At 37.4% G+C, this 72,089-nt stretch overlaps 3 protein-coding genes across 3 annotated transcripts; all 3 read left to right on the top strand.

The window, feature by feature from the left end:
* The first annotated feature begins 25,476 nt into the window (after positions 1-25,476).
* On the top strand, positions 25,477-31,717 carry LOC107793269 (putative receptor-like serine/threonine-protein kinase At4g34500). The gene is made up of 7 exons (XM_016615591.2): positions 25,477-26,252; positions 27,612-27,716; positions 27,804-27,926; positions 29,214-29,384; positions 29,481-29,610; positions 29,789-29,998; positions 31,300-31,717. Exons 1-7 carry the CDS (start codon positions 25,648-25,650, stop codon positions 31,417-31,419), a joined length of 1,464 nt encoding a protein of 487 aa, XP_016471077.1. The 5' UTR covers positions 25,477-25,647; the 3' UTR covers positions 31,420-31,717.
* Positions 31,718-35,257: 3,540 nt separating this feature from the next.
* LOC107793271 (cyclase-associated protein 1) lies at positions 35,258-40,044 on the top strand. The gene is made up of 10 exons (XM_016615592.2): positions 35,258-35,760; positions 36,831-36,996; positions 37,069-37,133; positions 38,045-38,354; positions 38,425-38,572; positions 38,654-38,763; positions 38,859-38,914; positions 39,009-39,065; positions 39,191-39,334; positions 39,608-40,044. Exons 1-10 carry the CDS (start codon positions 35,476-35,478, stop codon positions 39,692-39,694), a joined length of 1,428 nt encoding a protein of 475 aa, XP_016471078.2. The 5' UTR covers positions 35,258-35,475; the 3' UTR covers positions 39,695-40,044.
* A 16,931-nt stretch (positions 40,045-56,975) lies between these two features.
* On the top strand, positions 56,976-62,509 carry LOC107793272 (glucan endo-1,3-beta-D-glucosidase-like). The gene is made up of 6 exons (XM_016615593.2): positions 56,976-57,492; positions 57,964-58,338; positions 59,146-59,435; positions 60,510-60,833; positions 61,391-61,736; positions 62,298-62,509. Exons 1-6 carry the CDS (start codon positions 57,423-57,425, stop codon positions 62,333-62,335), a joined length of 1,443 nt encoding a protein of 480 aa, XP_016471079.1. The 5' UTR covers positions 56,976-57,422; the 3' UTR covers positions 62,336-62,509.
* Positions 62,510-72,089: the final 9,580 nt, after the last annotated feature.

Below are 72,089 nucleotides of genomic sequence, written 5' to 3'. Positions count from 1 at the left end.
CTTTGGCGTTTCAGAAACTCTTTTCATTTTTTGGAATCGAGCATGAAGATTTTCATTTTCACCAGCTAGACTCTTTTTCTCGCCTTCGGCTTCTTGTGCTTGCAAATCTTTCTCCAAACTGAGGCTTCTTAGATATTCTTTTAGGGCATGGATAGTTGCTTTGTACCCTTTTTCCTTTTCTCCCCAGATCAACCGTTCTTGGATTTTATCATTGAAGTTTTGAACATGGGGTCTTTTTGTTGGCCTTCTTAGCTCAGGCTCTGGTACATCATCCACGCGAGACCGTTTTTCAAACCACCTTGCATATCCAGGATTTATCTCACCCTTTGTAGCGTCTGGGACTTGAGTATCACTTTTCAAGTATCGGCACCCATTCCACATCTGCTGAAGTAGAGCCTCGGGAATAGTGGCTTTTGGGTGTAATTCGATTACTTGCACACTCAAATCTTCATCATCAGGAACTATTTGATATCTCCCTAATTGCCTTAGGACTCTCAGTGGTGCATACGGCTGAATGCTTCTCAATCCCAATAGTAGTAGATAACTATTTGAGGCTGACATGTGTATTACTTCCCTCGTCGGGAGCCATCCCAGAGTCCATTCAATTTGATTTGTCGTTAAAGCCTTTAGATGAGATACCCATGCTTCTATCCCTTCTGGAGCCTGATAATTTTTTGTTCTTTCCTCATAGCTTTCGATGCAATTATCATTGTTTGACCCATACTGTATGATCTTGGGCTGTTGTTGGAGATGCTCCATCACCCACATTTGCAACAAAATTTTGCATCCTTCGAAGACCTTTGCTCCTGATTTACATAAAGTCAAAGCCCGATAAATGTCTGATAGAATGATGGGGACAAAGGTGTGATTTTCTTTGGTGGTGAGGATTTGCACAATTTTTGCGGTGCGAATATCAATTGTTCGCTCTTTGTTTGGAAAGACCATGACTCCTAGAAAAGCCACCATGAAAGCAAAGCGACGGTGAATCTGCCAAGTGTCTTTGTTTTGCTTATTGGTAAGGCCTTTCTCATGAATTTCGAACCCATCTGACTTTCCGAACCTTGAATACAAAAAGTTGAAGGAACAACATCCATTGATGACATTGCTTTTCCTGATTTGACTGCTGATGTTCAGAAGACCGAAGAATCAATGTACCGAAGGAGCCTTTGTGAATATCAAGCTTTGATTTCTTAGACTTCCGTCAAAACCAGCATATCCAGCTATCTCCTCTAATGTAGGAGTAAGCTCGAAGTCAGAGAAACGAAAGACATTGTGAGCAGGGTCCCAAAAAGTTACTAACGCTGCAATCAGATCATCACGGGGTTTAACTTTCATAATGTCCGTGAGATTTCCCAAATGCTTGACGACCCATTTTTGACCATCTTCGCCTAAATCATACCACCACATTTGAAGTTGAAATAGAAATTCTTCTGTACTCGTGGATGAGGGGCTTTGTGTGGTGCTCATTTTGTATCTGAAATTTAATTTTAATAAAGTCAAAATTCATTTTGAAAATTTATACTAAAAAAAAATCATTTTCGAAATTTTTTTTATTTTATTAAATACCTTTATTTCAAGATTTAAAACTTTTTTTCGAAATTTTTAAAACAACCCATTTTATTCCTCTCTTCTTACCATGATTTCATTTAAACTGGTCAACAAGCATGTTCGAGGCAAATGAATGCACAAGTAGCAAGTAGGATGCATCATGATGGTCTTTTTATTTCGGGTTCACCTGTCCTAGACAGACCCAACCCCTGTGTTGAGTCTCCAAGGCCAAATGTACATGATGCAAATATACGTTCCTACTAGGGATCCGGTACATGACTGAGTTATTCTAAGTGAAAAACCTGAGGTTGATTGTTCTAAACCTGGCTTACCCAAACGGACAGTTTGAGCCGAAGCGGGGGCAACGTACCGGGAGCACGAAAGTCTGCCCGGCCTAGTTACTTGTCCCAACTCCGTCTTATTTGGTATGACTTTAACAGAAAGGTGGGTCACGCGCACGTGTACACCATAAATTCAGAAGACTCAGAAAGAAGGGGGTTTCGTAGCAGTTGTATGTATTCACAATTCAAATAATATTAAAGCGGTAAAAAGCAACATTTAACATATTAGCATATAAACAGTTGAAAATCATATAGTAAATAAAGCCAATTAACACAGATATTTTAAGCTCGAATTCTTTAAACCCTGAACCAATGGTTCTGGGTTACAGTAACACTTTTGTCCCCAGCAGAGTCGCCAGAGCTGTCGCACCTCCTTTTTACCACGCCCGCGGGGCGCGTGGGGAGTTTTCTCCAATTGAAGGACAGTCGAAACGGGATTTATTTAATTATTTAAGAGTCGCAACCTTGGAATTTTAAGGCGTCCCAAGTCACCAATTTTAATCCCTGAATCGAGGAGAATATGACTCTGTTTATTATTCTGCGAACCAGAAATCCTGAGTAAAGAATTCTGTTAATCCGGAAGAAGGTGTTAGGCATTTCCGAATTCCGTGGTTCTAGCACGGTCGCTTAACTATTTTTTATTATTGGCTTAATTATCTTGATTTTATTAAATATATTTTTGTTACGTGATTTTACTACCGCTTATACTTATTGTGATTAAGGACCCTTCTATGAATCGAATTACGCGTACGTATATTCGTGTTATAAATTTAAAAATGCGGAATTGTGTTACGCGTACGTGTACACGATAACTTTTGATAATATATTTATTAAACAATCATTTTTTCGAAATTGTGTCGAATCAAGAATATTTGTTTTTCTTAAATAGTGAACCGCACATCTCGGATTTTTATGAAATTGATTTAACGCCTTTGGAAAAATCCTTTTCTTAAATATTCGCTCGAAATTGTGCGTACGCATAATCCGAATTTGCTTTTAAAAATATAATCAGGGTACGCGAACGCATCCCTAATTGCGCAAAATACTTGTAATGGTATTAGGGATTTTTCACAAATTGTTTATTATATTCATAAATTTTTTGTGTGAAAATCATGAGAACTCCCATTTTAGAGGCCTATAAATTCTTTGAAAAGAATTCACAATCTATTAAAGGTTGCCCGTCGATTATAATTTCCGAGTATAAATTATATTCATTCCAACTATTCAAATTCAAAGAACAGAATAAAATATGATTAATACTATTTTTAACAAATATGACATATATATATATATATATATATATATATATATATATATATATATATATATATATATGCCAAAGAATGAATTGTATATGAAACTAAAAATGATTTATAAAGGGAAGAAATATTTTTCAAGAATTTTTATTATTTTTATTTAGTGCAAGTTTTATTTCTACTTACCATTGATATAAAGTGTTGCAATTTGTTCTTATACATATCATCTCATTCTCACATACTTGTTTTTAATCCAAAATTATAATTGCTTAGTTTATTTATAACGCTAAATAATCAAATTGATGAGAAAGGAGTTATTATTCGAATTGATTCCATAAAATTGTATTACATACAACATAATTGCGCGTCTAAACATTCATAATATTTTTAACACTTTAACGAGCTATACCAACTCACCTTACTCATATGATTATAAATATACCTGTCGTCATGCCATATAATAGCTTATATCAATCTAAACAAAATCATATTTTTTTTACAAGATATACTACTAATGTAACTTCTTAATACTTCCATTCTACTTTACATTTAGCTAAAGGTATTATGGGATGTAATCAATGGCCCATTTTCATGCCATACTCCCTGTTTTGACAACTCACATATAACTACACTAATGAAAAATTCTAATATAGATAATATTATTACAACATTTATATGAGTTTTAAAAGAGAATAATCAACTACTAATTATCATGTCAAACATACTACTACATTAACCAAACGCCAAACAAGACTGAACTTTTAAAATAACGAACTTAGACAAAATAAAAATAGAATTGCAATTCAAGCTTCATTGATTCGTCATGCTGAATCTCTTTCCAACATAGAATCTAAAAGATAAGTACCTGGAAATGAAGGTAGAAGAAGTAAGTTCCAGCAGTTGCAGCAGTAACAAATTCAGCAGAATAGCAGTATTTCCACAGATTTGAGCAATAATACGACCCGAGGAAACCAGATGCACAGTACAGTATTTTTTAAAGACACTCCAGATTTTAACTGAACAGTGGAATCAAATAAAGTTGAACAGATTCAACAAAAGAACAATATTTCAGATTTCAGTTTCTTTTCAGTTTCAAATTCCCATTTTTCTGATTTTCTGTTTCTGCTGTTGAATTTGTGTGTGTGTGTGTGACTGTTCTCTTTTGTTTCTTTTCTGTTTGAAAAAGGTTCCTAAATCAGATTTTTCTTCTTCTCTTCTCCTAAATCAAATTTTTTCTTGAACTCTCAAAAATCTTTCTCAAAAAAAAACTCCCCTAAATCAGTCTCAATCCCCTCTATCTTATACAGGTCTGTCCCCCCTTTTTAAGTGCTGTCCGGACCCCCTTTTATCTTTTAAAAACAGAAAAATTCCATTAAAATCTGCCTTTACTACTTTAAATCCCATTAAGTTAACTTTTTCCTGATTTCTAGCAGCCCATTATCCCTTGTTCCCCATTAGTATCATTAACTAATAGCCATTAACATTCCATTATCAGCACACTATCACATTATTTCAATCCCAATAGTACCCCCCTGAAATCCTGATGTTATTACTGAAAAATCAGAACCTACTGCAAAACAGATTCTATAATCTGTATAAACTTAATTATCCTTCTGATTTTACAGCTATAACCAATCCTATTAACCTCCTAACACAATTGTATTTGACCAACTTTTGTAAACTTGAATTCAAACTTGACTTTACAACAATATTACACTGAGTTCAGCATAATAATTCAAACTGAACTTCAAATTGAACTAAGATCAAACATACACAGGAGCATTGTCAATATACTGACAATGTCCTGTTCAGAAAACAACATATACAGCATACATTTGAATTCACTGATTCACAAACAAACATGATTTAATTGACTAGTATTAATCAGTTGACTATTTACAACATTTGTCCATAATCAGTCTAAAACAATAGAAGCAGACTGTTTCAGTCAGCATTTTCAGAAATGAAAATTCGTAATATAACTAATCGACGAACTTAATCGAGTCGATTACACACAGTAAACAATCACAACCAACAGAAATAATTCATGTTTGGATTAAGTAGACGGGTAGGAGATAAAGATGACAGAATTAATCAAAAAAACATGAAAAATTAACAGGTTATTAAACAAACAAGAATACATGTAGAATATTCATTAGAAACAGAAAAAATACTTTTGAATCCTTCAATTTTAACCGGACTCAACTCAACTTGGATTTGGACTTTGTTTGAAATCAAACAGACCTTAGTCGAAGTATTTTCTGTTGAAAATACTTTGACTAAGGTCGATTAAACCTCAATCTTTCGTCTGAAGTGAACAGAATCCAAAAGTCTAGTATTTCTAGGGTTCTTGAAGGTTCGATTTGGGACTTAACCATTTCTGGTCAGATTCGAGGGGGACTAAATACGACACAAGGGTGAGGGTAGCCTAGGGGTTATTTGGTGTCAGTTTAGAACGGATCTGAGTTTGTTCTTGTTTGGTCCGAATCTTCAAAAGAAGATTCGAGAAACTCGGAACTGATTCGAGCCAAACAAACATCAGATCCATAACAAAGCATGCTAGGGGGTACTATGGTGTCAACTAGGGGTTGTTTGGTTTAGATCTAAACTCGGCTCGAATCTTCAAATGAAGATTCGAGAACCTTCAAGAAGATTCGAGCCAAGTGGCTAGCATATCTGGATAGAGGATGTTCAGGGGGTTCTAGGGTGTTATTTTGGTGACCGGCGGCGTTGTTGCCGCCGGGTTTCAGGCGGTGGGATCCTAGGGCGGCTAGGGTTAGGGGTGAGTTTCGGTAGGGACGATGAATAGGGAAGGAGGGGGGGTTTGGCTAGGGGGCCGGGGTAAGGTTTTGGTCCTTATATAGGGGTGGGGTGGATTAATCTTGACCGTTGGATCAATGAGAATAGATGGCCAGGATTAGTTCACTTAGCCAAACGGTGTCGTTTGGTTCACTGCTGGGGTCGGGCTGAATCGGGGCATTGGGTCGGGTAATGGATATGGGTTAAGGTTCGTGGGATCTCAGCCGTTGGTTGGCTTTGATCCAACAGTCCCTGATAAACTATAATCAAACGATGTCGTTTTGACTCGTTTGATTTGGACCGGTGCCTGGGTTGCCTGAATTGGGCTGAAGGGGGAGTAATTTGGTTTTGGGCCTGGATTTTAATCCAGGTCCAATTTTTTGTTTTACAACTTATTTTATTTTATTCTATTTTATTATTAATTAATAAAATCCTAATCAAAAATTATAAAACAAAATTATCATTACAATAATACTAATTATCTTTAAATAACCATTAACACGTAGATAAATCATTAATCACATAACGACACATTTAAAAATAGAACGAATGCATATTTTTTGTGATTTTATTTAAATTATCTTTCAAATGCATAATAAAATCCTATATGCATGCAACATGTATTTTATTTTAATTTTCATTTTTATTATGACAAAGTAAACATTTACGGACATAACACAAATATTTAACACCACGCAAATTCAAGAATTACACAGTAAAAGAAATTTATTTTATTTTTGATTTATTTTGGAGTAGTTTTCGTAAGGCAAAAATTACGTGCTCACACCTGGATGTGCAACGGGTCAACATGAATTTTGTCTGGGTGGTGTAACATCGATGCTAAAGTGGACAATGCATCGGCAACCTCATTGTGAACTCTTGGGATGTGTGTGAACTCCACTAATCGAAATCGCTTGCTCAGATCGTGCAAACATTGTCAATATGGTATGAGCTTCAAATCTCGTGTTTCCCATTCACCCTGAATCTGATGCACTAGGAGGTCCGAGCCTCCCAAGACCAAAACATCCTGGACATCCATGTTTGCAGCTAGTCGCAGACCTAAAATGCATGCCTCATACTCAGCCATGTTGTTGGTACAATAGAAACGCAACTGAGCTGTAACAGGATAATGACGTCCTGTTTCAAAAATAAGTACCGCTCATATTCCAACACCATTCGCATTTGCGGCTCCATCAAAGAAAAGCTTCCAACCTGATCCCTTAGGTAATTCCAACTCATCTATATGCATTACTTCCTCGTCAGGAAAATACGTCCTCAATGGCTCGTATTCTTCATCAACAAGATTCTCAGCCAAGTGATCGGCCAGCGGTTGGGCTTTCATGGTCGTCCTCGTCACATAGACGATGACAAACTCTGTGAGTAATATTTGCCATTTTTCTAACCTTCATGTGGGCATAGGCTTCTGGAAAATATACTTTAGTGGATCCAAGCGGGAAATGAGATAAGTAGTATATGAGGACAAATAGTTCTTCAATTTCTGAGCCACCCAAGTTAGGGTGCAACATATCTTCTCGAGTTGAGTGTACTTAACCTCATATACTGTAAACTTCTTGCTGAGATAATAGATGGCTTGCTCCTTCCTTCCTGTAATGTCGTGTTGCCCCAACACGCAGTCAAACGAATTCTCTAGGACCGTTAGATAAAGAATTAACGGTCTCCCCGGCTCAGGTGCAACCAACACAGGTGGATTTGATAAATATCCTTTGATCTGGTCAAATGCCTCCTGACATTCTACCGTCCATTCTACCGCGGCATCCTTCTTCAGTAGCCAAAAGATGGGTTCACAAGTTGCTGTGAGTTGAGCAATAAATCTGCTAATGTAATTCAACCTTCCCAACAGACTCATTACTTCTGTCTTGTTCTTCGGCGGTGGCAAATCTTGGATAGATTTGATCTTTGATGGGTCCAGTTCAATACCTCACCGACTGATGATGAATCCCAACAACTTTCCAGATGGAACTCCAAAGGCACACTTGGCCGGGTTGAGCTTAATATCGTACCTTCGAAGCCTTTGAAAAAACTTCCTTAGGTCTGCTACGTGGTCTTCCTGATGCTTGGATTTTATGATCACATCGTCCACGTACACCTCAATTTCTTTGTGGATCATGTCATGAAACACAGTGGTCATCGCTCTCATGTACGTTGCCCCAACATTTTTCAAACCAAATAGCATTACCCGGTAGCAATAAGTCCCACATGGCATGATGAATGCCGTCTTTTCCGCATCTTCTTCATCCATCAGAATCTGATGATACCCAGCATAGCAATCTACAAAAGATCCAATCTCACGTTCGGCACAATTGTCGATCAAGATATGGATGTTGGGTAAAGGAAAGTTGTCCTTTGGACTTGCCCTGTTCAGATTGCGGTAATCGACATACACCCTGATCTTTCCATCTTTCTTTGGTACCTGCACCACATTAGCCAACCAATCAGGATATCGAGTGACACGAATAACCTTTGCTTGCAGCTGCTTGGTTACTTCTTCTTTAATCTTCACACTCATATCCGTTTTAAACTTCCTTAATTTCTGCTTGACGGGAGGGCATGCCGGGTGAGTGGGCAATTTATGAACCACTAAATCTGTGCTTAACCCCGGCATGTCATCATATGACCATGAAAAAATATCTTTGAACTCAATAAGTGTTTTGATCAATTTTTCTCTGATACTTGGTGCAATGTAGATGCTTATTTTAGTTTCTCTGATATCGCCTGCATCCCCTACATTGATGGCTTCTGTGTCATTTAAGTTGGGCTTGGATTTTTCTTCAAACTGGTTTAACTCTCTGTTTATCTCCTCGAAGGCTTCATCCTCATCGTATTCTGATTCGTTATCATAATCGACCTCTTGTATAGTTAGTTCGGAATCAGATTGATCTTTTAGACTAGGTTGAAGATCCGTTGTGCATGCCATGTCATTAAGACCAGTATGAAAAGAACTGTTCAGGAAAAAAGAGAAAAGAAAGAAACAAGAATTAAAATAATATAAGAATAAAATAAGGAATGAAGAAGAAACTTTTCATTTTATTGAATTATAGGATAACAAGGTTTCACACTTTGTTGAGCAATAATATAAATAAAAAAGAATCTGGATTACAACCCTGGAATAATCCAGAAAACAAAAAGGAAAATCAGAGCCAACTACCAGGACTCCCTCCGAGTAGGAAGAGGAGTAGCTATCCAATTGTTGACCTTGGCCTTAGGACCCACAAACTGTATGTCTGCCTTACTGGAACCCTCTCCAGCTTCTATCATGTTGACATCAGCGAACGTCCTTTCAAAACCCTCATTTAAATATCCATCTGGCCCGATCAAGGGTCCGAGAATTTTTGGGACCGACAACTTTCTAAACCCTGCTCTGAAAAATGATATAGATAGGCACGGGATTGGCTTAGGAAGGACCCAGACTCTTTTCTTCAACTTGCGGGCCCGCTTTACATACGCTGCGGTAGGCTTGAATCCTAACCCAAAAGTATCCAGGTTCTTGGGCAAAAAAACTGGCTGGACCATTCCTTGCAGATCAATCCCCAGACCTTTTCCTGGTACAAACCCGCTGTTCAACATCTCTGAGGCTATCATGAAGGTTGCAGCCGCGATTCTGGGAAGTGGAAGGCCCCCACCCTCAGGAATTTTGTCTACTGAAACTGCGTCAAAAACCTAATAAACCCATGGGCCCTTGTCATCGTCAGTTTCTATGAAGGGCACGATGGCATCATTGACGGTATGTGTACCATCATCCCCGTGTACCACAATCTCTTGTCTATATCATTCAAATTTTACCATTTGATGCAGTATAGAAGGCACTGCTTTGGCTGCGTGGATCCAGGTCATCCCAATAGAAGATTATACGACACCGCCACATCTATCACTTGAAATTTCATGGTGAACTCGACTGGACCAATGGTTAATTCTAATACGATATTACCCACCGTGTCAGTACCGCTCCTATCAAAACCTCGGACGCAAATGATGTTCTTGTGGATCCTATCATCAGGAATCTTCAGTTTGTTTATAGTGGCCAAAGGACAGATATTGGCACTTGACCCATTATCAATTAGTGCTCGAGTGACCACCGATTCTTTCCATTTTACCATCAGGTAGAGTGCTCTGTTGTGTTCAGTACCCTCTACCGATAACTCATCATCAGAGAATGTCACTCGGTTTACTTCGAAGATTTTTTGCGCTATTTTCTCCAAATGGTTCACTGAGAGCTTGTCCGGGACATAGGCTTTGTTCAGAATCTTCATTAATGCCTGACAATGATCGCTTGAATGGATCAACAAGGATAGCAACGAGATCTGGGTTGGGGTCTTCCTTAACTGCTCTACAATGGAGTAGTCTTGTGCCTTCATCTTCTTTAAAAATTCCTCTGCTTCTTCCTCCGTTACTGGCTTCTTTATTGTTACAGGATTGACCCTTCTCAATTCTGTGGGAACAAAACACCTTCCCGAACGAGTTAGTCCCTGAGTTTCGCATATTTCTTCCACCACCTCCTTCCCTTTATGCATCACTGTCACTTGACTGTATCTCCATGGCACAACTTTCTCATTTGTTATCGGCAATTGCATTACTGGCCAGATAACAACTGGTTCTACGTGGACCCCCTTTACCACCAACACTGGTATGCTTGATACTCCCTGCAGTACTGCCTTGGCTGACTCTGGCTTCTTCGTAGCAATAGACAAACCCTTCCCCAATACCACAAATGGCTTGTCATTTACCTTTCCCAACTGTACCACTGCCTTTCTACTGGTCGAATTTTCATTTGGACTGGCACGAATCATCATTACCATTTGCGAGGGTGTTTTAAGTTTCCCTCCTTCGTGCACTAGTTCGATCATGTGGGCCTCATGGTGCACTGGTAACGGGTTTTCATTGATGTTGGGTGCCTCTAGTGCCTGAACCTTGATCCTATTTGTGTCAATAAGATCTTGTATGGCGGTCTTCAACTTCCAACACTTCTCAGTATCATACCTGAGAGCCCCCAAACAATATTCACAACTTACTGAGTGGTCCAGATTTTTGGGAAGGGGATTTGGCAATTTGGGTTCAACAGGACTTAATAGGCCTATCTGCCTCAACTTGTAGAATAGAGTAGTATAGGTTTCTCCCAACGGAGTGAATGTCCTCGGCTTCTGCATCCTTTCGTTCCTAAAAGCCTGATTTCCGCGGAAGCTTGTTCCTGAAGGATTCATGTAGGCCCTTGGTGGTGGATATGTGTTTTGTGGAGGGGGATATGTGTGTTGTGGAGGGGGATATGTATGTTGGGGAGCCGGCGCGCGCCATTGCGGACGAGCCGGAGGCTAGGTGTAAGTTTGGGCGTGATGGACGGAGAAATGTGGCTCTTGTGGTAGATAATAGGGTTGTGGAGGGCTCTATGGAGTGTGTGGATAGTTTGGGTAATGGGGTATGGGTTGGTAGCGAGGGGATGGACCTCTTGATCTGGACCATGTACCTGCTTCGACTGTTGCGACATCCTCTTTTTTTTTCCGAGCGCACCTCCCGTGCCGCTTTGAATAGCCTGAGTTGTCGCCTTGATTGCCGAATAACTCATTATCTTATTGGACCTGAGTCCCTCTTCAACCATGCCACCCATTTTTACTACTTCATTGAAAGATTTACCAACTGACGTCACCAGGTGACCAAAGTAAGTTGGCTCCAAAGTTTGTAAGAAGTAGTCCACCATTTCACCTTCCCTCATTGGCGGATCGACTCTTGCCGCTTGTTCTCTCCAACGGAATCCGAATTCCCTGAAGCTCTCTCCAGGATTTTTCTTAAGTTTTAACAGTGTGAGAAGGTCGGGGACAATCTCAAGGTTATATTGGGAATGACCTGCAAATGCTTGTGCTAGATCGTCCCAAGTATACCACCTGCTAGGATCCTGCATCGTGTACCATTCTAATGCGGACCCGCTTAAACTTTGACCGAAATAGGCTATCCGCAGCTCATTCTTTCCACCTGCCCCTCTCATCTTACTACAGAAACCTCGTAGATGCGCCATGGGATCACCATGTCCCTCATATAGATCAAACTTTGGCATCTTAAAACCTGCCGGTAATTGAACATCGGGGAATGGACACAGATCTTTATAGGCCACACTGACTTGACTGCCCAATCCATGCATATTCCTAGAAGGATTGCTCCAGGCTTTTCACTTTACGGAGCATTTCGTCCTGCTCCGGATTCTTAGCTGGCCTCTCAATTTCTGTCGGGAGTTGAAAGTGAGGGGTGTAAGTGTATGGCTCGGGTGCTTTGAAGGTGAGTTCAGGAGGATAGTATTGATTGTCGTGAACCTGAAATACTAGTTCATCAGGTAATTTTTGCAATGTGGCGGGTGGAGGTGCCACGAAAATAGGAACAGCTGGTGGATGAGGGTTTTGTTTGGGTGGTGAAGCTTGGGGATTATTTGAAGTTTCCCCTTGATAATATTGGGCAATGGGGAAGCTCGTTGATGGACCAGTGGAAGGGTGTTCCGGAGTCCGAGTTGGTGAAAGGGTAGAAGTAGGGGGAAGTATTGGTGGTGTTTGTCCCATAGCCTAGGCTAGGTGCATCCCAGCTATCTCTTGTCTCAACCTGTCTACTTCCTCCTTCATCATTTGCATCTGTCTTTTCCTCCTCAACACTTTTGTCCGAACCAGACATACTTTTCGGAATGAGCCCTTTTGATCTTGTGTGGTAATGGTAATCTGCCAGAACGTTCTAACGTGCTAACTATTTTGAAATCTCTTTCTCTGATAATAAAAAACAAACTTGTTAGCGTTAGAGTTTAACACATATTGCAATTTCACATTGGAGAATGCAATGTTCCTAGGCAATTAACCATTTCTAACATATTTTTGCTTCGACTGCATGCGTCATTCCGACTTATGTCCTTTCTTTATTCACTTGGCCTTTTCTTTTTATCTTTTAGTGGTGGTCGAATCTTATGTGGATTGCCTACGTATCATGTCCCCGCATGAATCAGACCGGGCGTAGTTCTGCCATAAGTAAAAATAAAGACACAATTTTGCATTTTATTACCAAAATATGCTATTACAAGCTACCCATTTGAAGAAAAACAAACGAAATACAGACTCCACACTATTAACATTGTTTGATATGAAAAGAGAACAGAGGGGTAGACAACAGACTCTTAAAAACAAACGAGTGCAGACTTGAACTAGGGATACATTAAAGCCTTGAATTTTGGGGCCCGCGAGGCATCGTTCGGCCTTTCCGCGGGCTTTGGTGCCAGGCCTCTTTGCAAGCTTTTTAATTCCTCCATGATCCGGTGGACATAACCCATGACTGAGGCAAAAAGGGTATCACGGGGCATTTCCTCACATGTTAGGCACTTCGTGGTGATGTAGTGCCCAATCTCATCGATCCTACCCCTGATTCTATCCCTTTCCATACACAACTGTTCTATTCGTTGATTCTTTAATCCCAATACTTGAGTATTGTCAACGAGATGATCTTGGAACCTCTCCATTTGTTTTTCCATTTGGGCTATTGAATCATAGCAGCGCTCCCTGTCCGTTCTAGCCTCTCAGGCTTGTTTAAAGACCCGATCTCTGAGAGTGGAATTTGTTTCTCTCAATATTGCAATGCTCCCTTCATAATCACTTCTCACTTGCCATAGGTGCTTTTTCCGTGTTGCTGTACCTTTTGCCCATCTAGCCCGTATTCCTGTTATGCTAGCCTCGGATCTTTCCAAGTCTTTTTGGCTTTCAATGACCTGATTCCTTAACCCTGCTATCAGCCTTTTATCGGATCGGCTTCTCCGTTGGTTGTCAGCATCCATTTTCATTTCCCGGATTTGAGCTTTGAGGATCTCGCTTTCCCGGGTTAATTTGTTCTTTTCTCCTTCATCGGCAGCAACGTGCACCTTGTTCTCAAATTTCGGATCCTTAATCTGTTGTTTCAGCTTGCCTATTTCGGCCTGGTATTCCCGCTCTTTGGCCAACCAGTCCCACGGTTCTTGCGACGCCTCAATGAACTCTTGAATATGGGCTTTTTTGGCTAGTCGTTCTGGCTCATCTCTTACAACATCTCTCTTCCTGTACCAGGCGATATAAGTCGGTGAGACTTCACCTCGGGATAGGTCGTGCACTCGAGTGTTTACCGTTAAATATTGGCATTCATTCCATATAGAACGAACGACTTCTTCATGAAATTGGCCGTGGATACCAACCTCGACTGCATAAATACTGAGATCTTCATCTAGGTGTACCACCTGGCACCTCCCTAACTGTCTCATCACCCGGTAAGGCGCATAAGGCTGAATGCCTCGGAGTCCCATTAAGAGGAAGTAAGGAACCATGACGGGCATGTATACAATTTCTTCAACAGGAAGCCAACCCAATGTCCACCCTATTTGTGCTGTTGTGATGGTGCGAAGGCAAGATACCCAGTCTTCAGACCCTTCTGGCAATTTGAGCCCTGAAACCCTCGTGTTATATCCTTCAATGCAACCTTCGTTTGTAGATCTACAGCTCATATACTAAGGATGATGACACAAGTGCTCGATCATCCACATTTGCAATAACAAGTTGCACCCTTCGAAAAAATCTGCCCCGGCTTTACAGATTGTGAGAGCTCGGTATATCTAGGACACTATCATAGGGACCAGCGTGCTTTTGTTGTTGGTAATTAAGACCTTGATGACTCCATCCACCTTTAAATCAATATTTTTGTCTTTCCGAGGAAACACCATAATGCCCAAGAATGCTACCATGAAGGCGAACCGCCTATGTTCATCCCATTTTGTTCGATTCCCTCTGCTGCAAACCCCGCTTTCTAGATCGTCGAACCCTCATATATGCCCATACCTCTGGTATATGAACTACAAAGTAGAAAACCCCATATCTAATTCAGAGTACGAGACTCCCTTGCTTATCTTCAGCAGATCCATGAACTTGTGTGAATTGACGACTCTTGGTGCAATCAGATATTTATGCCTTAGCCCCTCGTAATGTCCATATATCCTGCTACCTCTTCGAAGATTGGGGTGAGTTCAAAATCTGAGAAGTGGAATACGTTGTGGGTCGGGTCCCAAAATGTAATCAAGGCCTTTATGATGTCACATCTGGGTCTGACGTTCAACAAACTGGTGAGACCTCCAAGATGTAGTTTGATCTTATCTCGCTCTGACTTTTCCAAATCCTCCCACCATAAGCGCAACTCCAAAGGGATCTTGCTCCTAACTGTCACCGACAAACTTGGACCCGAGCTCATTCTGTATGTTTGTTTGGGGTGATTAACACTCATTGGACTCAAAGAAAGAATAAACTTTAAATGGACACACATTAAAATAAAACTTTGGTCTTGTCAATACGGCCTTTCAGCACTTCGAAGAAGATTTAAAGGTTGTGTTGTACCAACCGGACAAAACATTGAAAATGACCAAAAGTGGCTATTTTCGCAAAAACAGCCTTCTGGCGTCTTTTTAGGGACATTTGGCTATTTTTTACAAGAATGAAATCACCCGACTTATTTACGACGAAATATTAAAAAATTTTGACATTTGTGGCTATTTTGCAAAAGGGGAGGTTGGACCCGATGAGGGTTGCCTACGTATCTCACATCCGGTGAGAATTAAACCGGCGTAGTTCGTGCAACGAAAATAAACTAAATCTGAAAACAAGACTTGTTTACTAAAAACACTTTTTTTTCATTTTCTCAAAATTTTGGCAGAGTTTGCTATTTGGACACTGTTTTTTTTTAAAAAAAAATATAGATAATTATCTCTCTACACTGCTATTTTTTTTGAATACTCCAGTATTTTCAGAAGCCGGTCAGCATGCAAGTCTGCAGCAAATAAATGCGTAAAACAAACAGGATGCAGCAGGATGGTCTTTTCATTTCAGGTTGCTTGTCCTAGACGGACCCAACCCCTGTGTTGAGTCCCCTAAGTCAAGTGCACATGATGCAAATAAGCGTTCCTACTAGGAATCCGGCATGAGGTTTTGTTATACTAGGTTTATCCTGGTTGTTCGTTCTAGAACTGGCTTACCCGAGCGGACAACTCGAGCTGAGGATGGGAGCTGCGTACCGATAACCAAAAGATCATCCAGTTTTGCAACTCCTCCGAATCCTCATTCTATTTTGGGATATGACGCTAACAGAAAGAAGTCACGACCAGCGTGCACTCCTCAAGAGAGAGAAGAGAGGGATTTCGTAGCAGTTTATATATATAGTTTAGATAATATCAAAGCGGTAAAAAGCAACATTTTAGCATATTAGGACAAAACATGTAATAAAATCAGATGATAAATAAAGAAAAATATAACAATTCAACTAAGCTCGAATTCTGAACCCTGAACCAGAGATTCTGGGTTGTCATTCCCCAGTAGAGTCGCCAGAGCTGTCACACTTCCTTTTTCCGGCACCCACGGGGGTACAAAGGAGTTTTTCCAATTAAAGAACAATCGAAACGAGATTTGTTTATTTTATTCAGAGTCCCCACTTGGGAGATTTATGGTGTCCCAAGTCATCGGTCGAATCCCGAATCGGGGAAAAGATTGACTTTGTTTAACAGTCCGCAAACCAAAAATCCGGATAAGGAATTCTGTTAACCCGAGAGAAGGTGTTAGGCATTCCCGAGTTCCGTGGTTCTAGCACGGTCGCTCAACTGTTATATTCGGCTTATTTATCTGATTTTTAACAATTAAGAACTTATATGCGAATTTTAACTTTGAACCGCTTTTATCAATTTTTATTATTATTGTTATTATTTTACGGGGAATTGCAGCGTTGTGGAAATGCATCTCGAACCACGTTACAACCAGTGTACACATGGTCGTCGGCAAATTTCGACTCTGTCAAGATTTGTATTTGGGTTGCATAAATGCACACCCGAGTTTAGGAAGGTAAGATTAATTAAGGCGCGTCCTAAAGAGATTATCGTATTGTTATTTTTGGGAAGAGGCCGTGAAAATTCACTAGGCGATCAACTCCAAAGTCTGTCCGGTTATTGAGTCTTTTTATTGAGGGCCCCGCAATTTGTGATTTACTGTGGCGAGACACACCTCCTTTATTTTAAGGACAATCCTAAAGTGACTACATTTTCTATTTTTAGTTTGTCTCTAAAATAAAAGAGAAAAATCCTAGTTAATTACATGCTTGAAAAGGCCATCACTTATTTATCGGATTAAAGCAAAATGCAACGGGAAAATTACAATTAAAATTGCGTAAAAGAAGATTATTTCATACCTTATTCTATAAGCCAATACTACTGAAATTGAAATTATAAATAAAGACGGAATTGACAAACAATATATTTTTAAAAAAAAAACTAATTATCCTATAACTAATTTAAACCCACCTTATTAGACGAAATGAACCGATGGAACTAATTGTTTTCAAATACTTGAAACTAAGCCATCTTTAATTACTAATGATTACGGAAGTTTGCTTAAGCTTGATCATTGATTTAAATAACCTATGGGATTAGTGTTCTTAGCCTTACTATATTGAATCGCGCTTCAAATATATCAAACCTACGGATTATACGAAATTACTAACCAATTATATTTGCCTAATACTTATGGATCTTTATTACTAAGAAAAAAAAATCACAAACTTCAAGTTACTTCTATTCCTATATTCGCGAGATCAAAGCTAGATTTTACCAACCAATTAAATCGATTCACCACATTAACTAATTACCAATTTAGAGTTGGATATGATTCTGAAGCTACCTTATTTTAAACATATGAATTAACAAAACTGAAACTGATAACTATGCAATTCCTACGGAAATACGTCCAATATTTCAACAATCTAACAATTCTGCTCCAATTAAACAAGCATACTGTATTGACATATATTCACGTCATGTTAAGGATCTTAGGTCCGTAATCTAACGTTATGCCCTATCTAGTTGCTAATCGATGATCTTACAACAATAGTCTTAATACAACATGCCTCTACCCTTTATATAACTGGAAACACATAGCTAATATCTAACTAAAATACAATTATTCTATAATTAAATACAGAAATGTTCTGTCCATTTTATTTCAACTTTAATAATCAAACGTCGAGGTGATTCAAAGTAATGTACCTGATAATAGAACAGAAGAAGAAGGTGAGGATTAGTAGATCAGTAGCAGACAACAGCAGCAATAACCAGCAACGACCAACAGAAATAAACCCGTAACAGATTTAAACAGACCAGCAGAATTCCAACAATATCGATAACAATACAAACACCCAGTAATTGAACAAACTAAGTTCGGATAAAGTCAGAAGCAGAATCAATGGACTGACAAATAGTTTTAACAATCAAAAGGACAAAAATCAGTGTTTGGAACCTATATTCTGCCTAGGACTCAATGGAATAGTATCTTTGCCCTTAAACTCTCTCTTCAAACTGATTCAAAACCCAAAATCTCCTCCCAGATTCCTTTTTCCTCTCTTTTTTCTTAGTTTTCTTTCTGACATTCTCTCTCTCCTTCTCTTCAAGGTTTTTTTTAAAGTCCCCTCTTTTTTAACTCCCCTCCAACACCTTTATACAAATCTTCCCGACCCCCTTTTTATTCAAATCAGAATTTCTGCTAAAATCTGATTTTTTTCATTTTAAATCCCACTAAGGCAATCTTTTCCTTATTATCAGCCCCCCCATTCCTTTTTGTTCCCCATTAGTGTATTAATTAATATTCCACTAACAAAGCACTAATACTAAAATATAATCCTAACTATTTCATTCCTAAATCAGCCCTGAAAATCCCTTAATATTACTGCCTCCTAATACAACTATTCAACTGTATTAAAATCTTAATTCTGAAATCTGTTTAACTATCAATTAACCAAAACTGACTTGATTACAGCTATATCCAATTTAGCTAGTACTTTAAGGCAGAAAATACATCAAATATAAAGGTTCCAGGGATTCAGAACAATGCTCATAATCAAAACAGAATCTGAATTAATCGGATAACTAACAATTTTGAAAATTATAACAACAGAATGCCGAATGATTCAAACTATACGAACGACCTAATCAACGAAGCTTAATTAGTCGATTACATATTACAACTGACACTGAACAAATCAGCAACAACAAAAAAATAAATAGGAAATTCGGGTAATTTCAATGTTACTGACAAGATCATGGATTAACTGGAAACTAACTAATCGACGCAACTTATTAATCGATTACACACATAATAATTACAACAAACATGAACAAAATGACAGATTTGGACCAAATAAAAAGGTCTATTGAAGATGAAACAGAATTAATTAAAAGAAAAGTAGAAAAATAACACAAACTACTAAAACAGGCAACGAGATACACATAGAATACATGAACAGAAAGAAGGAAAGAAAAATAAATACCTCTGAATCTTAAAAACAAAATTGTCCCAGTCTCGAACTGGACTTGACCTCTTTGAGGTCGAACGGACTTTAATCGAAGTATTCTCAACTGAGAATACTTTGATTAAGGTCTATTAGACCCCAACCCTTCATTTAATCGGACAGAACCCAAGGTTATGGATTTCTAGGGTTCATACAGTTGATTTGGGGCTTGAAGGTTTCTGGTTAGATTCGAACCAAACCAAGCTTGGTTTGGTTACAAGTGAGGTCAGGGGAGTACCTGGTATGAATTTGGGGTGGTTTGGCATAGATTTCCGTTTGGCTCGAATCTTCAAATGAAGATTCGAGAAGATGGGGGAAGATTCAAACCAAACAAGCAACATATTTGGAACGGGGGTGGTCAGATGGTCCTATGGTGTTAAGGTGGTGGCCGGCGGTGTAGTTGTCGCCGGGTTTCAGGCGAAGGGGAACTAGGGCGGCTAGGGTTTGGGGGCTTCGTCTCTGAGACGATGATGAACAGGGCAAGGGGGTGTTTGGTTTGGGGGGCTGGGGTAGGAGGTTGAGTTTATATAGGGGCGGGGGTTGTTTGATCCTGGCCGTTCGATCAAGTGAGATTGATGGCCAGGATCTCTTCACTTAAGGGACGATGCCGTTTTGTTTAAACCGGGGGTTTGGGTCGGTTTCAGACGGGAGTGGGTCGGGTCATGAGGGAAGGCCTGGGAGCCATTAGATCAAAAGCAATGAACGGCCCTGATTAAATATGACCACACGACGTCGTTTGGTTTAATGAAAGAACTGAACTGAACCGTTAGATCTATTTGATCAACGGTCCAGATGGAAAGTGTCAATACGACGTCGTTTGGTTTGTCTTTGAGCTTAACTGGACGGGCACCATCAAAACGACGTAGCTCTTGCCCTATACTACGTCGTTTGATGGTCTTTTGGGTTGACAGACCTGGGCCGGGTGGGCGTGTAACTTTTGGGCCTAAACTCTTTTTTTTAAAAAATTGGCCCAGTCCGAATTTACTTCATTTATTTGAACTCTTTTCCTTTTCCTTCTTTAATTTAATTTTAAAACAATTCCTAATTAAATTGTAAAATCAAAAATAAAACTACAGAAATATTAATTAACACTTACAACAATTAACACACAAATTAAAATCTTAAAATAAAATGACACAATGACAACAAATAGAATAAAACGCATATTTTTGTGATCTTCTTTTTCAGAGCCAAATGACGGTTTAATTAATTCCTAAATGCATAATTAAATCCTAAATATGCATACAACATGTATTTTTTTTTCAATTAACTACCACAAGGTAAACATTTGCGGACAAAACACAAATAATTATCCAAAATGCCACGCAAATCCTAAAAATTGTACACCAAGAGAATTTTATTTTATTTTTGATTTCTTTTGGAGTAGTTTTCGTGAAGCAAAAAATCACGTGCTTTCATAAATAAATATTTAAGCCATTACGTGTCATTATTAACGTACAACACACGTTTATAGATACTAGTATATAATAATAGGAGAGGCAAAAACATATTATTAAGACAAGTGGCATAACCACAAAAAGCCAAGTGGCATTGTTAAGACAAAATAAACTACATTTTAAACTAAAAAAAGCCTTTTTAAATTTTGAATTAATTAGTTATTCTATTTGAATTAATAAATATAGATATCTTATAATTAGCTTTATTTAAAAAAAAAAAATAACTACCATTCAAATTGGGGAGTAGTTTCGAGTTGGAGTTTTAAAGTTATTTTAAAATAAACAAACGAAAAATAAGAAAAAATTAAATTAGCTACAATAAAAAAAACAAAAATATTAATTAAAAAAATGCCTATTCAAGTTGAAGAATAGTCTCAATTTGGAGTTTTAAAATTATTTTAAAATAGAAAACTAAAATAAAGAAATAAAAAATTGCCAATTCAAATTGGGTGTGGTATCAAGTTGGAGTTTTAAAATTATTTTAAGATAAAAAAATAAAGAAACATTTAATTCAAATGACAAATACAAAAATATAAAGATATTATTAGGATATATATATATATATATATATATATATATATATATATATATATATATATATGCTTATCTCTTTATACTTTTGATGAATTCAAAATTATAATTTAGTAAAAAAAATATTACATTGTTTAAATTTTTAATAAACTACAAAATCTGAAAACTAATCAAATAATTATTACAGTAGAAAGGAACGTACGGAAAGAGGGGGTGGAGATAATTTTGTGATATTTATATTTTTAATTAATTAAAAAAATAAAAGATAAATAAATAACACCCAAGAAAAGTATCAATAGTACTAAGTACTTGCTAATTCAATAATAAACATAAAAAAGAACAAATACTTTATTTGATTACTATGATGTGTATCCTTTAATTTTTTTTATAGAATGTATTATAATTCTGCACACTATATTGAATAATAAAATACAACTAATATTTATTAATTTAATATGATATATTAGATCACAATTTTATAAGATTAATATTCTGTCAAATTTTCGTGCATCGCATGGGTTCTTTGATCGAATTTCTAATAGCGAATGAAGATTTTGTGATCTAATCCTTTAATTAATATCAATACCATTTCGATAGTTTTTGATATTTTATTTTATTTTTTAGAGAAAAATCCTTGCCGGAAAGATTGAATGTGTTCGGATAGTTTACGACATTTTGCAAGTTTGTGGGTACATGTGCGTGGGAGAAGATATTAACGATGTAAAGATGCCTCAAAATCCACCGTCATGAATTTTCTTTACAAAAGCATTGCCTAACAACATCTTTTTGCTTCGGTTGCATATTTCTCAGTTATTCCTCTATCAACTTTTAGATCTTATAATTTATACACTAACGATGAATTTTTTAGTGTAACAAAAATAACTAATAAGATGATAATTTAAGGCCAAATACATGGACAGATCATTGATCCAATTTCTTATTTTGACACTTTAACTCAGTCTTATTCCATTTTGGTCATCCAACCCCATTTCTTTTGTTTTACTTTAACACAAAAACTTTTATCCGAGGTAAAATGCAGCGCGTGCAAATACCCAGCTGTGCTACCCCCACCCCACCCCACCCCATTGCCCCCCCTCCAATTTTTTTTTTTACTTTTTTTTTGTAATTTCAAATTATTATTTTTTTGTTCTTCTGCCCCCTCCCCAGGAAAAAATATATTTTTTATATATTTTCAGTAATAACTACGGGTTCAACTGAATCTATAACTTTCGACGCGGAGTAAAAATTTGTATGTAATTTTTTTTTTAAAATTGTAAAAATAATAGATATGAACCCATAACTTTAAAAATATAATGGGTTCAATGTTAAAAATATTAAAATTGAATCCATAGAATTTAAATCCTAGATCTGTCTCTGCGTTGAGAGTATAAAATTTGGCTTAAAAAATGAATCTCACGTGCCTACAAGGTGAGACAAATCAAACATGGAATCTAGTGAGCTTTTGTATTAAAGTGGGACAAAAGAAATGGAATTGGAAGGCCAAAATAGAACAAGCCCGAGTTAAAGTGCCAAAATGAAAAATTAGGCCAAGTTTAATGGTTTGTCTATGTGTTTGGCCATAATTTAATAAGTCTATTACCATTAAATTTTTAGACAAAGCGATCGCAGTATTATGCAAGAACCAATAAAGGTGAATTTGAGTAGGGGTGTCAATGGATATTTAAAAACCGACTAAACCGATCGAACCGTACCATACTGAACCGAATGTTTTTATATAAATCTATAATTGTACCGATAATTAGGATAATTTTTTTATTTTATGAAAAAATAACGAACCGTACCGAATAAATTTACCATGTGAATAATATACTTATATATTAAGTTTAAAAATAATAAAGCATTAAATTTTTCTTGGGCTTTTGAATTATGAAATAGTTTCAAGCCAACACGTAATTGAACTTAAAATCCTCAAAACCTATTTTGATACTCCTATTGAAACTAAATTATTTCTAGCATGTTCACTAGCAAGACACAAGGCATTGTAGCGAGTATGAGTAGCAATCTCTAATGTATTGAACATGTTTCCTTTCGTCTGATTTTGATTTATCTTTTTGAATATTTGATCTTTTACAGACTTTATTCTTAAATCCTAACTTAGTTAATATCTTTTCACTAGTGTGATTTATATTATTTTTGTATTTGCTTAGCTTTTTTTATGCGGATGTAGAATAGTTGATTAATCTATACTCTAGTCATTTTTCATATTTTCTTAATTCATCACCTTTTAAACTGTAAAAATATTTAGAGAGTTTTGCTAAGCCCTAAAAAAATATGTATGTTATTGCATTCTACTTCTACTAGTGACTTTTACATGACATTAAAAAAATTACCAAAAATTACCGAATCGTACCGATACCGAAGAGAAACCGGCATGATTGAAACGGTTTCGAAAAGTCCAATTTTAATTATACATAATAAAATAACCGAAAATTGATATGTTACAAATTTTTATAAAATAACCGGCCGAAACGATCGATTAACACCCTAGATTTGAGTTCCCTCACAACCTATTCACAAAATGTTTCATATTCTTCCTGCCAATAAAAAGAATCAAGTGCACACGCGAATGATGAGTTGTCAGCTTAAAGTTAATAAATAAATAAATGTGCATCTCTTCTAAAAGTTTAATATTTTATGCAATTCAATAATTGAAATTCCGCCGCAAATCCAGCTTTAACAATTCCATTCTTCACCTTAGAAATATGACATTAATTTGCTTGTAAGTTGTCAAACTTTTCACTCGAAAAAACCTTCAGTGACTATTTGTAGTTCAAGTTTAAAATGGAAATTTCATCCAAGTTTTGTCCAAACAGGTAATCAAGTCGATTGAAAACGTTATGTTCTGTAAGTTTAGTTATCTAATTTTAAGCACATGAATTATTTAGGGTTCTTTTTGCTTTAACGGAATTAAGATCTCATTAGCTATACGATGGTTGCGTGGATCTGTTGTCGGTCCGAAGATTGATAAATTTTCAACAATATGTTGAGCAAATAAAAAGGCCTTAGGATGAGGGGCTATTTAGTTGTTGCCATCAAACTTTTTTTTGGTTTCCCACTCGGTGTTCGGTATCCGCATTGGAGTCCGACTATATTCGGATTCACGCCGCGTAGGTCCTCATTCGGGGGAAAACGCTCCCTACCAAGGATTTTTCCATACCCAGGATTCGAACCCGAGACCTTTGGTTAAGGGAGGAACAATCTCATCCACTGCATCACATGTCATCAAACTTTGCTTACTCAACACTCAATAGAAGCTTTTCCTAAAAGACAAAAGCAATGTAATCAAACTACCAAGAATTGTTGACCATACACACATTGAATAATTAAGGAGACATGCAAATTATAGAGTTCTCCTTTGCATTTTTATAATTCTTGTAATGTACCACAAATTACCAAATTTAAAAACGACAAGATCAAACAATATATAAGTAATCAATCGGTAATATAAGAAAAATATACAAACAATTAGGTCACTTTTTAAAAAAGAAATGAAGCAATCTTTTGGTGGCTAGGACTTCGTTTTTAAATATAAAAAAATTTCATAAACAAGTTTGGAGAGTCAAATATTTATATGAAATATCCATATTCTATACATTGGGTATGCAAAATCATTTACATACGATATGCTTGTTATGAAAAACTACATATTTTGATAAATAAATTTGAGGGGTATTATCATTTTAGTTCGCGATATAAACTATTTACATTTGATAGCTGAAAAAGTATATAAAATTTGTACGTAACATATATATTTATATTTGTTCGACTATTATTTTGAGTGCGGCTATACAGTAGTATTATTTTCCCCAAATTTAATACGATAGTGTGGAAATTCTTAACAGTATTAATGCACAAAACAGAAAGACTTGCTTTAATACTGTTACAATTATTTATTTAAATCCAAAAGGCACGACATGATCAGCTCCCAAACTTTAGACATGAGAAAGAATGATAGATCGACTCCTTGGCCCCATTATGCAATCAGTGAAATGGATAATGAATAATAATGATATAAGATGAAAAAAATTCATGTAATTGAGAAGGACAAAAACGTCATTTCATCTTCTCAAACGGTCTCTCTCTCACTATTTCCCCTTAGTTGTCCCCACTCCTCGCACAAATGGCCTTTCCTTAAAAAAGAGTTGTGTATACGTTGTTTGTTGAAAGCGCTGTCTCTATTCCCCCCACTCTCCAGCTCCTATCAGCAAAAACCCTCTCAATGCCATTAGTCTCTCTCATCTCTTCACTTTCTCTCTCTAAAATGCCAATGCCATATTAGTCAGCTAATCCCGATTGGATTTTTCTCTTACTTCGTTGTTGCCGGAAATAATGGCGGTTTCCGGCGAGAATTCCAGCTCGGGGAGCTCTTCATCTAGCTTTTTCACTTCAAAAACTCCCATTCTAGGTCTTCAACTTTATATCGTGATCGCCGCCACCGTCGTCATTATGGTTGTCATATTCGTTCTCATCTTCCTATTCCTCCGGCTAAATCGAGCCTCTAAACGACGTCATAACGGCGTTAAGTCCAGCTCTGGGTTGTTACCTTTAGTATCCGAAGTGATTCGCGAAAACAAAATTTCCGATCTCAATGAGATTAGTAAAGTGAATCGGTTCGCTAAAAAGGAGGACGAAACGATCGCGATTCTAAGAAAAGAAACTCCGGAAGTGATCGAAGTTGTGTCGGGGGGTATAAAAGGAAGTTCAGGGAGTAATGAGTCGAGTACGAGCCGGAGTGATGCATCGTCGGCGATCTCTGGTTCTACGGAGTCGTCGAATATTGGGTGGGGCCGGTGGTACAGTTTGAAAGAACTGGAGATGGCCACCAGTGGATTTTGTGCCCAGAATGTGATCGGTGAAGGCGGATACGGCATCGTTTTTCGTGGTGTTTTGCAAGATGGTTCAGTAGTAGCTGTCAAGAAACTTCATAACAACAAGTGGGTCTTTATTTAATATTACATGTTTTTGCATGATTTATTTAAGGATTTAAGCAATATTTAACTGACACAATGTCAAAGTTAACCTATTATACCATATTACTAACATTTACTACTATAAAATAAAGTTATTCAGACAACAATAACGACGACCAGTGAAACCCTATTAGTGGGGTTTGGGAAAAATCCTATTAGTGAAGTTTGGGTAGGGTAATGCCAAAGATAGGGTGGCTATTTTCGAAAGACACTCGAACTTAAGAATTTTTGACAAAAAGAAGCAATATATCGGTACAATAATAAAAATCATAAAAAAAAATAAAATTATTCAGAATTATATTTAAATAACTTAATTTATAAATATATTTTATGGTCTTTAGCTCATAGAACTAAAATTTTATTTATAAATATGAAATCCAATTTGGAAAGACCCATTGTGTTTAAATATGCATTTTTTATGTTTGAAGTTATTTCTGTTTGTTAATTTATCCTTTTTTTTTTGATAATTTTTAATCTTCTCTTCCCTGTCAAGTGATCTGGTTGTTTGCTTGAGTTGATCAGCTGGTGAAGTGTCTACATCTTGTTTGTTTTCTTGCTTAGTTTCCTCGGGAAGAGAATCCAAATTGCAATCTTCTTAGATCTGGATTTATGTGATTTGTTTTTCTTTTTTGGGTCAAAGTACATTATTTTGTTACTCCACATAAAAAGAAAGTAAACGTTACTTTTGTCTTTTATTCCTTTTTGTTCTTTTTATCCGTTAACTATTTTCATCTCTTTTACTTTTTCCTCATTCTTTTTGTTCTTTTTTATACTTTAATTAGTTGTCTCTCTCTCTTTTCCTTTTCCTTTTTTTTTTCTCGTACTTTTGTTATCATTTCTTATTTCCTGTACCTAACCAAATTATGTTCGTTGCTGAAATCTTGGCATATGACTGCTTATTCTAGCGAGGAATGATTTGTACTTCCATTTAGGCCAACCTTTAACAACAGTAATGATGGTGACAACTGTGCAACGGGAAATTGAGTAGCTTTGCTCAGTGTTATGATCTCAAGTTATTGCCTTACCCAAAAAACCAAACTACAGTATGTAATAACTTCCTTGGCCAAAAATAAATTACTTTAATAACAAAAAATTGAACCAAGACAGATTTTTCGTTATTACTTTATTACCTTTGAAATTTTTAACTTTTGAGCCGAGGGTCTTTCTGAAACAGCCACTATACTCCCTCGGGATAGGAGTAAAGTCTGCGTACACACTACCCTCCCCAAACCCCACTAGTGGAATTTTACTGGGTCGTTGTTGTTATTGTTGTTGAAACTTTTAACCAATTTTGTTCATTCTATGTGACTTGCTTATCTATAGAGGTCAGGCCGAAAAGGAGTTTAGGGTGGAAGTAGAGGCCATTGGCAAAGTGAGACACAAAAACCTTGCGGGTCTTCTTGGTTATTGTTCAGAAGGTGCTCATAGGTAATTCATTGCAGTTAATATTCACAAAAATTTGTAAAGTTCCTTCCTGTCTTCAAATGTAACTGCTAAATCACTTACCATATACAGGATACTAGTCTACGAGTACATTGACAACGGCAATTTGGAGCAATGGCTACATGGTGATGTAGGGCCTGTTAGTCCTCTAACCTGGGAGATTAGGATGAAAATTGCGACTGGAACTGCTCGAGGGTGAGGCTTCTACATTTTGTTTCAACTACATGATTATGTATCTTAATCCTTGTCAGGGCGAACCGATATTAATATTAACCTAAATCATGTTCTTTTATGTGCACTTTCTTTGGAAATTACCAAGGCAATCTTCTCTTTGTTCAAAGCCTAGTTGCACAATCTTGCAAGTATAAGAAAGTATAGTTGATTGAAAGATTATATTTTACATATCAGCATTTTTTGTTATAGCTGGCCGAACATGGTCTTTTATGATCATAAATATGCCAAGTTAGGACATTACCACTCTTGACAAAAATGGATTTAAAAGTATGGCATACAACATCAATAACCATGCCTCAATCCCCAACTAGTAGGGTTGACCATATGTATCCTCACTACGTGGCTCTATGTAGACTCATGGCAATCCAATATTTGAAGATTTAGCTTCTTAAACGACCTTCTCCCATTTATCCTACATGCATGCTACTTGCACCTTCTGAATGCAATCATTTCTAATCTTGTATGACTACATTTTCATTCGCATTTCTACAACACTCATCTTGTGGATATGTTGGATCTTAGAGTGTGTTATAACCATTGCATAGAACTTGCCTTTCACTTTTATAGGTATCTTCCTATCACATAACATTGTGGTAGTACTTTCCCGTATTTGCTATCCTTTTCTGATTTTATATGTAACATATTCATTTATAAATTCATTTTCCTGAAATATCGAGTCTACATACTTGAATCGTTTGACTCACTTCAATTTCACTCTTCTTGTGCTAGTAAACTTGCAATACTTATACTCGGCCTTACTTCGACTTATTATCTTAAAATCTTGCTCTCTAGAGTGCTTTTCCATAGTTTAAGCTTTCGTTTGACACTTTTGTTGGTTTTATCAATTAAAACGATATCGTATACAAAACGTATACATCATCAGACCTCATCATGTATGTTGTACGTTAACTCATCGGAAACTTGGCTGACCAATACGGGCTCAATGCTGATCGTTAGCGTAAACCCATGGTTATAGGAATCTCCTTTGTATCTCCTAACAACTCCTTCATACATAACCTTTATTTGTGACTAAAGTATGACGTGTGACTACATAGCAATTTAAGTGCACATATTCATGCTTCGACAATTTGCTGTTGGACTTTCTACCCTGATTTTGAAATCTATGGGCTAAATATTTTTCGGGTGAAACAAAAGAAAAGAGATGCATATCTTTATTGCATGGCCTGCTTTATTTTTCCTATCTCATTTGTCATCACTAAGTTTTCATTTTTTTTTTTTTGGTGACAGACTTGCCTACTTGCACGAGGGTTTGGAACCCAAAGTTGTGCATCGTGATGTTAAATCAAGTAACATTCTGTTGGATAGGAAGTGGAATCCAAAAGTATCAGATTTTGGACTTGCCAAGCTGCTAGGATCTGAGAAAAGCTATGTGACTACCCGTGTTATGGGGACTTTTGGGTGTGTCCTTTCTCTAATCATCCAAACTTTATCAACTATTACTAAGTAGATGCTTTGTGGTAAATTGCTAATTATTGATGATGATTATCGCCGCAGATATGTTTCTCCTGACTATGCCTGTACTGGTATGCTTAATGAGGGAAGCGATGTGTATAGTTTCGGTGTTATGCTCATGGAGATTATTACTGGAAGAAGCCCTGTTGACTATTCGAGACCCCCTGGGGAGGTAAGAACAAGTTTGCCTTGTCATTTCTGCAACCACAACCATAAAAGATATAAAAATAAAAAAATAAAAGGAGAAAAAAGAAGATAAGAATAGAAAGGACCTTTTCTTAGGAGGTTGAATCAGCTAAAGTCTGAAATATCTTTTGCCATTATCTTGACATCATTGTACAAAATTGCAGATGAACTTGGTTGATTGGTTTAAAGGAATGGTATCAAATCGGCGTGGTGAAGAATTGGTCGACCCATTAATTGAAGTCCAGCCTCCTCCTAGATCTCTAAAGCGGGTTTTGTTGGTCTGCCTTCGCTGCATAGATATGGATGCCAACAAGCGGCCAAAGATGGGACAAATAGTACATATGCTTGAGGCTGATGAATTTCCTTTCCGTTCAGTAAGCCATCTCATACAATGATTTTTGATTGACCGAAAAATGTTTTTTCCTATTTTTTCAATTACAAGTCTTTACTATATTGAAATGTTGAAAATTGTTTTTTGCTTGGCATATAATGTTCATTCACTCATATCAATTAGCATGAGCTCAATCTTCTTCTCAAAGCATAATATAGGTCATGCAACTGTCTGTGAACCATAGCCCATGATAAACTGCAGTACAACTTATTTATCCAGACCTTCTAATTGCTGAAATTGGCTTTCTTCCCTTTTACTGTTTGCAATCATTGAAGTAGAGTAATGCTGAAAATCAGTTTGGTTTGGTGGTATTCTTCTACCCTTTTCCAGTAAGTTAGAATTAGAGTGGTGGGTGCAACTACTTATCAGTATGCCTCTTTAAGTTAGTATGGCCCTGTATCACAACACCAATAGCAGATTCGTTTCTTGTCAGCTATAACCCTCAGGAATGGCCAAAATTGCCAGAAAAAGATGCCAGGCTTATCACCACCCATAGTTGGGATTTGGGAAGATGACGAGGCAACCCCTTTGCCCAAAAATCCTGAAATACTAATGTATAGCCTCGTTAGCGCCGGCTATACCCATGACTTTTCACCTCTTGAACACTTCAGTAAAGATGGTGCAAATCATGCCCCCAAGATCCCCAAAAGAATGTTGTTTTGTCCTCAGGAGAAAAACCACCATTGAGCGACATTAAAGCAACAATCAATTGGCAGTCCGAAAATTTTATTTCTCAAAATAGAATCTTGAACAAAATTGATGACACTGTTAAAAATGTTGCACGCACTCATAATAAAATGCTTTGCAACAGGGTGGAAAATATTGAGAAGAAGGTGGAATAGGTTGTAGAGAAATCTTCTCAGCAGGACTCATGAACCTTGTAGCATTACCACCAGGCATAATAAAAATTTATCCATGTAGAAATTAGACTTTTCTTATAGTGTATATATCTGCACTTGGTGAATGATGTTGTCGGGAAAAAAATGATGTTTCATGTTTCTCTGGTATGAATCATATCTCTCTTTACCTCGAATATAGCATACAAGTTAACACCTGACGAGTGATTAGAGGTATACTATAAGGAGTCATCTCGTTCTCTATCTCTTTTCACTTCACTGAAAAGGAAATGTCAGGTTCAATTTCTTAACAGCTTATTTTTGTCAGGTTCTCTATCTCTTAGAGGTATACTTATTTTTGCATGTTTACGGAGGCTAATACGGTTTAATGAAACTCCTTTTTTTCCTTTTAGTCTGTTTTCTAATTGAATCTGTTTTTCCCTTACAGGAACCTCGATTAGTCCAGGAAAAAGATTCTCTAATTCCACGTTTACTACCAACCAATAGAGTTCAATTAGCTGCCAAGGATGGGATGGGTGATGATGAACAGAAACCTAGAGGGAGATGATTATCCTTTATTTGGGATGAAGAGTTATACAGGGTATTTTAGTATGTATATTCTTTTGAATCATTTCCGCTCAGTCCTAGTTTGTTGTTTCCTATTAATTTTATATTTCGAGCTGTGCTATGTAGGCTCTATTTTGTTTGATTTTGTATATAAGCATAGTTACACTATACAATGTCCTTATATGGACTCAAAAAAAAGAAAAGCAAACCACTTGCACTATCTTAGTATTTACAAACTGATGTACTTTGAGACATGCAGAATAGTAGCAGACTGTTAAGAAAAGTTTTACCAACTTAAATTAGCTTGCGTTTTCATACCAGTTAGCTACAATTTCATAATTGCTATACTTGTGTTAGATGAGGTGCTTGTTTATTGGAGTATCAACTCTGTTTATCGGCCTTTCCATTTTTGCTTTCTGTAAGTAGGGGAAGCTAATTTATGATTTGACCTTAAATGTTTGGATTGGAACATGCCTTGATCTATCTATCCGATGGCAATCACCAGTGTAACAGCAACTGTCGAAAGCCACTCCTGTTTGGTAAATAATACTCCCACAGTCCCACTCGCTTGGTAAATAGCAGCAACTTTCTTTAGTTATGACTTGGGAAATTCAAGTAAAGGCTCCCTGGAGTTAAATTCCTCATTCACAAGAACTAAGTAGGGGTGGCAAAATGGATAAAAGAAAACAGTTAACCACTCATATTCTTCGCTAAAAAATGGATGGGATGATGAACTTTTTAAAAACGGATCAAATATGGATAAGAATCATATTCTTTATTTAGAAAATGGATAGCCAATGGGTAACCAATGGATAACCAATGGTCTAATTTTTACATTTGTAAAGCCTCAAATTGGAGATTCCTCAAGTTAGGAGTCTCCCAAAAATGATCATAATGCAAGAGCCAAGAGGTCATGCCCATATAATCAGCCGGCTAACCCGTTCTCTATCCGTATTAAATATGAGTTGGGGTTGGATAATTTATCCATTTTTTCATTACCCATTTTCGACCAGAATCATATCTGACCCGACCCGCTAGTTTGCCACTCCTAGAACTAAGTAAAACTCTGGGTCCATACTTATAGGCACACTCAATTTTAACTCCACGGCGGCCTTGTTCACTATACTCTCGTTTTCTACGGCTCTGTTCTTTCATGTGAGGCTTAACATTTGACATTCGTTGGCCTTCTTTCTTCGAATCTCCAAATGTGTGCTTTTGGTTCCACTATTTACAAAGTCACTCAAATGAAAGGGATATTTTATACATAAGAACTAAACCATTAGGGCTATTACATATTATACTGAGGAAGATGGAACCTTCGAGGACACCCAATCGGATAAGAAAACCAAGGAAGATGTTTGTAACGAGGATGCACTTTTTTTATACGGAGAAGAAGTCATGTTAGAGGTTGGAGTGTACATGAGTCGTGAGTCGGGTGTTGGGATCGAAAAAATCATGTGTCATGCGAGAGCTAGCAAAACAACACTTGAACGACGATAAATCAGACAATAGAGAAATATACCAGGAGAAACGCAAACATTTAACGTGGTTCGATCAATTGACCTACGTCCACGGCGGAGACGAGCAATCCACTATAAAAAGAGAGTACAAAATATCGAGAAAACAACCTCACAATAGGCATACACAAGTGGCACACTAACACTTGTCCCGAAAAGTTCTCCCCTAAACAAGACTCTCAAACCCATATGACTATATTGTGGATACTGCTGAATAAGAAGGAAGGATCCTCAATTTATAGAAGTCCAAACCTTTTCCTCCAAGAGAAGGGACTAGCCAAATATGAGAAATTTATAATTTCTTTCCAAGAAAAGAAAACTCAATTATGGTAATTTTATGTTGTCCTTTTTTCAAGAGATAGGAAAACTAAATATGTAAGAAAATCAGGGCAAACACCTAACACCGGGTTGGTTTGATTTTTATCGAAATCAAATCAAACAAACTATATCAGTTTGGATTGCTTCGATTTTTTCGGGGTTTTCAGAACTTTTTGTTACATGAATATTATTTCAATCTTGCTTTGTTAAAATTATAAATAAAGTTTTGATAAGTGATGTTTGGTAAAAAATTTAAAAACTCATAAACATACGATCTATTAAAATATTCTTCTGGGAGAATTTTTTTAGTAACACATGATAGTTACTTTCTTTATCATCTAGCAATAATTCTTCGTTGTTGTATGCTTTCAAGGTTAATAGAATTTGCATTAAACACAAAAATGATATGAAACTTAAATAATAGTATGTTCTATTTATTTTTAAAATTACCAATAAAATACCATTTCAAATTCGAAAAAGATACAAGAGTTTAATAGATCTTAACATATGAATATGGAAGAGCAAAGAGATTAACGCATTTCAATAACACTTTATAAGAAAGTAATGATACAAAATATTATTTAAAGTAAATAAAAATAAATACACTTTATGGTTTTATTAAATACTAATTTTTAGTGTAGGTGCATTGCACGTGTTTATTGTGTTAATCAATAAAAAATATACTAAATGAACAAATTTATTCTGCATGTACTCCATACACTCCTATAATGTAGGTAGACCAATCTATATTTCAGTAATCTTTGTAGGCCGTCAGCCAGACACTCCCAATTTAACCCCTTTTTTGAGTCTTATGTTTCTTCTCATCTCAAAAATTTTCATTTTACTCTAACTTATGCACCACATGAGAAAGTAGGAACACTCTAAAATAACTCACTCCACCCAATCCCTTCCTAAATTATTATATTTATGGATTACATAATTATATATATAGATCAAAGTAAAAATATAACATTTCAAAATTTAACATGTAAATAGAAAAGTTTTTTTTAAAAAAAAAAAGGAAAAAAGGATTCTATGTTTTTGTTTGACAAAGTTGCTGAAAAATTACCCATAACAAAAGTAGTTAAGAGTTTCCTTTTATTGTATTGTCCTTTTCTATTTATGTATAGGAAAAGTTAGAATTTAAAATAATTTGATTCCTTCTTGAAATATATATTTTCTTTTAATTAACTTAAGATTTTAGGAATTGAAGACATTTTAGTTCCTTTTCTAAAACGTACTTTTCTCATTTATTTATGGTAGGAATTTTACGAATGTGTTTTTCATTTTTTTAAATCAAGGTCCTAAATAGGAAAGTAATTAAATAAGTATTTCTAAATATTAGGAAAGTAAATTGAATGATTAATACTATATATAAGAAGATAATTAAATGATTATTTTGTCCAGTGTGTACTCTATTTTAAAGGGGTAAGGGCCTTCGGGAAGGTTACGAGGAGCTCCGACCTCCGATCTTCTCCGCAACATTTCGTTAAGGACCTTCGTACTTTTAATAATAAAAAATATAGATATAAAATTATAGATTACATCCTTGAGATGATTACAAATATTTCTAGATATTTTTTAAAGAAAATTCTATATAAGTCTAAAAAGTATATACTATACGATAAAAATTATATATTTATATGTCGATTTTGTTCAACTTTTTACTCAATACCAAACTAAATGTAATTAAATTTTTTAATTGGTTTGGTTGACTTTTAGATTAAGTTCCCTAGAATGTTTTAACCTTCTTTTGTGGCAATTTTCCGTTAAGTTATGGTCTATATGTCGTATTTATTCAGCATTCTTTCTATTTTAGATTTTCAAGCTTCTCATTTTGCATAGAGTTGCATTCTCGATGAACCATATTAGTAATGTGTAAACTTTTGCAACAGTTTTCAACACTTACCTGCAAACCGGGAACTTGGATTAAGACAGCATTTTTCAAATTTTATTTCTATAACAGAAATACAGTTTAAAGGGCTTTCTTCCTTGTAAATTACACGAACATAAAAGGCCATACGTTTCTACTTATCTGACACGTGTATGCACTCAATTTCATATCCGAACGTGCTCTCTTCGCCTTTCGCCATTTCAGATTATAGACCTTTAAACGTATATATTCACATTAAAACTCTCCGACATCAAACAATCACCAGATCTATGCTACCTACAACGCATTGAAGATCGAGAAACTTCTAGAAGAATCCGGAAGCTTCGCAATGTCAATGGAGGAGAAGTTGATACAGCGATTGGAGTCGGCGGTGACGCGGCTGGAGGCGCTATCATCCACCGGCTTCCGTTCCGGAGGTTCCGTCGGGACAGGCAATGCTACGGTGGCTTTAGATCCGTCGATTATTGCATTTGACGATCTGAGGTCGGAGTTCCTCGGGAAGGTTACGAGTGCTGCGGAGAAGATCGGAGGAAAAGTATTGGATATTACTAAGATGGTTGAGAAGGCTTTCTCCGCTCAGAGAGAACTTCTCATTAAAATCAAGGAGACTAAGGTTAGGTCAATTCCTTAATCAACTCATTATACCATATTGTTCACCTCTTTAGAATGTGTGCAATGTATATAATATGTACTTCCTCGGTTCCAATTTATGCGACACTATTTCCTTATGGATTCATGTTTTATTGCATTCACTAAGAGTGCAAATATATTATTTTACACTATCAGGGAATTTTTAACTTGTAATGGCAGATTTGTTACCATTTTTATCCGCTAATTAATGCTTATCAAGAGATTTATCTATAATAACCTAATAAGTGACCTGATTGTCTGAATTTTTTTAATACCATTACGTCGGTGCATATAACTTAAACTCTTTTCTTATTAGTCCGTTCCAAAATAATAGAGTACGAGCACATTTCATTTTTTGGAAAAAATAGTTTTCAAATTTTCCATTTTACCCTTAATGTATGGCACGTTAAGACCACAAGTTCAAAAAATCTTATAGTGGCAGAAATGTTATGTTGTGTTTAAGATGACAAATTTTAAAAGTCTTTCTTTCTTAAGCAATCGAGTCAAACTATGTCAAATAAACTGGAATACAATGAGCGTGCAATTTCAGAATCATGATGTAAGTTTTGTTTGCTAATGTGCATAAAATAGTGAAGCTGCAAAGACTTATATTGTGCAATATGCATAATTTTTGGTTTTAATTGGGGTATCCATTTCCATATCGTTTGAGCACCATGACAATCTCTTTCGTTAGTCTTGTTTGGAGCATAGGAACTGTTGCTTGAACCACGTCGAAATAGCATAATTAAGAAATGGAATTGTGCTTGTTTTTTTATTTTTTGCTAGCTGAAAAGGTGATGTGCTGTCCAAGTCTTCTGATTGAACTCTGTATTTTTTTCTCGAAAAAGAGGTGTAGGCACAATCAAATTGTATTTCATTATAGCAAGTGAGAAGTGTAATTTCTTACCTTTTACTTGAATGGTTGAAGTTTATGTGCATTAATTTAGTGAAAATACAGGAAGGTACTATTTAATAGTGCACGAAATTGTTTTCTTTATTGAAGATGCTTTTATTTGTCATAATGCTGGTGCAATTTTTTTCTTGATTGTGCAGAAACCAGACAACTCAGGTTTGGTTGAATTTCTCAAACCTTTGAATGATGCGATCGTGAAAGCTACAAGAATGACTGAAGGACGGCCTGATTTCTTCAACCACTTGAAGTCTGCTGCTGATAGTCTATCTGCTCTTGCATGGATTGCCTACACTGGAAAAGATTGCGGTTAGACATTTTTTTATCATTACGCATTGTAAGTCAAAGGCACCTGTTGAACTTCTTATTTTTATTTTCTAGGCCTAAGCATGCCTATTGCGCACGTGGAAGAAAGTTGGCAGATGGCTGAATTTTATAATAACAAGGTAATTAGGCCTTTTCTAGCAGCTCAGATTCTCCTCTCAGTTGCTCTCTGTTGGTTGAAGGAAGCTTTAAAATATTGTTATAGAACCTGGACAAAATTTGGTGGAGAAGGGACTGTAGTTTTGTTATCCCCCTCAATTTTTCTGGCATGATGTGGTGGTTTTTTTGATTGCTTCTGTTTTTCGGGTGTGAGTGGTAGAACCACTTTACCCTTTCCCCCTTTTGCCTTTAAATGGTGTACTAAGAACTGAATGCATTTTTTGTAGAACCACTTTACCCTTTCCCCCTTTTGCCTTTAAATGGTGTACTAAGAAGTGAATGCATTTTTTGTAGTCCCATCCTTTATTGGTCCTTTCCCAGTATGCTGGGTTGCATCTTTGAGTGTGTCGTTTGAAAGAAAAGGGTACAGTTATTGTTTCCCATCTGAATTAATGGACGCACATAGATGGAACTTCCATATTGTCTGGAGGAGAATAGCAGGAAGGTATGTGAAGTGCCCTTATATTTCATAGACTTTTCTTGGTGGTAAAGAGGGCCAAGGACTTACTATCATTGGTGTCATACTTGAATGAAAAGGATACTGTTTAATTATTTCCCATCTAAATGAATGGACGCATGTAAATGCAACATGCATATTGTCGGGAGGAGAATAGTAGGAAGGTATCTGAAAGTCCACATATTCCATAGAATTTTCACGGTGGTGAAGAGGGCAGAGAACTTATTAAGAACACCAAAGAACCTACCAAATAATAAAAAGAAAAATTATAATTTTCAAGCTGCACTTATTTGTATTTCTCTATAGTACACTTTTTGGTCTTGCGAATTTATGTGTACTGTTTGGTTGGTACTACCGCCTAGAACATCTTGAAATCCTATCTTTTAACTTCTGTAAAATATTTTCAATATATTGTAGATTCTTGTGGAGTTCAAAAACAAAGATGCAAATCATGCTGAGTGGGCAAAGGCTTTGAAAGAACTTTATCTCCCTGGCTTGAGAGATTATGTTAAGAGCCACTATCCATTAGGTCCTGTATGGAGTGCAACAGGGAAAGCTGCTGTATCTGCACCATCAAAAGCTTCTTCACCAAGTGCTCCTGCTCCTCCGGCTCCACCTCCAGCTTCTCTCTTCAGCTCTACATCTCCTCAGGCTTCATCATCACGCCCCAAGCAAGGGATGGCTGCTGTTTTTGATGAAATTAATTCAGGAAAGCCAGTGACTTCTGGTAATTTCCGTTCCCACCCTCCTGTATAATAAAGATAGAAGTTTACCCTTATTTGAATATTTCCTTTTAGGATTGAGAAAGGTAACAGATGATATGAAGGCAAAGAACCGTGCTGACAGAACAGGCGTTGTTAATGCTGGTGAAAAAGAAGCCCGCATGAGCTCACCCTATATCTCTAAAACTGGACCTGCAAAATTGGAGCTTCAGATGGGCCGTAAGTGAGTAAAGAATAGGCATCAACCTATCTCTATCTGCAATTTGCCTGATCATTTCTAACTTAGCTATCATGTTGTTGGCAGATGGGTGGTTGAGAATCAAGTGGGAGAGAAGAATCTAGTTATTGATGACTGTGATGCAAAGCAATCAGTATATGTCTATGGGTGCAAAGGTTCAGTTCTGGAGATCAAAGGTAACTTAATTCTTCTCTATAGCATAAACTGGACAATAATGAGGTGGGCTTATGTTGAACCTGTTTTCCGTAATTGATATACTGGTGTCACACAGGAAAAGTCAACAACATCACAATTGACAAGTGCACTAAGATGGGAGTTGTATTTGCGGTCAGTGATGAACTTCAAGAAAAGTTGATTAAATGTTGAGGTTGTTGTATCCTCCACTAAATGGCTTACCTGATAATCTAAATTTGGTGAACAGGGTGTAGTGGCAGCTTGTGAGGTTGTCAATTGCAATGGTGTGGAGGTGCAATGTCAGGTATCAAAATTTATGGTTCAAAACTTATATATGTATAATGGCCTTGAAAAGCAAAGTGTACTAAAATATGAGTATTCATAATTCTATGATAATGTTAAATCTCCTTTTATGTGTGCTGCTGCTAGGGCTCGGCTCCTACAATATCAGTCGACAATACAACTGGGTGCCAGTTATACTTGAGCAAAGATTCTTTGGGGGGTTCTATTACCACAGCTAAGTCGAGTGAAATCAATGTTATGGTTCCTGGTGCAGGGCCTGATGATGATTGGGTAATGCATTCTTTGTATTTTGAAAATGCATGATGTTCTTTGTCGTATTTTTCCTTTTCTTTTGGCCTTGCTGCTTGTTCCTAATGGATTTCACTAAAGCAAGCAAGTCTAGCATTATCATCTGCAAAAATAATCATGGTTTTCGGTGCCTCTTCAGTTCTTTAAATAGAGATTAAACTGTAGCTTATGAAGCAAAAGGGTGAAATTCAAATACCAGATTTCATGGTTTCGATGAAACTAGTTTAAACTTTAAACGTATTCACATTGTTGCAGGGTGAGCATGCTTTGCCACAGCAGTATGCTCATGTATACAAGGATGGACACTTTGTGACTACTCCTGTCTCCCACTCTGGAGCTTAACTGGTGAAATTTTCTACATCCAGTTGTTTTGCTTTTTAATTTTTTTTAAAAAAAATCTTTTTGTTTACTAATTTGATTTATTGGAGAGTTGAAAGATGGTCGATTCTTTTTTATTTATTTATATATTACTGTTAAGGTATGTTTTGTACCTTGTGCCTTTTCTTTTTCCCGGAGTTCCTGTTGGCAGTTTGCTCAAAGGGGTTTTGTGACTTTTCTGTTGTCACATTTTTTTTTATTTGTATGAGAGCTTGACCTTTTAAAGCTATCTCCTTCTTGTGGAATATTATGTATTTTTCACATCCATGTAATCCTCCACTTAATATTTCAAAATAGAGAAGTCTCCTTTGAAACCTGTGGTTCACAATCAATTTATTCCGTTAAGCATATGTCAGATTTATTTGGTTGTACTTTATGCTGTTATATCTACCTTTTCTGGATCTGGCATATCCAGAAATATTGTTTAATTGAGGTTTTAAAATTGCGTTATTATTTTACCAGTTTGCTGACAGTGCTTTGTTAAAAGAAGTGTTATTACTAGTTAAAGGTTTCTTCCTATCCTTGTTTTTGAAAGAAAAGTTTGAACCTCATAGATCTGTAGTTACTTTCTAAATAATCTTTGATCATTTGTGAGCAATTAAGAGGAAATGTAAAATCGAGATGAATTTTTAGCTTCTTTTGGGTTAAGCTTCTCAAACAAGAGTTTAAGCCGTGTCTGCATAACAACTCACAATGTTCCCCACCTCATTTTAATGGTGAATTACAAATCCCGAACTTTCAATAGTATCATGTAGCACTGGCTTATTTGGGGATTGAAGTTCTGGGAGCTGCTGGCACAACCCCTGACTGGTGGGTTAACTGAAGATCAATGAAAAGTCACTCATCTTTGTTGTGGGTGACTTGTATTTCTTTATCTAGTCTGTTATATTTCTGTTTGATAGATTTAATGAATTAGTTATGCCATTTCGACCAACTTTTGCCTAAGTATAGCAGAGTTAGTTAAACTTTCTTTAATTAAGTTGTCAAAATAATCACCTATAAGGCTTAATTACGTGTGATGGCAATGTTTTGGTCCGGATTGCAAATCAGATTACGCATTAACAATAGAGCATCATGCTCAGTTGTACCATTAATATGTCTCCAAGAATAGCAAATATTTTCAAACCGTTCTGCAATGCAGGTTTATTTCGTATGGCCTAAACTCATCGAATAAGAACCATATGGTACTCTTTCGACAGATACTGTCATACGCTATTAATTTCATAACTAATTAACTAAACAGGACAAACAAACCTTAAATGTTCCTTCCCTGACAAGATGCTTGATGCCTCAATAGTTAGAATTTAATTTGTGTACAGGGATTGTCTATATAATATTAAGACTTGATAGTGTTTTAATATATCGTTAATTGTCTATTTTCCCGGATAACTTGTGCATAGTTATTTTGTAAATGACCCGATAATCTTCTTTACCCTAAAATCGGATAACAATTGAATTTATACCTGGTTTTAAGGATACATAATATAATTTAGTACAAATTAAGAGAATAAATTAATATTGAGATTGACAATAAAAGAATAAATGCAAACCACACGAATCGAATTGCCTTGGCCCTCGAATTCGACCACCCTCGAACTAAAGATCTTCCAACTAAAGTATGAACAAAGTACTAGAGTAACAAGATAGTAAAAGCTAGAACAATGACAGTATATTGCTTTATGTTGCATAAGAATGATATGTTTTACAAATGATCAGACCCTCTTTATATAGTAAGGGAGTCCTACTCTTGATACAGTTCTATATGAGGCAAGAAATCTCATGATTAGCTAATTAACCGGCCCGTCCTTGATATGTGCCGAGATTCATGCCGTGATCTGCACCCGATCACGGATATTTCGTCCTCCTGTTATTCGGCATGGAAAATTTCCCTCGATCTCGTCTGATCTTGATCTTGCCCGGTCCCAGGGTTGTCGAACTTAACGATATAGCCTCGCGCCCTGGTTCGGTACAATCCGAGGTCGAACCTTAACCTATCATATTCGAGTCTCGATTAATCACATAAGGGGTGAGCCCGGTTTTTACCGTATACAGACAGTCCCCTCGTTTCTCGGAGAGAAGATGACGAGAAACGATATGAACTTCCCAATCCCGTCTCGATGGGCCATGCCATAAGCGACGGATCCGACTATGACGTAAGTGACAAGTGGATATCGAAAAGTCCCATCGGTTCAATTACCGAGTCATTAAATTCCTGTCAGTTGCTGGTCTGCCACTACCGTTTCTGAACCGTCACCAGCAAGCTATAAGTACCCTAGCTTTCCTTCATTCAAACTTTACGTTCAAAGCTCCTTCTACTTCTTGTTTTTTCTTCAAAAATTCCTTTGTTTTGCAACTCTTGCACCCAAATTTCTTGAACTTTTAGCAAACCGCACATCACTCTAATTCTATTTTCTTCAATTATACAATGGCGAAAACTTCTAAGATTGTACCGCAAAAGGAGGCCGCCTCTTCATCACGACCCGCCAGCGGCGGGGCCCATCCTGAGGAATTTGTTCCAGCAAGGTGCCCTACCGTTGCCGATTTTAAGGTTGAGAAGACCTCCTCGGTACCAGGCTGATATGAGCCGGTATCGAGGTATATATGCATAATTACCGATGATCTCCTCAACAAGGTTAAAGAGGATTTCAACTGAGTCAATAAGCATGTGGTGGTTCCTTCGCCTGAGGAGTCGATCACTACCCACGTGGAGGGTTTTCTAAGTATTTACACTTACCCCTTCACGTTGGGTTCCTTAGACCCTATCATCGTTGCCTTCTACAAGAGGTATGATTCTTGGCCAGATCCATCCCTCCTACTAGAGAATAGTGATCCTTCTCCGATTCTTCGTTGACAAAATCGAGGGATGTCCTTTTACCCTCGATCACCTTATGCGCCTCTACAGTCCCCGACTCTATCGAGGAGGGCTGATCAAGCTTGCTCGCCGGGCCAGTAAGGCCCCGTTCTCAAGCATAGACGGATATCAGGACCAAGGTTGGATGGGCCGGTTTGTTCGAATAAGGACTTCGAACCTGATCCCTGCCAAAGACATGCCATTTCCCGAGAAATAGAACATAAAACGTAAGTAGTACTTTGCCTTAAAAGTTCAATCTTGTTGTTTTCCCTCTTATCTTCCTCCTTATCGATGTTTTTGTTGTTGCAGTTGTGGCCCCGATACCGGACGTAGTTCCCGAACTCAAGGAATGGGTCAAGGGCCTTGTGACACAAAGACCGTATTCCGAGCGTGCTTGGATGGAATTATTGAAGGGTCGATGGGAGGTCAGCAATTATGGTAAGCTTCTTTCCCCGAGGTAATAATGTTCAATTTTCTCCTTTTGCTATTGAATCTTCATCTACTTTCTTTTGTAGGTCTTTCCAAGGACGTAGCTTTGAGGTTTCCATCCGGTGATGAAGATGTGCCTCCCGAGTCCCCTTCTCCGAAGCAGAGCGATGGCAAGAAGAGAAAAAGGTCTTGAGTCCCCCGAACTCAGAAAAGAAGAGACCGGCAAGGAGGTCTTGCAAGCTTAGGGGGAGCTCCGACGCTCTACCTTCGGACTCAATCCATCGACTAAGGGATGGGTTCGAAGAAGAAGAAGAAAAGGAAGATAGGTCCAAACTGGTGGCCCGCGTACGGGCTGGTGTTTCGATACAAAATCCCTCTGAGCCGGAAGAGGTTGATGAGGTAGCTTTGGCCGAAGTTCCTGAAACAGAAGGGGTTGAGGCCATTCCGCCCCAAGCTAAAAGGGTCGAGAAAGAGAGACTGGGGGCGACGCTTCTCGAGCAGCAGAAGATGCCCCGAGGGACGAGCTCGGAATGATTGATATTTTCGGATCCCCTCAGATTTAGGATGCCATGATTCGTGAGGCCGGCATGTTAGAAAGCCTTTCTTACGAGGGCCTCAGGGGGCGACTGATATCCACGATTTCTTGGACAAATTTGAGTCCAGTGCTTCGGAAAATGTCATCGGGCTTGGTGACTTGCCGATGCCAAAGAAGGTACCGTTATCGGGTGCTTCTAGGTCTTCATCAAGCCCAAAATTGGTGGATCAATTCCCGGCCCCAAATGTTAACCCCGATCGCAAGCGATCGATAACTTTTTCTGTCCCGGAGGATGACGGGGTCTTATCTGTCCCCGTGGGGGTTGCTAGCTACCTTAGATGACTAGTGACCGAGGAAGACCAGGCTGTGATAAATGCAATGGGAGCGCCTTGCCTATTTAACGAGGCCCAACATGCTTTGAATCGAGTAACTTTGTTATTTATTTTAAACTTGAAATTGTAAGTAATTCTAACATCTTTCTTCATACTTGCAGGCTTCAGTGTTGCATCATGAAGCTTTCCTCCAAATCCGGGAGGAGCACGAGGCTGAGGTTCGGGAACTCACTGAGAGGAAGGATGCTTACAAGCTTCTGAGCGAGAAGCTTCAGGCTGAGTTTGAAGTGGCTCGGAGGAAGCATACCGAGATGGTCGAGCAGGTATTTTGTCACGCCCCGAACCTCGGGGAACGTGACCGCCGTGCAACCGAGCGAACCCGATCGAGCAAGCCTATCTAGCCTTTCTTACCTGACTCATGTTATATCTGAAGAAGTAATGCATTACCATTTATTAAACATGGGAGAGAGAGTTGTTATATGAGTGCATAAATATTGCTAGTTAGATTCTTACTTAAGTGCAACATGCCATAGTTAAGTTTCCAAAATACATACACTTGACAGTCTAGTGGAGAAAAATTTCAAAATACAATGTGATCCTATGACCACCCCGGCAACCATCCATGACCCACATAAACGTCTACGGAGCCTCTAAAGATACAAAAGACCAAAATTATAACGCCTGCAACAAGGCCCCGGCTATACCTCAAAATATGAAATTTTTTCACAAAAGAAGAACTACAAAACCCCTAGGAGAAATGGGGGCTCACCAAGACAGCTATGAAGAGAGAAGGAGAGCACCACTATCTACGATCGGCACTGTCAGCAACGGAACCACCTACATCCATTCAAAGATGTAGCGCCCCCAATAAAAGGGATGTTAGTACTGTCGAATAGTACTAGTATGTAAGGCAAACACAGTTCTTAATAGGATGAACAGTGAACAAATAGAAGGCAGTTATAGTATCAACAAGTACTTCATAGGATTACAAGGAAAGCACCCGGTAAGGTTCACATAGTTCCAGTTAAGTCTTTCCATTCCTTTAGGTTAGTATACTTTAGTGTCAAGTGTCATAATCCATAATGCCACCGTGATTTTTTTACACGGAGTCCAGTCTCGGCCCGACCGGCTAAGCCATCCCAAGTGAGACATATCCAATCCATAATGATAATCAGAAATCCATTATAAATGCCACTATGTGTATAGCATAGCGTCCGATCTCGGCCCGATCGGCTAAGCCATCTCACTTGGGACATAACCTCTTTCAATTATTCCTTAGGGTACATTTCTTTCCTTCTTTTCCATTCTATGGCACCACACACACCTCTTTTATAAGTTTTATCTCTTAGCATATGGATACATTGTTACAATTCAAGTCTTTTCCCTTATTTATTCGTTCATATAGTTTCATCATCTATGTCGATAAAGGATTATCATATAAGGAAAGTTAAGAACACTTGGAAAACATAATCACATTTTCAACTATCATGATTTCAGAGTAAACATATAGAATAATTTTGGAATAAAAGTCTGTCGACCAAGCACGTTAATGCAATCCATCTAGCATGATCAATCCGGAACCCACGCCAACTATGCGGGCACCAAGAATTCAACTCTAAAAAGAAGAGGGTTAGCCTTACATACCTCAATGGAGCTTTCCTTAAATCCTAACAATAATTTAGAAATTTCCTAGCAACTTCGATCTATTTTATGAGAATTACAAATTGAACCAAGAATTAGAGACATGAGTGAGATTTTAGCTCATTTGAGTATATTATCAAGCACTAGGTGTGTATTGTGGTTTTAGAACCCTTTTGTGAGAAATTTCCATCACCTTACACCCCAATTGCCATCTTTTTAACTCACAATCTTCCCCTACCCCATTATCACTTATGCATGCAAGGTTATCAATTCTTATACCCATGAACCCACTTGTTAATCACTTATTTTAATGGGAATTTCGAAATTATAGTTGAGGGTACAAGTTCTTACCTCTTATGGTGAAGACCTAGTAATTTCACTTGACAATCTTCAAGGACTTGGGCAAGGTTTGAGTGGGGACTTGATGAAGATCACTTCATCTCTCTCTAGAACTCCCTCTGTCACTCTATATGCAGTAAAATAACAGAAAAATGGTCTAATGGTGTGTTTTTAATGGGATGAGGTCGGGTTTTAAAAGTTAGAAAATAGGATCCCCGACACGATTTGCGATCGCATAATGGACCGCAAAAATGGTCCCAAAATCTGGACAAACTGTCTGGTATGCGACAGAAATACGGTCTGCATACCTGTTCTGCAGTCGCATAATGCACCGCAGAATTTCCATTCATAAAAATTTCAAGGGGATTATGCGATGACTATGCGGCCCGTATATCGATTATGCGATCGCATAATTGACCGCATAGTTGACCTCAAATTAACCAATATACTGTCTAGTTCTGCTGCGACTATGCGGTTTACATACCTATGATGTGATCGCATAATGGACTGCAAAAGCGCACATTTCTGGAAAACATAATTTCTTAAATTTTTAATGCACCGATCAATCCAAAGGATCCGAACCACGAGATTCGGGTTTTTGAGTAGAAATTTTCACGGGGCCTTACATATTTCGAGTGCATCACGATAGTAAAGATGAACTGGAGATCACTACTAATGATCCGATCATGTATGTTAGAGGCTTGAACAGATCGGGCAGCTTCAGGAACATGTAGATACGACAGGCCGAGGCTGAGGAGTTCAAGAAAAATATGGACATATCGGCCTCGAAAAAGGAGGTCGTCCAAGCAGAGCTGGAGTCGGCCGAGTCCCAACTCTGGGCTACAAGAGAGAAATCCTCGGTGCAGGTCAAGAAAATCGAGGAGCTTCAATCCCAACTGGACTCGGCTATCTCTGATAAGGCAAACTTGGCCAACAAACTCGAGGTGGCTAAATCTGAGGTGGTTGTGGCTAATACCAAAGTCGATGCTAAAGTGGCCTAGTTCAAGGTCGACGCCGAGGCCATCCAGGCGCAAGCCAAGAGTATAGTGGATCATGCAAGGTGGTAAGCTTGAAGGGAAGCCCTCGAGGAAGTTCATGCTCAGGACTTTGATATATTGGCCGAAATCGAGATTGCCAAATCGGAAGAAGCCAGGGCCTGGAAGCTAGCCTTTCCCGAAGAGGATTCCGAGAGATTAAGCGAGTCCGAAGATGGGGAGGATCCCGAGGATGGAGATGATGCCTCCGATGAAGACCAGGCTACTTAGGCCTTTATATTTTCTTATATTTTTTGCTTTCTTTGGTGTCTTTTTTAGGCCGTTTCGGTCATTGTAATTTTTTGTATTAGGCCATTCTGGCCTTTGTAAAAAGATTGTTATATATATAAGGCTTTCTTTCCCTTTCTACTCTAAAGTTTTTCCTTTGCTTTATTACTTGTATTCATAAAGGTCGGAATGTCTTTGCATATAATAACTTACATTGTGTAAGTTCGAAAAAACCCTGCTCTTGCATTATTCTGTTTTGAGGCGTTTTGGGTTCTGTGTCACCAGGAACTTTCTCCCAGAGTAAGTAATTCAAGATATAGTTTGCCTAGGGCAGCCTTTAGAACCAATTTTTTGAAAAGTTTGAAGGCATATTTTTGTTACGGTTCTCGGACGTCTCCGAGCCGTGTTAATATGGTTGTGGCCTTTTAATTTCGGGCGTAGCCCAGTGAGTTTGCTTCCTCGAGTTATCTGAGCTTGCCTAAGAGAACAGTCCCCGAGTGGGTATGGTTGTGGCCTTTAAAATTCGGGGGTTGCCTAATAGGTCTTTTATCCTCGATGTTTAATAGCTTGATCTGTTCGAGTTTGTTTTGGGACTGCTGTCCTCGAGTGAGGAGTGATCATCCAAATTTTGGTTATAGTCGGCCCTTGAGCTCATTTCTTTGAGGAGATCAAAAGTACGGAATTCTTGAAAGGATGTAAAGAGAAAACGTTTTAAACATAATATGAATGTAAGGAAAGTACTTCTCATTATTCTTGTGCTAAACGGTTATACATGCGTACATGTTTTATGTCAGGGCTCGAACAATCTACGTGGGCACGGTTCGTTTGACCATTTGGCCGGCCCTTACAACAAATCCTACCAATCGAGACCCTTCCATTATGAAATAATTTCCTTGCTAAAGCAATTCGATATCCGGGGGTAATCCCCCCAGTATTCGAGGTTGATTGTAAAGAAATATCGAATACTGTAAACACAATCTTCGATACTGATTCGTGATCGACCTTTGATTCTAAGTTAGAACGATCCACTGTCTAAGGATCCTAAAACCGGTGTAAGGAAAAGAGAGTGCAATGTGTGCTTTCAGACCTAAAGGCTTCGTGCTGCTTCTTGTCGATCACCTACAAGTGTTAGTCAAAAAATAAATGGAAACGAAAAGGGTCGTACCTTAGCAGTAATATCGTCTTAGATGAGTTACATTCCAATTACTCAGTAGTTGTTCCCCTTTAATTATTCTGAGTTTATAGGATCCTTTCCTGGTGACCTCGAGAATATGGTACGGTCCTTCCCGGTTCAGACCCAACTTTCCATCATTCGGGTTCTGGGTGTTCAGTGTAACTTTCCTTAGTACTAAGTCCTCAACATTAAAGTATCGAAGGTTGGCCCTTCAATTATAATACCTTTCGATCCGCTGCTTTTGGACGGCCAATCGGACAAGGGCAGTTTCACGCCTTTCATTCAATAGTTCCAAACATGTATTCATGGCCTCGTCATTTGATTCCTTTGTAGCATATCAGAACCTGATACTTGGCTCCCCTACTTCAACCTATATTAGAGCTTCAGCGCCATTAACCAATGAGAATGGGTAGCCCCGGTACTAGATTTCGAGATTGTGCGGTATGCCCAAAGAACTTCGGAAAGAATTCCATTCCATTTTTCTTTGGCGTTGATCAACCTTTTCTTTAGGTTTTGGATTATGGTTTTGTCGGTCGATTCGGCTTGTCCATTCCCACTAGGGTGATAAGGTGTGGACAAGATCCCTTTGATTTTATGATCTTCGAGAAACTTGGTCACTTTGCTGCCGATAAATTGTTTCCCATTATCATATACGATTTCGGATGGCATCCCGAACCGACATATGATGTGGTCCCAAATGAAGTCGATGACTTCCTTCTCGCTGGCCTTCTCGTACGCCTAGGCTTCAACCCACTTAGAAAAATAGTCAATCATAAATAAGATAAATTGAGCCTTACCTGGTGCACATGGAAGAGGTCCAACAATGTCCATTCACCACTTCACGAATGGCCATTGTGACAAGACCGAATGTAGCAGTTCTCCGGGTTGATGAATCATTAGTGAATGCTTTGGCATTTATCACATTTTTGTACAAACTCCTTTGCATCTTTTTCCATATCAACCCAGTAATAGGCGACTCTAATTAACTTTTGAACTAATGATTCGGCGCTTGAGTGGTTCCCGTAGGTGCCTTCGTAGACTTCCCTCAGAACGTACTTAGTATCTTTCGGTCCCAGACATATTGCTAGTGAGCCGTCGAACATTCTTCTGAACAAGGTTCCGTCCTCGAACAAGCTAAATCGAGCTACCTTTGTGCGCAGGGCCTTCGACTCTTTAGGATCTGAGGGTACTTTGCCAGTCTTCAAATATTCTATGTATTTATTCCTCCAATCCCAAGTTAGGCTTGTAGAGTTTATTTTGGTGTGACCCTCCTCTACTACCAATCGCATGAGATGTACAACCTCCCCTGATTTGAGCTCATCGTCCTCGACCGAAGAGACTAAGTCTGCAAGTGCATCAGCCTCACTATTCTGATCTCGAGGTATGTGCTGCAAATTCCACTCTTTGAATCGATGTAATGTTACTTATAGCTTATCCAGGTACCTTTACGTCCATTCTTATCTGATTTCGAACGTTTCGTTAACTTGATTTACCACAAGGATGGAGTCGTATTTAGCTTCGATCACCTCCGCCCTAAGCTCTTTGCCAGTTCGAGACCTACAATTATGGCCTCATATTTGCCCTCGTTGTTAGTCAATTTTATAGTTCTAATGGATTTCCTGACTATTTTGCATATGGGTGGCTTCAGCACAATACCAAGACCGGACCATTTTACGTTTGAATGCACCGTCCATAAAAAGGGTCTAGATTCCCGAAGACGACCCTGAGTTTATCAATAAATCTTTTTCGACTTCGGGTATTAGGGCCGGTGTGAAGTCGGCTACAAAATTTGCTAGAATTTGAGATTTAATGGTCGTCCGGGGCGATACTCAATATCGTACCCGCTGATTTCTATGGACCATTTGGCTAATCGTCCTAAGAGTTTGGGCTTATGCATTATATTTCGCAATGTGTAAGTTGTCACAACACATATATGGTGGCACTGAAAGTATGGTTTTAGTTTCCTAGAGGCGCTTAGCAAAGTGAGCGCCAGTTTTTCAAAGTGAAGATATCTAGTTTCGGCCTCACCAAAGGTCCGGCTAACATAATAAATCGAAAATTGCGTACCTTGCTCTTCTCTAACTAGGACTCCACTTATCGTTATATCCGATACTACCAAATACAAGTATAGTTGTTCGTCCACTTTCAGTGTATGAAGCAGAGGCGGGCTCGATAGGTATCGCTTAAGTTCTTCTAAGACCCATTGGCATTCCGGAGTCCATGTGAAGTTGTTTTTCTTCTTCAGCAACGAGAAAAATCGATGACTCTTGTTGGAAGACCTTGAGATGAATCTGCCCTAGAGCAGCTATACGCCCGGTTAGCCTTTGTACAACCTTCACGTTGTCCACTACCGTGATATCCTCGATGGCTTTGATCTTGTTAGGGTTGATCTCGATTCCCCGATTGAATACAATGAACCCAAGAAATTTGCCCGATCCAACTCTGAACGCGCATTCTCCGAATTTAGTTTCATGTTATAATTCTTCATTATACTAAAGGTTTCCTGCAAATATTTTAAATGGTCCTCTACTCGCATGGGACTTAACTAACATATCATCAATGCAAACTTCCATAGATTTTCCTATTTATTCTTCGAAAATTCGATTTACTAGGCGTTGGTTGGTGGCAACAACATTTTTTAACCCAAATGGCATTACATTATAACAGTATGTGCCGTACCTAGTGATAAAAGAGGTCTTTTCTTGATCATCTGGGTTCATTCGTATTTGGTTGTACCCTAAATAGGAATCGAGAAAACTGAGGATTTCGTGGCCGGCCGTGGCATCGATCATGCGATCGATGTTAGGCAAAGGGAAAGAGTCTTTGGGGCATGCTTTGTTTAAATCCTTGTAATCCACACACATTCTCAGTTTGTTCCTTTTTTAGGGACTATTACTACGTTTTCTAGACATTCCGGGCATTTGACTTTCCGAATGGAACCTATTTTATGGAGTTTAGTTACCTCGTCCTTGATGAAAGCATGCTTGATCTCAAACTGTGGTCTGCTTTTCTGCTTCACCGGGTGGAATTTTGGATCTAGGCTCAGTTTATGAGTGGTGATCTCCAGTGAGATCCCTGTCATGTTGAGGTGGGACCACGAAAAACAATCCATGCTAGTTATAAAAAATTGAATAAGTTTTTTCCTGAGCTCGGGGGTTAACCCCGTGCCCAGGTATGCCTTTTTATCGGGCTGATGCTCGATCAATGTGACTTGCTCCAGCTCCTCGATTGTCGATTTGGTAGCATCGGAATCATCAGGGACTGTGAAGTATCGAGGAGCCCCGTAATCATCGTCTTCGTTGGTCCTTTGTATGTCCTACTGGGTCGAGGCCGGCATTGGTGATTGCTATTTGGATTCTCGTTTTGTTTTCCAATCTGGCTTTTTTATTGATGGGAGTGTCGATACAGGAATCATTTCATCGACGACAAACATTTACTTTGCGGCGGGATGCTCCCCGTAGATCGTTTTCCCTCTGGTATTGGGAATTTTCAACACCTGGTGCACAGTCGAGGGCACTACCCTCATGTTGTGAATCCACGGTTTCCCGAACAAAGCATTGTACCTCATGTCCCCTTCGATCACGCAGAACTTCGTTTCCTGAATGGTCCTGGCGGTGTTCACCGGTAATGTTATCTCTCCTTTAGTGGTCTCGCTCAGCCATGTTGAACCCATTTAGCACTCGAGCTGCAGGTACGATTTGGTCCTGTAGGCCGAGTTGTTATACTTTTCTCGATCAAATGATGTTGGCCGAGCTTCCTGGATCAATTAACACACATTTAACTCGAGTTTTATTCATGAGTATAGATATTACCAATGCATCATTATGGGGCTGCGTGATCCCTTTTGCATCTTCGTCGTTGAAAAATAAAGTTCCTTATGGCATGTAATCTCGAGTCTGTTTCTCCCTAGTGCTTGATACTTTGATGCACTTAAACATTGGACCTTGAGGAACATCGACCCCTCAGATGATCATATGAATAACGTGTTGAGGTTCCTCTTGCTCGTTTGTTTATTGAAATCCCTGCTTCTAAAATGATTCTTGGCTCGATCGCTCAGAAACTCCCAAAGATGCTCGTTGTCGAATAACCGGGCTACTTCTTCTTTTAATTGCCGACAATATTAGTTTTGTGGCCATGGGTGCCATGATATTCGCACATTTGGTTGGGATCTCTTCGGGCTAGATCGGTTCATAGAGGTCGAGGCCATCTGGTATCATTGATGCGTCCGATAGCTGATACAATGGCGGTTGCGTCGATATTAAAGTTGTATTATGATAACTGAGGTGCTTCTTTGGGTTTGATAGGTTTGTCGAAGCTGTTCTTGCATATGAGCCCTTGAGAGCTCTAACCTCGGTCACTTCTCATTTCATTTCGTATAGGATTTCGCTCAGGTCTACCGCTCCTTCGATCTCTACTGTATGACTGGTATCGATCTCTGTTCGACCTTGGTTCTCGGTCGATATCCCTTTTAATTCTGTCTTTGGGTCTGATAGGATAAACAGACCCGGAAGAAGCCCCGAGTTGGTCGTCTTCGACCTTGATCTTCGATTGATACCAATTATGCACATCGGCCCAAGTGACAACCGAGTATACTATCAAATTCTGCTTCAACTGCTGCGAAACCATCGAGCTTCGAATATTGAGTCCTTGGGTAAAAGCTTCAACTGCCCAATCGTCAGCGACTGGTGGCAGGTCCATCCATTCCATTTAGAATCGAGACACGAATTCTTTGAGCATTTCATTGTCCTTCTGCCTTACCTTGAAAAGGTTTAGTTTCCTGGTTTCAAACTTGATGGCTCTGGCGTGTGCCTTTACGAAATAATCTGCAAGCATAGCAAACGAGTCAATAGAATTAGGCGGTAAATTGTGGTACCATATCATAGCCCTCTTCAACAGGGTCTCTCCGAACTTCTTTAGCAAGGCCGATTCGATTTCGTCATCCTCTAGGTTGTTCCCTTTGATAGCACATGTGTAAGAGGTGACATGCTCGTTCGGATCGGTTGTTCCATTGTATTTAGGAATCTCAGGCATTCGGAACTTCCTGGGGATCGGTTTGGGAGCCGCGCTTAGGGGGAAAGGCATCTGCACGAACTTTTTGGAGTCCAGACCTTGCAATATTTTTGGTGCCCCTAGGATTTGATCGACCCTAGAGTTATAAGTTTCCACATTCTTATCGTTTGCCTCGATCATTTTTTCCCCTGAATCAAATCGTTTTGTCAGTTCTTCGAGCATCTTCATGATTGCGGGATTAGTTCCTAATTCTTTATCATTTGATTTCTTTGAAAGCGATTCGATCTTGTGGATAACTTCCTGTGACGGTTCGGGCTCGACCCTACTCGGTGGGTGATTCCGATTTTGGAGTTGGGCTATCGTTGTCTCTTGAGCCTGCAACATTTCGAAGATCACTCGTAGGTTGATCCCGCCATTTTCGTTGATCCCGCCATCTTCACCGCCATGTGTGCTTTGAGTAACTGATTGATCAACAGCCAAATTTGCATTGAGGGCAACATGTGAGCTGACGTCGATTGGATCTATCGCCAGAACTCCATCGAAGTCGACAAGGGGTATGTCATTTTCTGGTGCTATGTTATCATTCTCGCCGTGGTGGCCGAAATCGTTGACAACATGAAGGGGTGCTGACTACGAGTTCGACATTTTGACCTCGGAATCAAAGATACTTCAAAGAACAAGTGAAAAATAGAGTGTGTTATGAAAGTTCGCACCGAGTAACCACTATTATCCTTAGCCCCACGGTGGATGCCAAACTGTTTACCCTAAAATCGGATAACAATTGAAGTTATACGTGGTTTTAAAGATACGTGATATAACTTAGTACAAATTAAGAGAATAGATTAATATTGAGATTGACGATAAAGGAATAAATGCAAACCACACGAATCGGATTGCCTTGGCCCTCGAATTCGACCACCCTCGAACCAAAGATCTTCCAACTGAAGTATGGACAAAGTAATAGAGTAACAAGATAGTAAAAGCTAGAACAATGACAGTATATATTAATCATATATGGGCGAGCCCGATTTTTACCGTATACAAATCTAAAATTCTTAAACTCATACAATTATGTGTGCCACTTGAAGTTTAGGCGGGTGTTTAGGGGGTATAGGGGCTGGGGCTAGGCGAGCCTGCTCCTTAGTCTTTCCGTTTTTCTCTAGTTTTTGGGATGTAGGAGTCCGTTGGTTTGGAAACAAGAGTCAAAATATTTACGACCAATAATACTTTACCGTTATCGTACACATGTATTTCTTTTAAACTTTAAAAATAATTGCATTTTGAAACTAATTAATGCTTTGTAATCAGTTGAATCATTATGGGAGTTGTTAGCTAGTATTCATCACCAAGGGAAATGAAAGCAGTAATGGACATAAAGAGCTTAAATGAAAGATCAAGGATATTGCTGCACTCTACGACGGAGTCATATGCGAGATAACTATTTCCTCCGTTTCAACTTCTTCAAAAAATAAGAAAATTTTGTGCCTTTCATAACTGCTAGGTGGAAGATAGTAAGTACATAATAAAATAGTTGAGATGTATGCGAGCTGGCTCAAACACCATCGACACAAAAAAGAAGAACTTTTTGTGCCATATAAACCATTTGTGTAGAAGCCTTTCGCGTGTAGCAAATATGCTTTTCTAAAGTTGGAGAAGTATTTTTAGAAACTCGACAACATCGTCGGACAATAAAAGATGACAAATAAACATGAGTTAATAGCATTTCGGGGTAAAGAGTCGGTGCACTTTCGGGGTTTCTACGCTTCATTTGGCAAAAATGGATTACGGTTCAACTAAACTTCTTCAATTGCTATTTAAAATGAAAGCCACGCCAAAGCCTACTTTCTGCCTTGCTATTTTATTAGGATAAAATAAAATAACACAAAATACCATTGTAATTGGCCGCAGAATACATTCTCTATATTTTAAAATCTAACATTCATTCCTCATATTTTAAAATCAAGCACTTACATAAAATATCATTTATATATGATTTAAATACAGATAGTTAAAAGATCCTTCTTTTTTACCTCGACAGCTTAATTCTATTTCCTTTCCTACCATCTTTTACTATTTTAATCCCAGCAAGCCTTCTTACCTTTCGTTGTCTGCCTTTGTTTGTATAAGTAATTGGATCCCTAGTAAAAAAGCCGGTAACCGTCTCTTTATTAGACATAATTCTCCTACCCTTTGAATTCTTATAACGCATTTTCCGGTCGAAATATCCGAATATATTCAGCATTTCACCAATAGTTTAATAATATTATTCTCAATAATTTTTATAATTTTAAAAATCCAAATTCATAAATTATGTTATCTAAAACTGACTTTTCGTTTCGATTGTGATACAGTAATATTTTCTTCCACTATAAAGCATATAAATAAAATCAATATTTTACTCAAATAAACATCTTTCGAAAATGCAGCAATAACAACTATTACGCTTCAATCACAAGTAAGTTGGAGTTTATTATATGAATTTTTATTATTCATGATTCTTCGTTTTAGTCCGTCTCAATTCAATATTATAAAAATTCAGTCTCTAACACTAGACATTGCCTACATTTTCTACTAACAAATAAAAGATTTGTAACAAGACTAAATGTCTCCTAACAAACGTTGAACTTAATTATAGTAAAAGTAGTAATACGATTAAAACGTGGTAGAGCTTGCCCCTGATAATTGTGTCATTGTGCTTGGACTATAAGGGCTCTCAGCCACATGGATAGTTCAATGTGCTCATCGGCGCCTGATCCTGAGATGTGGATCATCCAAGGCACATTAGCATGGCGTCGGCAATAATGAGTCAAGCTAGTATTTGCGGTGAATCCCCCGTTAAGTAGTCATGCATTACGATCGGAACGTCCAATTCTCTAGTAAATACAGCTCTTTTGATCATTTCTTCGCATGTACCTGCAGTAGCATTCAAGTAATGCCCTTTGATTTCACCTGTTTCAGCCTGTGCTTTATAAATTGCTTCGGCACAAAATAAGAAACGATCTCTCCAAGCAACCGCAACTCGTTGTAGGTCCTCTCCAACCATTACAGTCGAGTAGCTTTCACTCCTTCACTTGAAATGTGCGGTTCCTAACGCATGGCTTCCCCAACGCCAATAGTCGCATGAGTTCTCCTAGGCCATAACCCATGCGTTGAAAGAAACCGCATGATGCGTTACGGAGTTGTCGTAGTTGCGTCTAATTCGTATTTGTATGTATATAGTTCTTCTTTTAACCCTATTTTACATTGGGTAATTTGCATGAATTTCACGAAATTATAAGTCTTTCGGAATTACTTAAAGTATATCTCTTCTTCTTTTACCATATTTAGTCACCATAATTTCACGCGTATGAATCGGGTATATGGAGGGGAAAGTAAGCGGAGACGTATTCGGGATTTAATATGAGTTCAATTTTCAAAATTTTTAATATTAAATTCATTATAATTTTAAAGTTATGAGTTCAAATCAATATTTATTTATTTTTAATAAATTTTATATATAAATTTATATTTCGCATCGAAAATTACAAATTTACTTTTAAAGTGCTAAATTCGCCTATGAAAGCAAGATATGACAAATTATCTCACGGTTTCACACCAAACGTCAAACAATGTAATATAAAAATTGACTAAGGGAGCTGTCTATAAAGTCTAGTAATCCACCTTACCAAGACCAAGACCTAAACGAAAACACACCGAAACTCTCTGTTCTGTACTAGTGTACTGTCCCCTGCACCCACGTTCATTCCCTCTAACCTCACTCCTTAAATCTACTTCACTTTCTCGATAAGTTTTATTTTGCGTTTCATACCATTTACGCTAGTTGTATGAGACTTCTTTTTACCTTATTAATTTGTAAACCTCAATTTTATACTTTTAAATCTACAAAAATCTGGATCCACGTAATTGTGCGGATAAAAAAATTAATGTAGTTGCATGAGTATGAGACACGAAATAAAATTTTCGCACTTTCGCTATACTGACAACTAATCTGACCCCCTATCCACCGAGCCCACCCCCACGAGGCCAAACTTTCTCATACTACTTTCAAATACCATAAATCTCACATTTTACCGTTAAAATTCCTTCTACTTCTAATAATTTCCTCTGCACTAAGCTTCAATGGCTACACAAAAGCTTTCGAGTTTCTTCCTTATTTTCCTTGTTTTATTGCAATCTCTTTCTTCCGCAGGTATGTTCTCTTTTTTTTTTAACAATTATTTCACTGATTAAGACGTGAATATCAGCTTTTCGTTTTCCAACTTTTCCTGAGAATATATACTTTTGTGCTTTCTGGAAAAAGGCTGGCTTCTTTTCAGCAACTTAGCTTCTTCTTCTTCGTTTTTCTCCTCTGTATACATCCTCAGTATAATTTTTCTTGAATTGTATATTTGATAAGAAGAAATTAATTAGTTCAATTGACTACGGTGTTATCACAGTTAGTTAACACTTGTTCACAAATTGTTCAAGTTTGACAGCACACACAGATAAAATTATAATTATATAAGTAATAAAAATTCATTGTCTTTATCTGAAAATGACGTGTATGTATGATAAAACAAGTTCCAATGCGATTTTGTTCTTTAATACTGAGTCGACTCAGTTCGAGTCAGCTAACTCAAGATTTATTCACTCATTTATAAATATTCCTTCTGAAATTCAGAGTCTCAAGCTTTTATCGGCGTTAACTACGGACAACTCGCCGATAACCTCCCGCCGGTGACGGAGACGGTGAAGCTCATTCAGTCGACGAGGATTGAGAAGGTGAGGTTGTATGGGGCGGATCCGGCGATTATAAAAGCGTTGGCGAATACCGGCATTGGAATTGTGATCGGCGCTGCTAATGGTGATATCCCAGCGCTTGCATCCGACCCGAATTACGCGGGCCAATGGGTTAATTCTAATGTGTTGGCTTATTATCCGGCGAGTAAGATTATTGTTGTTACTGTCGGTAATGAAGTCGTGACCTCAGGAGATCAGAACCTTATTCCTCAACTTTTGCCGGCCATGCAAAATGTCCAAAATGCCCTTAATGCTGGTAGGTAGTTGAATAATGCTTTTGAGATCTTGACTGCTGTTTCTTACGCGAAATTTAGAAGTCAAGTCATCTAATTTTTTATAATTCGACATAGAATTTTTAATTTTTAACAAAATGTACCAATCAAATGTTTTATGTCACACATTTATAATTCATACTCAATCTAGTCTATTTTACATGACGTTCTTTCTTTTTTAGTTTGTTCAGATAGAATAACACATTTCTGTATTAAAAATTTTTGTAACTTTAAACTTTTCAATGACATGCTCTTATAATCATAAAAATGTCGTGGTACTTTCAATCACAAGTTTTACAGGTAATTTTGGTATGTCCTAAGGTCTAAGAGTCTTTTATTTCTTCAAAAAATTCAAAGAAAATTATAGTTAAAGAAACTATTTGATTTATTAAAAGTGGTGGGTTGATATGGATCTTTACGCAAATAGTCGGTCACATTCATTGTTTACTTTTTCTTGTCATATGCATACATTATACATTAATTATACACATATAATACCTAAATTATGCATATATTATACTTTCACCGGCTATTTTTAGTTTAAATGGTCGGATGGACGAATATTTGGGTTAATTCTTCGAAAGTGATCCTGTCACTCTCTTCGGGGCAAAATGAATTAAACCTATATACAAATGAAAGGAGTAATTATTTGCAATGTGTGTAGTAGTAATTTTAATTGAGAAGGAGCTATTGTACTATGGTTAAATAATAGTAGTCCTGAAATATGTGCTAGTGGTAATTTTTTAACCGAAATAGTGCTGCGAACTTGAATTAACTACGTGAAACTTCAGCTTCCCTCGGTGGGAAAATCAAGGTATCAACAGTACACGCCATGTCCATTTTGTCTCAGTCCGACCCGCCTTCTTCCGGGTTATTCAGTCCAGTATTTGGAGACACGCTGAAAGCTCTGCTACAATTTCACAAGGAAAATGGTTCACCTTTGATGATCAATCCATACCCATTCTTTGCATATCAGAGTGATCCAAGACCTGAAACCTTGGCATTCTGTCTCTTCCAACCAAATGCTGGCCGGGTCGACTCAGGATCCGGTATCAAATACATGAACATGTTTGATGCACAGGTCAGTTAATTTCTTTATAGTTGTAGTAGTAGTTTTAGTGTAGTTTCTAAATATATGAATTTTCTTATATAAAATGAGGAAGTTGTCGAAATTTTCACAATTTACAGAACTTAGATGTGTTAAGCCATGTACATTTGTTGTTCGCTATCCTTTTTACTGCAACTTGTTTGAAATGACACAATCTTTCAAGAGCATGTGCAGAGAAGGTAAGAACATTTTATATATATAATTAATAATCAGAGAAGGTAAGAACATTTTACTATGGGTTTCTTTTCTTTTTCCTGTAGTGGAAATAAATATGTGGTTGATAATAGGTAAGGCAATAATAATTGAATCAACGACCTCTATTCCCTTGGCCTTTTTGTGCAATTTGATGGGACTAAAGAGCATCTAGTGCCCTTGGATCTTGACTCTTGTGTGTTGATGACAGGCTGGATATGTTTTTAAAATAAATGGACAAGCTACTGATTCCCAAGTGTATTTAATGGGAAAGCTTGACTCTTGTTTCTACAAGGACTAGAAATAGTAAACAAAATCATTGTGCATTGTCTGGACATATTTAGGTGTGAATTTAAAATAAAAACAGTTTTTGCGAGGGCAGGGTGTGAAGCTCCGTAAAATGCAGTTATTTAACATTTAACATCACAATTATGTAAATTAAAGTAAGCATAAAATAGCATATTATAATTTGCATATTTACTTTAGAATGTAGTGCACATGTTATGTTTTGACAAATCATAAATGGTAGTACCATATTGTTATGATATTTCCATGTTCTCCGAGTTAGAGGCAGATTAGGATTTAGACCTAATGAGTTTGGAGTGCAAACTTATTATTTGTTCATTTTTGTACACCCACATTTTTAACTTATTCTTTCTTCCACATGTATGTGTGTATTCGTATATCCATATGGTCCGAGAAGGAAACAGTTAGTTGAACCCACTGCGCCAATATCTTAGCCGCTTCTAGTACCAATATCAGGAAACAATCCAATAAATTAGCTGCTTTTGTTCCCAGTATCCGTGAATTGTGGTTTTGTTGCTCACTTTAATGTGGGGAGATTCTTGCACGCAGGTTGATGCTATACATTCTGCCCTGAATGCATGGGGATTCAAGGAAGTTCAAATTGTGGTTGCAGAGACAGGGTGGCCATACAAGGGAGACCCAAATGAAGTAGGCCCAAGTGTGGATAATGCAAAAGCTTATAACGGTAACTTGATAAACCACTTGAGGTCTATGGTTGGCACTCCATTGATGCCTGGCATATCTGTTGATACCTATATATTTGCCCTCTATGATGAGGATTTGAAGCCTGGGCCTGGCTCGGAACGCTCATTTGGACTTTTCAAACCTGATCTTTCTGTGACATATGACGTTGGCCTCTCAAAAAATGCGCAGGTGAGAACAATTATTTCCCATCCAACAAGTTTTGGGGACGTGTTTGTCCCCCCCCAAAAAAAGTTCAAAGGACATAAAGAACGTAACTAATTTCTCTCAAATTATACCTAAATTTCAGGTTTTCAAGAGTGAAAATATGCTATTTTCTGAAAATCATAGAATTATATGACGAAAGTAGTACTCTCTCCGGTCCCAAATATAAGTTGTTTTGGCAAATTGAATCTGTTTCGAAATATATAACAATTTGAGAAAACAAAGAGCATTTATACTATTGTTTTCAATTTCATCCTTACTTGTCTATTTAACGGAATGTTAATTAAGTTAGATGTTTAAGAGAGATAAATGGTAGTTTAGACAAGCTTCTTGATTAAAGTTATTAAAGATTTTCCTTAAGGACCACGCAAAAATCTTAAAAAACTGGTAATATGGATAGAGTACATTGGGAATGAAGGACATTGACATTGTTACAAACATAAAATGATACGCATGTGCTATACGGGAAATTCAATTCATGCTGATGTTCCTTATTATTTTGTTGTTTTTGCATCTCTTATTAGACTCCTACAGCTCCAGTAACTCCAGTGAGCCCTGCACCAGCAACAACTCCCACGACACCAACAACTCCAGTAACTCCGGTTACACCAACACCAAAACCAACAGGAGCTGCTTGGTGCATGCCAAAGCCGGGAACTCCTGATGCTGAATTACAGGCGAATCTTGACTATGCCTGTAGCCAGGCTGGTATTGACTGTACCCCTATTCAAGCAGGCGGTGCCTGCTTTGAACCAAATACTGTTGCATCGCATGCTGCTTATGCTATGAATCTTCTTTACCAAACTGCTGGCAGGAATCCTTGGAACTGCGACTTCTCTCAAACCGCTGCCCTCACCTCAACAAATCCTAGTAAGTTTCTTCTCGTCTTGTACCAAAACTTCTCTACGGTACCATTTCAGTACTTGATCAAATATGTTACCTCTTGTTTGGTTACCGGGGTTATGAGCTTATGTTTGCTTGCATTTTAATTTTCTGTAAAGGTAATAATGGTATGAATTATACTTAAATCTTGGTACATTATTTGAAATCACAATTCAATGATTGACAAAATTCTTCTTCTGTCAAAGCCCTTTTCAGTATTCTCAAGGTCAAAATTAGAAACAAAGGTGTATCCAAATTTATACAGTTTAAAACCAAACACATGTTTTGGATTATACAACGTTTATTGGTCCTTATTTTAATGCAATGAACCAAACAATTATAAGTACGAAACAATCCATGGAGTTTTAATGCCAATATTACGATCCATGTATTTTAACCCCAGCATAATTTTGTCCAACCATATCAAAATATTGAACAAATTGATAATTTCTCCAGTTTGCTTTGCAAGGCTGTACCTGCCATATTTGCTACTTTGATTAATTGGCCCTTTCTTTTTCGTCACTAACATTTTTTTCCTCTTATTCATAGGTTACGGTGGCTGTACTTATCCTGGTGGCAGCTTATGACGCAGAGAATCTACTTTAGTATTTAAATATATTTGATTATGATGGACTAGTTTATGGAACTATAAATTGGTCGATAAATAATCCCCTCCTCCCCTTTTTCCCTTTTGTTAAAATGATATTCAACTATATAAACTTAAAGTGTATAGTTCCTTTAATACTATCATTATTCCTAAAGCGAAGCAGCAACAACAACAACAAGCCAGTATAATCCCACTTAGTGGGGTCTGGGGAGGGTAGTGTGTACGCAGACCTTACCCCTACCCTAAGGTAGAGAGACTGTTTCCAAATAGACCCCCGGCATCCTTCCTCCAAGAACTTCCCACCTTGTTCTTGGGGAGACTCGAACTCACAACCTCTTGGTTGGAAGTGGAGGTTGCTTACCAGTGCAAATAATTGCTGCTCTCGCATCTTCCATTTGGACACGAGTGCTACAATAATTTAATTACTAAGACTACGCGGCTGTTTACTGTAGGGTGTTCATCGGTTTGGTTTGCTACCGTTTTGCAAAATTTCAAGTTCCGTAAATTTATTTTCCAGTTAAAAATATTATACCAATACTATGCTAAAATAAATTTTGGCATGGTTTTTCATTTTTTGGTTTCGGTTTGTTTGATAACTCCAGTATTACTCTTTGACCAAATATAAAATCGACAACTAAAACTTGTAATGATTCATAAAAGTGATTATTTAACTTAAGTAAGAAAGAAAAAAAAATTAAAAGAGAATAAATTAAACTAAAACGTCTAAGGAATTAGACATAATATTATTAGAAGCCAAATGTAAAGAAAAGGAAACAGACACAATTATTAGAAGCAAAATGTCATGAACTACGAATTTTAAGGATTTTTTACTTAGGTATACTAAAATAGAAACCTATCTACTACCTTTATTTAGGTTTCTTATTAATTACTTTGTATATCTATATTTACAAGTTATGTACAAAAATATAAAAAATAAAAAAAAATCAAGATCTCTTAATTTTAGCATGTTAGTTACACGACACCCACCACCCATTTCCAATAACCCCTATATTTAAGATTCTATTTTTTTTCAAAAGATATCAAAAATATTTCTCTCTTTCTTACTTTTCCCTTCTTTTTTCAAAGGTTTTCAAATCCAATTTCTCTCTTTCTTACTAATCACCCAAAATTTCTATTTCTTATTGATACAATGCAGACGAAATTTGGAATATTGATCTAGAACAATTATTTAAAGCTCAAAATTCGAATGATCTAAATTAGGAGTGTACAAAAAAAACCGATAAACCGTACCAAACCGAAAATTCGAGTCAAATCGGGAAAAAAAAATCTGATGTGGTTTGGTTTGATTTGGTTGAGTATTGAAAAAAAAAATCCGACCATAATTGGTTTGGGTTGATTTTAACTAAAAAAAGTTAAACCGAAACCAAACCAACCCGATAGTACTTTTATATAATTTTTAAAAATATTTATTGTAATGTAATTTATAAAAAAAATTTAAATTTTTTCACAATTTTATCTTTCAACATATTATTTCAAGTTCACACTTAATATTCTTGAATGATAAATAAATTTTATAGCATATAAATATAGTAACTGACGCAAAGTTCAAATCAACGCTAATGCTAACAAAAGAAATTCAATTCAACAGTAAGAATGACGATAGTGCTGAATATCTATTTTTAGTTTTACATTGGTTTATAATGAAAATGCATAATTAGTTTTATCTTTTTCTTTAGTGTTTAGTTATGTAATTAATGGAGTGGTACTTATTAGCTATACTTATTTTAGCATGACCTATATAATATTTTTAAATTATATTAATTACCATTATGGCTTATTAAATAGCAATATTTGCTTTATATAATTTTATTATCTTTGTTATTGAATATTTTAGTATAATGCTATGACTTATCTCATATTATTGTGTTATTTTCTTGAAAAATACATTATATAGTTGTATCTTACTAGGACTCAAGAAACATTTGGAGCACAAGTTACATATTTTATGCTACGAAGACTTTACCGGGGAAAAATTCGAAAACCCGAAAAATTTGAGAAAAATCGAGATTGAAAAATCCGATTTTGTTGGTTTGGTTTGGCTTATAAATTTTAAAACCCGACATCATTGGTTTGATTTGGTAATTGAAAAATTCGAACCAATCCTAACTATGTACACCCATAATCTAAATGGATCGAGCAATTTTTTCACTTTAAAATATATTGGAATTTCTTTATGAAATTATTGTCATTCTATTTAATAGTGAAAAATTAAGATTATTACATGATGAGAATTAAGGAAAAAAATATGTGAGAAGTTATTCTTTACTTAAATATGTTTGAACTATTTAAAGTGAAATTATTTTTGACATTATACTTTGAACTAAAGATTATGTTTTTGTATGTTCAATGTATTACTAGACAAACACTGAAATACACACGACATACAAAATATATTCAAACAACATATAAAATATATACTAACATAATTGTATGTAAGTTGTATATGTTGTATGCTTTTGTCGGATTATATATATTTTATTAAAAAAAAACTCTTGCTACTTTTGAAAATTAGGTTTTATTGTTAAACCGAGTAATTAGGGGCCTAATTTGGTCTATATAGGTAAAAGTCACATAATTACCAAAGCCAACCAGCTTAAATGCCAAGCCTAGACAACACCAAACTCACTCCTTGACCAGCCCAATTCGGCCGAAATGGCCCATACGGACGTCAGGTGCAACATTCAACTATTGTGATAAGTAGCCAACGGATATTCATTTTTGAGATTTTTCCACTTCTATACGCTATTTGAAATTTTATTACTCTTAATGTCCATGTTTAGTTAATTACCCAGCATAAACAAATTTTGTTTACAAAATATATACAATCCATCTTAAAAGACTCCAAATCCATTATTTGTGTCTTCAATCAAGGGATGTAGTTACACTTTTTTCCTTGTTTCTCTCCTCTTCTCTTTTCTTATTTTTCTTCCACCTTAAAATACACTAATCAATTAAAGTTGGAGGAGTACGATTACTTGTTCAAGATGCAAATCCAACTTGCTTTCCAGATTCGTTTATATGCACATAACTGTCTTCGTTTATATTCAGTTGTTGCGTGTATGTGCAGTCTTAGGCCATGCGATAGCATTCTCAGGCAGTGCATTGCTCTCCTCGGATGCTGAATACTCCCCAAAGGGTGGGGAATTTGTTGACTTGATATAGGCTAGAGGGGACGGCTTTCATGGCGTGTATCCAGGGACGACCTATGATGTCTTTGTATGACGTATCCCGGTCCATGATGTGGAACATGGTCTTCCAAAGTGACGTCGCCGGCCAGGACGGGCAGCGTGATTTCTCCAGATGTCTGCTCAACTGCTTTGTTAAAACCCGTCAGTGTGATACAGTGTGGCACTATCCTATCCTCGAGCTTTATTTGGGTGAGAACTCGAGGGTGTGATGATGCACTTGCCACTCCCTCATAGACCATTATACATTTTGAATCAGTATCTAAGATGCACAAAGTAATGACAAGAGCGTCATAGTGAGGAAAGACCAAACCGTGTGTATCCGACTTATCGAAGATGATACTTTCTTCGAGTTCGTCATACCGTTCATGAGTGATTGATAGTTTGAGTTTGTGGGTGGTAGTGAACTTCACGTTGTTGATTGATGCGCCGCCGCCCCCTCCGATGATCATTTGAATGGTTCGAGCTGGGGAAGGTAGTTTGGGTGGTCCCTAGTGTTTTTTACGTCCTCGGGCAAAGATGGCTCTCCCCCGGTCGCTCATCAGCTCTTTCAAGTGCCCTTGGTGAAGCATGTTCACGACCTTCTTTCTTAGGGCAATACAGTCCTCGGTTTTGTGACCCCGCTCCTGGTGGAATTCGCAGAGGGCATTCGACTTTCTGGTGCTCTAATCGGATCTCATCTTCTACGGCCATTTCACTTTAGGGCCGAGATTCTCCAGTGCGTAGACTATTTCTGAGGGGGAAATGCAGAAATTGTAAGCAAATAATAAAGGGGCATACCTTTCTCACTTCGGTGGGTTCCCGTTCGTGTCCTGGATGGGCCTTCGTCGTGGCATGAAGATGGTATGAGGGCACCTCTGACATAAGGCTGATGTCTTTCCCGGTTAGGTCGAGGTCCCACTAGATCCCTCATGTTGCAACTTCTCCGGTATTTCTTGGACTCCATTTGGACCAAGGTAGGTCTGTTAAGGTCATCCTCATCAGCTCTTACCTTGGTACAGTAGGCGTTGTGTATCTTGTTCCAAGTGGTTGTAGGGTATTTTATGAGTTGGCTTAATAATTTTCTTGTCGCCCTCGAACCACTCCTGTTTAGTCGGTTTTGGAAAGTGACTACCGCCATCCCCCCCTGAGACATTTAGAAGTGTCATTCTTTCACGGTTGAATCGGGCAAGGAAGTCCCTGAGTCCCTCGCTAGGTGATTGCTTAGTGGCGAATATGTCGTTCACACTCGCCTCTTCTTTCTTGGCCCCGACATGGGTGGTAACGAACTTGTCTGCCATCTCCTCGAATGTTTCTATGGAACGTGTAGGTAACTGCAAGGACCAAGTTAGCACTCCTTTAGTTAGGGTTTCGCCAAACTTTTTAGCAATATGGATGATACTTGTTCTTTGGTGAGGTCATTGCCTTTCACTGCAGTCACATAGTGGGTCACATGATCCTCGGGGTCTGTCGTGCCGTCATATATTTCTAAGTACGGCGGCATTCTGAAGGTTTTAGGTATGGCGTGTGGTGCAGCCTCGTCACTATATGGCTGCTCGACGAACCGATTGGCGTCCCTTTGTGGCAGGAGTTTTGGGGCATTCAGTATTTTATCTAGACTTTCTTGGTGATCCTTCATTTGGTTGCGGAGCATTTTGTTCTCGTTCTCCATCTCCTTTATCTTCCTCAAAATGGATGTGAGGATGTCATTACCTACATCACTAACATTGTAAGTAATACCTGTTGCAGGGGGTGTGCTGCTCGTCAGCTGCTGATGCAATACCGACCCTTGCCTCTTCTCTGTTTGGCCTCTGAAAGGGCTTGTCGAGGAAGCCGGTTAGCGTGTTTGTCAACCATGCCTCGAGTATCTTTTTCACTACCGATGGGGCCTCTTCTGTTGCGGATGTAGAGGCCCCTTTACTGTGCGAGATCGTGATGCTACCGTGAGGTGGGGGCGAGCTGTTTCGTTTGGGAGAGGTGTCTGCATTATATCTTCGCCCTCCGTTTCATCCACTTCGTTGATGGTGTGGAGAGGTTGGTGGTGAGGTCGGCTATCGCCTTCCTCTTTTTTCTCTCTGTTACATGCCATGTTAGATTTGTGCACACAAAGAGCTATAGGGTTTTTGCACAAAAAAAAATAGATCTAGAAGAAACTAATATTTTAACTAGAAAATTCCCACAGACGACGCTAAATTGTTTGACTAAAAAGTATGAAATCTTTTGTTAAACTAATTAAATAAGAAGATAATAGGTAAATCCTAGCTAAACATAATAAATTCTAGATCTGAAACTTATTTGCACAAATAACGTAAGATTGTGTTTGAACCGATTTAATACAATATGTATTAAATGATGTTGTTATGAACGAGTAGGGAATAATTATGAACAATAAATATGTTAAATGACAATAAATATAAATAGAGAGAATGATTCACCCAGTATTGAATGAGGTAGATGATTCTTCTTTCTGATAATGATGTAAGACAAATGAATATGAGAATATATGGGGATTTCTCGGATCTGATGCGTGAAATATGGAATAAACAATAAATCAAATCTCTTTTAAACGGTGGTGTTTGTATTACACTTGAGAGTCAACTTTTCAAGAGAGATCCTATCATATAGAATATTACATGCCCATTTTTCTTCTCTCTATCTTTCTATTTATATGGGACATACCTCTTGCCTAACCCAAAGTACAGATGCAGAGAATATTCGATAGAATATTCCCCTAAAGTATCTTAATACAAAACTAGCCATTTATTACTGGCCTGAGTTCCTGGCCTTGGCCCCGATTAATCAGCTCGCCCGTTGGTTTCTTCAATCTTGTGCACGACCCCGGCCTAATCGCCTTTTGGTAATCTAACCTCGTGCCAGATTTTCTCAATCAGATTTTGATCCATACAATGTTTTGTACATACTTTTTAAATCGTTTAAATTGTTAGTTATTATGACTTATAATAATTTTTATACCGTTTTTAAATATGTAAATTTTATTTTAAAAAAATTGAAAATCTTATGTTCGAATTCACACCAAAAATTAATCTTTTTGACCTTCATACTTCAAAAAAAAAATCACATAAATTAAAACGGATGGAGTATATATAATTAACTAATCCTAAACATATTATAAGCAAGAATTGCTTTGTTTATGATTTGGTAGTTAACTAATCCTAATGGGTCAACGACTTAACGATGGGGGATTTGCATCTATACTTACTTTTTGGGTCACGTTTAATTTGTGCCCGTTTTGCAAAAAGAACTACAAGCGTACCCACTTTTTCGCGTAACTTCAGCATATGGGGCTGAAGTAGCAAAGGCAATCACACAAAACTTTAGCATTCTAGTAGACAGGCCTAAAGTAGCAAAGGTAATACGCTGAAGTTTTTTTGTCCTGGATAAGATGCTGAAGTTATTTAGTTTATTTGTAAAAACTGCAGCACTAAAATAGCTGATGTTTTTTTGTCCTGGATTCATTAGTTTTGTCATAAAGTTTTTTCAAAAACTTCAGCAGGAGATGCTGAAGTTATTTAGTTCATTTGTGAAAACATCAACCCTTAATAAGGTGAATTATTTTTTTTTTGTCCTGGATAAGCTTTTTCAAAAACTTCAGCAGAAAATGCTGAAGTTATTTAATTCATTTGTAAAAACTTCACAACTGTATAAGCTGAAGTTTTTTTTACTGAATTTAGGTTCTCTCCCCTTTTACACTGACCTTCCAAGCACCAAAACCAGGAACTAAATACAGTGCAAATTGTTGCAAAACACAAAGCAGATGAACAATCTCATCCAAAAACCAGTAAACTACTACAACGTACGCTTGCTCCCAAATCTGAAACAGTTTCGTTGTTCATGAAAGATAGAGATCGAGTATTTAGATCAATGTCTTCCAAACTTTTTTCCACATTGTTAAGATTTATGTATATCCATACACGAAGAAGTCTTCACATTGTTTTTGTAAGCACGTGATTTTGCCCTATGAAAGAATTACTCCCAAAAAATTCAAAATAAAATAACTTTTCCTTGGTGTGCAATTTTTTGAATTTTTGTGGTATTTTTGTATATTTGTTTGTGCATGTTTATTTGTTAAATTAATAAAAAATACAAAAATATGTCGCATTTTGCATTAGGATTTAATTCTACAATTGTTAGTAATTAAGTTTGTTTTATAAAAATTCAAAATTACAAAAATAGGCATCTTTTGCATTTTTAGCATTTAATGTCCAATTGTACAATTTCATGCTTAATTATTACTTAATTGTGTGTTAATTGTTATTGGGAGTTAATTTGCACTTTTATAAATTAATTTAGTTCTATATGATAGTTTAAGGATTTTTAGAATTTAGTTTTAGAAAAATAAAAGAAGAAAAGAGAGCAAAAAATAAAGAAAAATCGGAATTTGGCCTCTTCTTCAAATTCAAGCGACAAGCCCAAATAATACCCAACCTTCCCCATGACCCGGTCCATCTCCACATGGGTCGACCCGGTCCATAACCCAAATACCCAACACCCCATATCTTACATTTGACAAAAAAAAACAAACAAAACAAAAAGACAACAAAAACCCTAAACCTAAAAACAAACAACATCCGCCACCCCCCTCATTTTCCTTCTTCTTCTTCTTCAAGCTCCAAATGACCTCCATCCATGGCTGCCCCGTCTTCAGCTCCTTCGTCCCAAGCTTCATCTTCATCGTCAAACAACATCCGCCATTGACGAGCTCGTCAAGCTCCCATGGCTGCGCATCTTTTTCTCCTTCTTCTTCTTCTTCGTCGACCTGCTGCATTGCTGCTCCGTCTTCTACTTTACCTCCATTCGTACTGTTGTTTCTTCTTCGTTGCATCGTTGTTTCTTCTACTGCTGCTGCGTCTGCCATGGTTAGCTCCCTCACGTCCATAAACGACCAGCCCTGTCGTTGTTGCTTCATCTTCTTCGTCGCACCATGAACACCCAGCTCCAAACGACCATCGTCGTCATGCTCCACCACTGCTGCTGCCGCTATTACTGTTCCGTCGCTGCTACTATTCCTTGTCGCTGCTACTGTTCCCATGGCTGCCGCTGCTACTGTTCCGTTGCTGCTACTTTTTTGTGTTGCTACTGTTTTGTGCTGCTACTGTTTCGTGTTCGTTTCTTTTGCCATGGCTGCCATCGCAGCTTGTCGCTTCGTCGTCTTCAAGTCTGTTTATATCAAAGTTTCGTTGGTTTCGTTTAAAGTTCGTTCGAGTTCGTCGTTGGTCATTTACGGTTAGTTGGTTTAAGTTTTATTTCGTCCGTAATTTGTTTGATATTTTCAGATTTGAAATTAGTATAAGTTTGTTTCATTTTTCTTATTTATTTTTAGATAAAAATTGATTAGTTTAATTATAATGTTGTTAAGATTTAAGTTGAAAATTCAATTAATTATTTTTTAGTTTGTTTTATTAATTTAAAAGGATTTAATGTTAATATAAAAGATTGTTAGTTTAAATCGCCTGAATCCGTTGTTTGTTGTAGATTAAATTCGTGTTCATTTTGTTTAAAGTTCGTTTTTTAATTCAGTGATTTAATGAGAAGTTATGTTTTGGTTTTTAATTTTTTGAATCATGTATCTTTGTTATAATTTTATTGGAGTTAATTAAAAAGATCAATTGATTATTTGAATTTTAGTGATTTGAATATGTTTATTTGTTTTGTTTAAGCTTAATTCGAATTTGAATAAAACTTGCTTGTTATTGTTGTTGAAACTTTTCATTTATGTCCATACTTTGTTTGATTGTTCTTGAATCCAAAATTAGTATAAGTTTGATCTTCTTGTTTGTTGATTATCATTTTGATTATTTCTTCAGCTATTTCATGATCTTGTTTAGTTTTAATATAGAAATTGTTGGTTGTAATGTTGTTAGATTTAATTTTAAGTTCAAATGATTATTGAATTTAGAAATCTGAATATACTTGTTTGTTGTTGTTGTTTTTTGAATCTGAAAGTAGGTTTGTTTGTTGTTAAAAATATTGTTCAATCAAAATAATTTTAGTTGTTCTTTGTTGTTCATCATTTAGTTTGAATTTGTTGTTGAAAATTGTTTAGAAATTGGTCATATTTGCTGTATTTTGGTTGAAATTGATTAGGTGAATTGGTTATAGCTGACGGGGGTAGTTTGGTAATTTGCAGTACGTTCAGGGGTAATATGGTTATTTCAGTAAGGTCGGATGGGTATTTTTGGAATTAAAAATCTGAACAAATGTTTATTTTGAGTGTTATGTCCATTAAAATTAAATAATTTGTTAATAATATTAAAATAATGTAGGCATGGGGGACAAGACATAATGGGGGGATAATAATGTATTTGTTTAATGTAAGCATAGAGGACAAGACATAATGGTGGGGAATAATGTATTTGTTTAATCAAAAGTAGGGAACAAGACATAGTGGGATTGCGGGGCTCAAGAAAAGTTTGTTTAAATAAATAATAATTATATTTTTTAACTAGTAGTGGGTTTGGTAAGGAGAAAGTGTTTTGTTTTATTAATTGAAAAGGGTTTGGGATGAGAAATAAATAGAGGAGACTTAAA

The sequence above is a fragment of the Nicotiana tabacum genome, chromosome 7 (assembly GCF_000715075.1).
Source record: "Nicotiana tabacum cultivar K326 chromosome 7, ASM71507v2, whole genome shotgun sequence".
Lineage (NCBI taxonomy): Eukaryota > Viridiplantae > Streptophyta > Magnoliopsida > Solanales > Solanaceae > Nicotiana > Nicotiana tabacum.
Note: the sequence above shows the minus strand (reverse complement) of the source record. Positions and strands in the feature narration are given on the sequence as shown.

Bases quoted from the DNA above. Each gene is read 5' to 3' on its own strand.
- LOC107793271 (XM_016615592.2), top strand. From the start codon at position 35,476: ATGTCAATGGAGGAGAAGTTGATACAGCGATTGGAGTCGGCGGTGACG. The intron at 36,997-37,068 runs GTTAGACATTTT...TTTATTTTCTAG, and splicing joins CTACACTGGAAAAGATTGCG to GCCTAAGCATGCCTATTGCG. The intron at 38,573-38,653 runs GTGAGTAAAGAA...TGTTGTTGGCAG, and splicing joins GAGCTTCAGATGGGCCGTAA to ATGGGTGGTTGAGAATCAAG.
- LOC107793269 (XM_016615591.2), top strand. From the start codon at position 25,648: ATGGCGGTTTCCGGCGAGAATTCCAGCTCGGGGAGCTCTTCATCTAGC. The intron at 26,253-27,611 runs GTGGGTCTTTAT...GCTTATCTATAG, and splicing joins AAGAAACTTCATAACAACAA to AGGTCAGGCCGAAAAGGAGT. The intron at 27,717-27,803 runs GTAATTCATTGC...TACCATATACAG, and splicing joins TGTTCAGAAGGTGCTCATAG to GATACTAGTCTACGAGTACA.
- LOC107793272 (XM_016615593.2), top strand. From the start codon at position 57,423: ATGGCTACACAAAAGCTTTCGAGTTTCTTCCTTATTTTCCTTGTTTTA. The intron at 59,436-60,509 runs GTCAGTTAATTT...TCTTGCACGCAG, and splicing joins TGAACATGTTTGATGCACAG to GTTGATGCTATACATTCTGC. The intron at 61,737-62,297 runs GTAAGTTTCTTC...TCTTATTCATAG, and splicing joins CCTCACCTCAACAAATCCTA to GTTACGGTGGCTGTACTTAT.